General features: G+C 38.3%; 2 pseudogenes; one reads left to right on the forward strand and one right to left on the reverse strand.

The window, feature by feature from the left end:
* Nucleotides 1–9,186: 9,186 nt before the first annotated feature.
* On the forward strand, nucleotides 9,187–14,558 carry LOC147004492 (cytochrome c oxidase assembly factor 3 homolog, mitochondrial pseudogene; annotated as a pseudogene).
* A 7,798-nt stretch (nucleotides 14,559–22,356) lies between these two features.
* On the reverse strand, nucleotides 22,357–23,196 carry LOC110287470 (large ribosomal subunit protein uL30 pseudogene; annotated as a pseudogene).
* Between the last annotated feature and the right edge of the window lie 48,893 nt (nucleotides 23,197–72,089).

Consider the following 72,089-nt stretch of genomic DNA (forward strand, 5'->3'; position numbering starts at 1 on the left):
ACCCCCACTTCGCCCAGTCCAGGACACCCCAACACACCGGAAAAGCTAGACACGGATTTAAAAGCATATCTCCTGATGATGATAGAGAACTTCAAGAAGGACTTTAATAACACACTTAAAGAAATGCAGGAGAACACTGCTAAACAGGCAGAAGACAATAAAGAGAAAGCACAAAAATCCCTTAAAGAATTTCAGGAGAACACTGCTAAAGAGTTACAAATCCTTAAAGAAAAACACGATAACATAATCAAACAGGTAGAAGTCCTTACAGAAAAACAGGAAAACACATCCAAACAGATGATGGAAATGAACAAAACCATACTAGACCTAAAAAGGGAAGTAGACACAATAAAGAAAACCCAAAATGAGGCAACACTGGAGATAGAAACCCTAGGAAAGAAATCTTGAACCATAGATATGAGCATCAGCAACAGAATACAAGAGATGGAAGAGAGAATCTCAGGTGCAGAAGATTCCATAGAGAACATCGGCACAACAATCAAGGAAAATGTAAAATGCAAAAAGATCCTAACTCAAAACATCCAAGAAATACAGGACGCAATGAGAAGACCAAACCTACGGATAATAGGAGTGGATGAGAATGAAGATTTTCAACTCAAAGGACCAGCAAACATCTTCAACAAAATTATAGAAGAAAACTTCCCAAATCTAAAGAAAGAGATGCCCATGAACATACAAGAAGCCTACAGAACTCCAAATAGACTGGACCAGAAAAGAAATACCTCCCGACACATAATAATCAGAGCAACAAATGCTCTAAATAAAGATAGAATACTAAAAGCAGTAAGAGAAAAAGGCCAAGTAACATATAAAGGCAAACCTATCAGAATTACACCAGATTTTTCACCAGAGACTATGAAAGCCAGAAGATCCTGGACGGATGTTATACAGACACTAAAAGAACACAAATTCCAGCCCAGGCTACTATACCCAGCCAAACTCTCAATTAACATAGATGGAGAAACCAAAGTATTCCACGACAAAACCAAATTCACACATTATCTCTCCACGAATCCAGCCCTTCAAAGGATAATAACAGAAAAAAACCAATACAAGGACAGGAACCACGCCCTAGAAACAACAAGAAGGTAATCCCTCAACAAACCTAAAAGAAGACAGCCACAAGAACAAAATGCCAACTTTAACAACAAAAATAACAGGAAACAACAATTACTTTTCCTTAATATCTCTTAATATCAATGGACTCAACTCCCCGATAAAAAGACATAGACTAACAAACTGGCTACACAAACAAGACCCAACATTTTGCTGCTTACAGGAAACTCATCTCAGAGAAAAGGATAGACACTACCTCAGAATGAAAGGCTGGAAAACAATTTTCCAAGCAAATGGCATGAAGAAACAAGCTGGAGTAGCCATTCTAATATCTGATAAGATTGACTTCCAACCCAAAGTCATTAAAAAAGACAGGGAGGGACACTTCATACTCATCAAAGGTAAAATCCTCCAAGAGGAACTATCAATCCTGAATATCTATGCTCCAAATACAAAGGCAGCCACATTCATTAAAGAAACTTTAGTAAAGCTCAAAGCACACATTGCACCTCATACAATAATAGTGGGAGACTTCAACACACCACTTTCACCAATGGACAGATCATGGAAACAGAAACTAAACAGGGACACAGTGAAACTAAGAGAAATTATGAATCAAATGGATCTGGCAGATATCTACAGAACATTCTATCCTAAAACAAAAGGATATACCTTCTTCTCAGCACCTCATGGTACCTTCTCCAAAATTGACCACATAATTGGTCACAAAGCAGGCCTCAACAGATATAAAAATATTGAAATTGTCCCATGCATCCTATCAGATCACCATGGACTAAGGCTGATCTTCAATAACAAAATAAATAATAGAAAGCCAACCTTCACGTGGAAACTGAACAACACTCTTCTCAATGATACCTTGGTCAAGGAAGGAATAAAGAAAGAAATTAAGGACTTTTTAGAGTTCAATGAAAATGAAGCCACAACATACCCAAACTTATGGGACGCAATGAAAGCATTTCTAAGAGGAAAACTCATAGCTCTGAGTGCCTCCAAAAGGAAACTAGAGAGAGCACACATTAGCAGCTTGACAACACACCTAAAAGCACTAGAACAAAAGGAAGCAAATTCACCCAAGAGGAGTAGACGGCAGGAAATAATCAAACTCAGGGGTGAAATCAACCAAGTGGAAACAAGAAAAACTATTCAAAGAATCAACCAATCAAGGAGCTGGTTCTTTGAGAAAATCAACAAGATAGATAAACCCTTAGCCAGACTCACTAGAGGGCACAGGGAAAGCATCCTAATTAACAAAATCAGAAATGAAAAAGGAGACATAACAACAGATCCTGAAGACATCCAAAACACCATCAGATCCTTCTACCAAAGGCTATACTCAACAAAACTGGAGAACCTGGATGAAATGGAGAAGTTCCTAGACAGATACCAGGTACCAAAGTTGAATCAAGATCAGGTTAATGATCTAAACAGCCCTATATCCCCCAAAGAAATAGAAGCAGTCATTAATAGTCTCCCAACTAAAAAAAGCCCAGGACCAGATGGGTTTAGTGCAGAGTTCTATCAGACCTTCAAAGAAGATCTAATCCCAGTTCTTCACAAACTATTCCACAAAATAGAAACAGAAGGTACTCTACCCAACTCATTCTATGAAGCCACAATTACTCTGATACCTAAACCACAAAAAGACCCAACAAAGATAGAAAACTTCAGACCAATATCCCTTATGAATATTGATGCAAAAATCCTCAATAAAGTTCTTGCTAACCGAATCCAAGAACACATCAAAACAATCATCCATCCTGACCAAGTAGGTTTCATCCCAGGGATGCAGGGATGGTTCAATATATGGAAATCCATCAACGTAATCCAGTATATAAACAAACTCAAAGACAAAAACCACATGGTCATCTCCTTAGATGCGGAAAAAGCATTTGACAAGATCCAACACCCATTCATGATAAAAGTCTTGGAAAGATCAGGAATTCAAGGCCCATACCTAAACATGATAAAAGCAATCTACATCAAACCAGTAGCCAACATCAAAGTAAATGGTGAGAAGCTTGAAGCAATCCCTCTAAAATCAGGGACTAGACAAGGCTGTCCACTTTCTCCATACCTATTCAACATTGTACTTGAAGTCCTAGCCAGAGCAATTCGACAACAAAAGGAGATCAAAGGGATACAAATTGGAAAAGATGAAGTCAAAATATCACTTTTTGCAGATGATATGATAGTATATATAAGTGACCCTAAAAATTCCACCAGAGAACTCCTAAGCCTGATAAACAGCTTCGGTGAAGTAGCTGGATATAAAATTAACTCAAACAAATCAATGGCCTTTCTCTACACAAAGAATAAACAGGCTGAGAAAGAAATTAGGGAAACAACACCCTTCTCAATAGTCACAAATAATATAAAATATCTTGGCGTGACTCTAACTAAGGAAGTGAAAGATCTGTATAATAAAAACTTCAAGTCTCTGAAGAAAGAAATTATAGAAGATCTCAGAAGATGGAAAGATCTCCCATGCTCATGGATTGGCAGGATCAACATTGTAAAAATGGCTATCTTGCCAAAAGCAATCTACAGATTCAATGCAATCCCCATCAAAATTCCAACTCAATTCTTCAACGAATTAGAAAGTGCAATCTGCAAATTCATCTGGAATAACAAAAAACCTAGGATAGCAAAAACTCTTCTCAAGGATAAAAGAACCTCTGGTGGAATCACCATGCCGGACCTAAAGCTCTACTACAGAGCAATTGTGATAAAAACTGCATGGTACTGGTATAGTGACAGACAAATAGACCAATGGAATAGAATTGAAGACCCAGAAATGAACCCACACACATATGGTCACTTGATCTTCGACAAGGGAGCTAAAAACATCCAGTGGAAGAAAGACAGCATTTTCAACAAATGGTGCTGGCACAACTGGTTGTTAACATGTAGAAGAATGCGAATCGATCCATTCCTATCTCCTTGTACTAAGGTCAAGTCTAAGTGGATCAAGGAACCTCACATAAAACCAGAGACACTGAAACTTATAGAGGAGAAAGTGGGGAAAAGCCTTGAAGATATGGGCACAGGGGAAAAATTCCTGAATAGAACAGTAATGGCTTGTGCTGTAAGATCGAGAATTGACAAGTGGGACCTCATGAAACTACAAAGCTTCTGCAAGGCTAAAGACACCATCAATAAGACAAAAAATCCACCAACAGATTGGGAAAGGATCTTCACCTATCCTAAATCAGATAAGGGACTAATATCCAATATATATAAAGAACTCAAGAAGGTGGACTCCAGAAAGTCAAATAACCCCATTAAAAAATGGGGCTCAGAACTGAACAAAGAATTCTCACCTGAGGAATACCGAATGGCAGAGAAGCACCTGAAAAAATGTTCAACATCCTTAATCATCAGGGAAATCTAAATCAAAACAACCCTGAGATTCCACCTCACACCAGTCAGAATGGCTAAGATCAAAAATTCAGGTGACAGCAGATGCTGGCGAGGATGTGGAGAAAGAGGAACACTCCTCCATTGTTGGTGGGATTGCAAGCTTGTACAACCACTCTGGAAATCAGTCTGGCGGTTCCTCAGAAAATTGGACATAGTACTACCGGAGGATCCAGCAATACCTCTCCTGGGCATATATCCAGAAGATGTCCCAACCGGTAAAAAGGACACATGCTCCACTATGTTCATAGCAGCCCTATTTATAATAGCCAGAAGCTGGAAAGAACCCAGATGTCCCTCAACAGAGGAATGGATACAGAAATTATGGTACATTTACACAATGGAGTACTACTCAGCTATTAAAAAGAATGAATTTATGAAATTCCTAGCCAAAAGGATGGACCTGGAGGGCATCATCTTGAGTGAAGTAACACAATCACAAAAGAACTCACACAATATGTATTCATTGATAAGTGGATATTAGCCCAAAACTTAGGATACCCAAGATATAAGATACAATTTGATAAACGCATGAAACTCAAGAAGAATGAAGACCAAAGTGTGGACACTGTGTACCTTCTTAGAATTGGGAACAAAACACCCAGGGAAGGAGTTACAGAGACAAAATTCGTAGCTGTGATGAAAGGATGGACCATTTAGAGACTGCTGTATCCAGGGATCCATCCCATAATCAGCTTCTAAACGCTGACACCATTGCATACACTAGCAAGATTTTGCTGAAAGGACCCAAATATAGCTGTCTCTTGTGAGACGATGCCGGGGCCTAGCAAACACAGGAGTGGATGTTCACAGTCAGCTATTGGATGTATCACAGGGCTCCCAATGGAGAAGCTAGAGAAAGTACCCAAGGAGCTAAAGGGATCTGCAACCCTATTGTTGGAACAACATGATGTACTAACCAGAACCCTGGAGCTCTTGTCTCTAGCTGCATATGTATCGAAAGATGGCCTAGTCGGCCATCAATGGAAAGAGAGGCCCATTGGACTTGCAAACTTTATATGCCCCAATATAGGGGAATGCCAGGGCCAAAAGAATGGGAATGGGTGGGTAGGGAAGTAGGGGGCGCTATGGGGGACTTTTGGGATAGTATTGGAAATGTAATTGAGGAAAATATGTAATAAAAATATATATATATATAAAAAGAATCTAATGGGTTAGTATTAAAACAGCCCATTTGAGACTTTGCTAATTTTTACATATACCTTTTGATTTTAAGAACACTTTCATGTTCATGGGAAAATGAAGTGTAAATACTTGTCCCTTGTGTACACATACAGCTTTTCCTGTCACCACTGTACTACACCAGAAAGATGTACTTGCTACATTCAATAAACCAGCCCTGATTCATCAGTATTTCTCAAAGTCCATAGACCACATTAGAGGTAAGGTATTTTCTATAGGCTTTGACAGATGCATAATTTGTGACAATAATATCACATACAGCAGTTCTCCTGCCATACAAAACTATCTCATGCTCCAGGTAATTTATTTCTCCTTCCTCCACAACACTCTGGAAACCATCATTAAATATATATATATATATATATATATATATATATATATATATATATATATATGTGTGTGTGTGTGTGTGTGTGTGTGTGTGTGTGTGTGTGTGTGTGTGTGTGACATGTATATCACATATATATTTATATATCATATATATATCGCATATCACCATGTTTATTTTTACAGATTGTCAAATAATTGGAATCATATGACTAAAAGCCTTTTCAGATTGGCTTCTTTCCTCTGGCACTATGTATTTACAGTCCCCCACCCCCACACCATTTCAGAGCCTGACAGTTTATTTCTTTGTTTCATTCTCCATATTGCGATGAGGACACTAAGTAATTATATGAGCCACGCGAGAGACAATTGCAGTCCCATCCTTCTTTTAAAGGTCCAGCCTCACCTTTCAGGTTGTTTGAAAAATATCTTGCTCATGTACACATATTTCAAATTCAATGTTTTCACAGCTGAGCTTTTACACTTTATGCCACTAAAGGTCTCTCTTCCCCCAAGCCAGAATTGTTTACTTTGAATTTCCTGTTTCTGTTGTTGACAGATTTCTCCCCAAAGTTCTCTTTAGCTTTCCTTGTACCCTTATCAACTGCAGCTTTTAAGTGATTGGTGTTTGCTGATTGTGTCTCCAGAATGCCTCTCTTTGTTTCTTTCTTCCCGCCATCACAGCAGACATTTGAACACACTCTTTGTTGTGGATAGTTATAACAGCACAGCTACCAGTTTTCCTATTTCCTGTTTAGTCCTCCAGTCTTTCAGCCTTTAACTCATCTTCCAGCTGTCTAAGAATAGTGTTTCTGAAATCTCACTTTTCTGTGTCATCTTCCAGCTCAAAACATTTTTTCAATAGAAACTGTTTCATATTGTTCCATTGAGTACAGGCATGTTTGGTTTATTCATATTCTTACTGTTATATATCCTCCATTATATTGCTATTTCTGCTTTGGTTTGTCCCCTGTTTAATTTAGTAATTATATTTATTATAATAAACAATCAAGATCTTAAGAAACATTCAAAACCCTACAGCATTCTTGTGCCTTTCATAGATCAGGCCATAAAATTCCTCCAATTAGTAATCTCTTGTTTCATAAGTCAAGGAAGCAATCAGGGACTAAAGAACCCACTGCCATTTAGCAAAGCTATTTGTGTTTACCAGGGCAAGATAACCATGAAAGTCTTCATCATTTTCACCACTCATAAGTGTACAATTCAGGTTCATTAACTGTGTTTACAATGTTGTGTAGCCACCATTATTATCTGTAACAAAACATTTCCACTAGACTCAACAACAACAACAACAAACCCATGCCCCATTAAATATTAACTCCACTTCCTCCATCTTATCTTCTTAAACTTACATACTATCTACATGCATTTGTCTATTTTATATGGCTCCCTTAAGTAGAATTATACAATTAAATTTTCCTGGATTACACCAATAAGCAGTCTCAAGTATTGCTGATGCGTATCTCAAACACATTTCAGGAGTTTACAAAAAGTAAAGCATGAAACTATCATATAAAACAGAACATTCCATGCCTGGGTTTATGTCCAAAAAGAACTGAGGTACAGATTCAAATATCTGTTCAACATGGTTTCCCCCATACCCATGTCTTTCTGTTTATTTTTCAATTTGTATTATTACTATTATCATTATTATTATTATTAACATTCTAATGAATGTGAAGAAGTATCTCATTATGGTTCTCATTTGCAATTCTTAAATGATTGGTGACATTAACCATGTCTCCATGTGCTTCTTGTCCATCTGTGTTTCTTATTTTTCTTTCTAAAATTCATGTTTTTTATTTGAAAAGTTTATATATGCATACAATCTAATTTTATCATACTTGTCTCAACTACTCTCAGACCTCCTGCCATGCCCTACTCAATCTAATTAGTGCTTCTTATACGTGTAAGGATGTAAAGCTTTGCAGTAGGCAAGGGCATTTTCTATATGTCCTTTTAAGGGAAATATCGATTTCATTTTAAACTAAGGCTTTTGTTGCTGGTTGAGGGAAGAGAAATTTTACATATTCTAGGTATTAATTCTCTAGCAAATATAACTTATAAAATGCTTTCTCCCCTTTAGTGTTTTTGGTGTCATTCTTTAAAAGCATATTTTCATGCATAAAAGTTCCTAATTTTAATGAAGTCTAACTTTACTTGTGTGTGTGTGTGTATGTGTGTGTGTGTGTATGTGTGTGTGTGTGTTTCCTGTTGTTGCTTGGGATTTTGGTATTGCAGTCCCTTTTTAAAACAAAACAAAGTATTTTTACTGTAATCTTCCCTTTCTTTATAAACTCACAATAGATTAGTTTGGCTCCAGAGACCTAAGGAAGGATAAAGGTCAAACCGTATTCTATGTTGAAGTGGCACTTCCTGGAGTAAAAAACACTGAAACTAAAAATAGAGAAGAAAGCCAATGAAACAGAATACTAAAAACTTACATCCAAAAGCTAGGAAGAGTTAAGGTCAGTTTCTTATCCTCTAACATTCGGAGAGCAGAACATCATTACACATATTTTCAGATAAAATTAACAATGCCTGGCAATGATTGCTTGAATTCAATAAACATAATTTGAATTTTGCCTCTCTTTAAGATATTTTGCTTGGTAAAGAGCTAAGTGAATCACCAAAAGGCCACATGGCTGTTACACTAGGAGACCAGGAAGTTGTTTGAAAACCTTTGACAATTTTCCAGGAAAAAATTAGTAATGGACTCCAATATTATCTTAGAGTATATAACATCCCGATGAAGTGCAGTGTTCTTCCTATTGGTTCTGTAATTTAATTTTAGATGCAACTACCATCTTGCATTAAAGACCTCATCCTAGTATCTCATCTGGAAATTTTCTAACAGTCACTTTAAACTGTCCCGTCTTAACAATCTGAGGTTAGAAATTCTTTTCCTTAACTGCAAAGTCACATTTCTATCATTTCTTCTTGCTATTTGATCCAACCCTTTCATTACTAAATGGCAAATAAACAGGTTTTAAACCTGGATCTACCTGAACTTGTGCATGATAACCTCTCCACTTTATTTTAGTGCCTGTTACTTGGTTTCTTTGTTTCTAATCATTCCTGATGAAACTGTGAAGCCAAATTAAGTACTATTTTTTCACAATGACTCTTGGAACTGTTTTCCAGCCTGACATGTAAGTAGTTTCTGAGTGTCATTTCCATTCTCTTTCCCTCTCTCTCCTTCTCCTTCCCTCTCCTTCCCCCACCCACATTTTTTTTTCTTCTGAGACTGGTTTTTCTGTGTAGCCCTAGCTGTCCTGAAACTCACTCTGTAGACCAGGCTGGCCTCGAACTCACAGAGATCTGCCTGCCTCCATCTTCTGAGTGCTGGGATTAAAGGTGTGTACCACCACCACCTGGCATACATTCTCATAACATTTTTTAACAGCTGAACAGACAGAAAATAAAAATTTAAAAATCCATCAGACAATTAAATCACAGTGTTCTTCCTAAATTTGGAGAATAGGCAAATTTAAATAACAACTACTATAATGAAAACCTCTGCAAGAAAACAAATCGCTGGGTGGGAAAACCTGAATTGTGAGCAAGTTGGAGAAAGACTATAGGGAGTACTATATTCATGTGAGATCCATGATTAGTTTTAACTTCAAGTGGCTGACCAGGAAGTTCTCCAGGAAAGAACAGATTTGATTTCTACTAGAGGAAGGGAACAATAGTCATTTGATACAGGTCAAAAGCATTATTTTCACCCGGACAAGGCCCCAAGAATAGCTCATCCAAATCCTAGCAAACTTGGAAGAAGAAAAATACAATTTCCTGTCTTATGCAACTTGGGGGGTGGGAGTAGGAGGAGTCGGGAATGTGACAGCCTGAACCAGATCACTAAAAGATTGAGAAAGGAAATGAAGAATCCACATGTGTGTTAAAGGTTCTGAAAGCTGAGTGACTGAGTTAAACTTGGGGATTGTGAAATGGTATGGATATAGCGCCAGAACTATTTGGGGGTACATTTATTACTACTTTTAATAAACATTTACTACCAGTATTGATATTTGTTCTATCATCTCTGTATCCTATTAGGTAAAAAATTTTGGCATATGTTGTTCTCTTTAGCAGGCCACTAGCTTCTACTAACTGTAAAGCCAAGGGTGTTTTAAAATAAAAAACTAAACCTATAGAAGAGGTATCTTCACTCTACTATAATAAATTCAATTTAATTTATTCTGTGACTATCAAAGTTCATTGCCACAGACCCTTTTGGTCCCTGTCTGCGTAGAACATATCTCTGGTTGCAGGTGGACAAGGAGTCGGGGAATAAATGACAAACAGACACAACACAGGAGATTGTGTAGAATCTGAATGTAATTGTCAAGTCAAGCATCAAAACTTTTTTTTTATTACATATTTTCCTCAATTACATTTCCAATGCTATCCCAAAAGTCCCCCATACCGCCCCCCACTTCCCTACCCTCCCATTCCCATTCTTTTGGCCCTGGCATTCCCCTATATTGGGGCATATAAAGTTTGCAAGTCCAATGGGCCTCTCTTTCCAGTGATGGCCGACTAGGCCATCTTTCGATACATATGCAGCTAGAGACAAGAGCTCCGGGGTACTGGTTAGTTCATCATGTTGTTCCACCTATAGGGTTGCAGATCCCTTTAGCTCCTTGGGTACTTTCTCTAGCTTCTCCATTGGGAGCCCTGTGATACATCCAATAGCTGACTGTGAGCATCCACTCCTGTGTTTGCTAGGCCCCTGCATAGTTTCACAAGAGACAGCTATCTTTGGGTCCTTTCAGCAAAATCTTGCTAGTGTATGCAATGGTGTCAGCGTTTAGAAGCTGCTTATGGGATGGATCCCTGGATACGGCAGTCTCTAGATGGTCCATCCTTTCATCACAGCTCCAAACTTTGTCTCTGTAACTCCTTCCATGGTTGTTTTGTTCCCAATTCTAAGAAGGGGCACAGTGTCCACATTTTGGTCTTCATTCTTCTTGAGTTTCATGCGTTTAGCAAATTGTATCTTATATCTTGGGTATCCTAAGTTTTGGGCTAATATCCACTTATCAGTGAATACATATTGTGTGAGTTCCTTTGTGATTGGCATCAAAACTTTTTATACAGAAGAATAACAAGAAACCAGGCGAGATACATCTGCCGAGTTACAGTGACACAAAACATAGGAATGTATACATCCAAAGAAGGTGGGGACCAGGCTGCTGCCACTAAGAAGGGAGCCAGGTTTAATGCTAGTCTATTGTTAAGCCTACCACCAGGAGTTCTTAGTAAATGCCTGATTTAGGCTGTTTCTTTGGGCCTAGTGAAGAAACCTGTCACAGGGGGATTCCCTAACTCTTTCATGGTAAACCCATCTATTCTCTAGGCCATTGCCTGGGTAAGACTGGCTATTGTGTCAAGTAAACACTATGCAGACCAGCCCTGAGCTATTCTGCCTCCTTTCTTTGTAATGCCTAATTAGTTTCACCATCTCTACTAGAAATAAATTTGAATGTTACTGAATAGACAACCTTCTCACTGAATTCCTACTGAATTCCAAGTTTGTCAGCTTCAAGGATTTTCTAGGATGTTGGAACACTGGTAAAGCCTTAGCTATGTCATAATTCAATCTTCAAAGGCACTTATAATAAAATAATACTAAAAAAGAGCACATGAATCCATCCACCAGACTAACTCGGGGATAGGGTATGAGTATACGGGTTATGAGAACGCCAAGGTTCCAGGAGGTGAGTTTCTCTGGAACTCTTTGCCTTGTGAGTGCTTCCAGGTTTCTCAGCCTGTCAAGCAGACTACACTGGAGTGTGCGTAGCATTCCATGTAATCTCTTCCACAGTAGAAGATGCCATTTCAGGGTAACATAAATATATATTCCACAGCGATGGTTGTTTATATATATGGCTGCAAATAAACTATCTCATATTTGCTTTGAAGTAACAGCTGTGGTTTACATTTACAAACCTAATAGTAGGACTACAGAATGTTTCTCCTGTATATGTCTATATAGCCAATATATCAACAATACTCCAGTATTACAAGAGCAAAATACAACTAGAACAACTGGATAACTTGACCTTATTTAAAAAGCATGCCACAGTCTTATGTCAGATAAAAATAGAATTATTCCAAGAGACTCTGCCACAATAGCCCAATAGAACTGTAAAATCTTTTTTAAACTATATATAGGGGCAACAGCTCATAAGGAGAGCATTATTTTTGCTTCCTTTTACATTAGTTTATGTGTCACATGAATCATGTTATGTATGTTATGATTTTAATATCAGAAAAAAATAATGAAAATATTTTAAGTCTGTTAAAATAGAATTTACGTGTAACAATCATCACAGAACATGTTCCATGTTTCAAGAATTGTGTTTTACACATATTACCAGTTGATTGAATTTAAAAACTCTATTAAGTAATCCTAATACTATTTCTTCATAAAATAATTGAAGAAATTAAAATACAAAGAGATTAGCCAGTCTTCTCAAGTATGCATAGCTATTAAATACTTTCTAAGTATTTATAGTTTGCTATATTGTCAAGAGGAAGTATTTATATAAATATAAACATATAGATATTAGCAAATAAAGATATATATTAGAGGAAGAGGACATGGATAGAAAGTATTAGATTTACACATTGTATTTTATGAGGGGTACTTGTGGTAGAAAACAAGGCACACTAGTTAGGGTTCTCTAAAGGAACAGAATTGAAAAAAAAAATAAAAATGAAGGAATTCTAGCCAGCCCTGACATAGTCAGCATGGCTCTGTCAGGCCTTGCCCTTCTCCCCCATTCCCTCTGCCTTGCTAAAAACCATTAGATTACATTGCTGACGCTAGCCACCAAGGTCTGTTCCCTTATTTGGCCACTTCCTCCTATTGAGGCTGACTACCAGGGTCCAGCTACCAAAGTATTGAAATCCAGCAATCAAAGGCTCACCTAATTAACATGACCAATTAAAATGAAACACTTCATTGGAACATGGGGTTTCCCATTTTACCTTTATAAACTGCCATTTGCCTATGAGCCTGTTGGTTTCTTCTCTATTTAGAGACAGTCTTTTGTCCTCTGGAACAAATACCCTTCCTCCCTCTCTCCCTTGTTCCCTTCCCCTTCTCCCCTGTCCTCTACCTCCTGTCCTTGTCTTTTATTCCTTGTCCTTTGTCTCTCTAGGCAAATAAATCTCCTTTGTGCTAAGAACTTGGTCTTGGGGTGTTTTGTGCCTATAGCAACCCCTTTAAGATTTACTTATTTATTTTATATATGAGTGCTCTATCTGCATGTATGTTTGCATGACAGAAGAGGGCATCAGAGCCCATTACAGATGGTTGTGAGCCATCATGTTGTTTCTGAGAGTTGAACTCAGGACCTCGGGAAAAGAGCAGCCAGTGTTCTTAACTGCTGAGCCAGATCTCCAGCCACCACCAGTCCCTTTAAAATAACACCACACATGCATGTGTGCTGTTGTGTGTGTGTGTGTGTGTGAGAGAGAGAGAGAGAGAGAGAGAGAGAGAGAGAGAGAGAGAGAAAGAAAGAAAGAAAGAAAGAAAGAAAGAAAGAAAGAAAGAAAGAAAGAAAGAAAGGAAGAAAGAAAGAATTAAGAGGAGATTTATTGCTGTGGTCTTGGTAGTCCAACCCAACAATGGCTGTTACAGAAATAACACTAATCGTTATCCGCTAATTATTTTCCATTTGTTGCCAATTTCTGCAAAGAGATCCTATTTCATTCATTCTTTTTTTTTTCATTTTCCCTTCTATTTAAAATAGTTTTTCTCACACAACATATCCTGATTACCATTTCCCCTCCTCCTACTCCTCCCAGTAGGTCCTCACCACTTCTCCCTTATGGATCCACTCACTTTCTCTCTTTCATTAGGAAACAAGCAAGCATCTTAAGGATAATAATAATAAAAGGAAATAAAACAGAATAAGATAAAATATAACTAACACATTGGAATAGGACAAAACAAACAATCAGAAGGAAAAGAGCCCAGGAAAGGACACAAGAAGCAGATGTAGACTCAATCACCCACTTGTTCATATACTCAAAGAATTCCATAAAAACATTAAACTGGAAGCCATAATATATACATAAAGAATCTGTAAGGTGAAATGAAAGGTGTGTGTGTGTGTGTGTGTGTGTGTGTGTGTGTGTGTGTGTGTGTGTGTAAAATAAAATACAGGGGAGCAGCAACATGGCAGACTTTTAGAGCCGGTGTCCCTCTGGAGGCTAAAAATGGGAATATGCCCTGTTGGCTTAGTGCATCAACCCGTCATGGGAGGAATTGATCCCTGCTAAACTGCAGTTTATGTTGCAGGTGCAACTTTTCCAATGGCAGAAAACACTGCCACAGTGATGAACCCAGAACATCCGTATTGGTGCCCTGGTATTAGCTAATAATCATTGGCCCTGTAACATTTCCTTGATGAACTAGCAGATGAGGCCAAAGTTGCTAGAGCTCTCTTGAGAGGGAGAAAGTTTCAGGACCCTAAGTATATGGACCATCTTCAAACTGCTCGAGCCCCAATACATGTTGAATGATGCCTGGTGATTCCACAGCATTACTGCCTTACTAACTTTGGACTATAATTGAACCCAAGAAGCCGGAGACTGTGTATTTGGGCACTGCCAAAGGGGATTGCTCATTTCTTCAGCAGTTTGTACAGTTACTTAGCCCTTCTTAGTTCCTTGTTTGAGAGGTATGCAATCTTGCCTTTCTGCAAACTTTGTGGTTTACCCCTTCACCTCCCAGAGGTCCAACTGTAAAGAGGAAGTTATGGCATATTTGCAGAGTTGGAACCTAAAGTAGATGGAGTTCTTAGGGTCACTTATGTATATTATCATATCATCTGCAAATAAAGATAAGTGGTTTCTATCTTGATCTTACTCAGTCGTCTTATTCTAGCTAGGAAGCTAAAACTTAGAGTACTATATTGAATAAGTATGGAAAGAGATGTCTCATTTCTGATTTTAGTGGAATTGCTTTGAGTGACTCTCCATTTAATTTGATGTTGGCTGTGGGCTTGTTTTAAATCACCTTTAGTATGGTAAGGTATGCCCTTTGTATCTCTAATATTTCCAGAACTTTAAACATAAAGAGGTGTTGCATTTTGACAAAGGCATTTTCTGTATTGAATGAGATGATCATGTGGTTTGTTTCTTTTAGTTTGTTTATGTGGTGGATTACATTTACTTATTTTCATATATTGAACATCCATGCATCTCTAAGATGAAACTTACTTGATCATGGTGGATAAACTTTTAGATGTGTTCTTAGATTTGGTTTACAAGTATTTTAATGAGTATTTTTACACATGTTCATAAGGGAACTTAGTCTGCAATTTTCTTTCTTTGTTAGGCCTTTATGTGATTTGAGTATCAGGGTAACTTTGGCCTTGTGAAATGAATTTGGCAGTGTTCCTTCTGTTTGCATTTTGTGAAACAATATGAAGAGTATTGGAATTAGTTCTTTGAACGTCTGGTAGAATTCTAAGCTAAAACCATCTGGCTCTGGGCTTCTTTTGGTTAGGAGAGTTTTAATGACTGCTTTCACCAGGGGTTATAGATCTGTGTAAATGGCTTATCCAATTATGGTTTAACTTTGATAAGTGGTAACTAACGAAAAATTGTCCCTTTCTTTTAGATTTTTCAATTTGATGGAGTGCAGGTTTTTAAAGAATGTCCTTATAGTTCTCAAGATTCCCTCAGTTTCCGTTGTTGTGTACTCCTTTTCATTTCTTATTTTGTTAATTTGGATATTCCCTCTCACCCTTTTAGTTAATTTAGATATTGGTTTATCAATTTTATTGATTTTCTCAAAGAAACAACTCTCTGCATCATTGTTTTTATTTTTTTTTTTATTTATTTACTATTCTATTAATTTCAGCCCAGGGTGTGATGATTACTTGTCATCTATTCCTTTCAGGTGTGATTTATTCCTTTGGTTCTTGAGCCTTCAGTTGTACTGTTATGTTGCTAGCATGACGTCTCTCCACTCTTTCTTTTCTTTTATGTAGGCACTAAGTGCTTTGAACTTGCCTCTTAAAACAACCCTCATATTGTGTTCCATAAGTTTTACATTTGTGTTGATTCACTTCTACAAAGCTTTAAATTTATTTTTCATTTATCTCATGCCACCATTTTTTCCATTCAGTTGTGAGATGCTCAGCTTCTGTATGGTTTTAAGGTTTCAATTACTACTGTAATTTTTGATACCCAGCTTTAATCTGTTGATACCTGTTCTATCTGCATGTCAAATAGTATGCATGATGTTATTTTGATTTTCTTGTGTCTGCTGAGATTTGTTCTGTTTCCATGCATGTGGTCAGTTTTAGCTAAAGTTCCAGGAGTTGCAGAGAATGTATATTATTTTGTGTTTGGGTGAAATGTTCTGTAAATATCTCTTAAGATCATTTGGTTTATAAGGTCTGTTAGCTCCTACATTTCTGTATAGTTAGTTAGTTAGTTAGTTAGCTAGTTAGTTAGTTTTCTGGATGACCTGTCTAATGGCAAGAGTGGAGTTTTGAAGTCTCCCACTATCAATGCATAAAGGTCAAAATATGATTTAAAGTGTAGTAGTTTTTTTCTTTATAAACTTGGGTGCCCCTGTGTTTGATGTATAGATGTGATAATTGCAATATTCTCTTACTGGATTTTTTCCTTTGATGAATATGTAGTGTCCTTCCCATCATTCTCCTATCTGTGATTTGAAGTCTATTTAATTAGATATTAAATGGATCCACAAGCTGGCTTTTTAGGTCCATTTACTCAGAATATATTTCTTGATCCTTTTACCTTGAGGTGATATCTATCCTTGATATTGAAGTGTGTTTCATGGTACAATCAGAAAATGGATCTTATTTTCACATGCATTTTGTCAATCTGCTTCTTTTTATTGGGGAATTGAGACCATTGATGTTGAGAGATATTAAATAGTAGCTTTTGTTGATTCCTCTCTCTCTCTCTCTCTCTCTCTCTCTCTCTCTGCCCTCCCCCCTCTCTCTTTGTGTGTGTGTGTGTTTGTGTATTTTTAATAGTATCCCAGATTTCCTAGATGTATTGTGCCAGGAGGTATATACATATACATATATATATATGTATGTATATATATATATAATTTTCTTAAACCAAGTTATCCATTTTTTCTATTGTATTTTCAGTGCCTGAGACTCTCTCTACCATCCTTTCTATTCTATTTCTATTCTATTCTTGTCTCTGAGGTTACTGTTCAAATTCCTAAATTTTTCATTTCCAGATTCTTCTCAGTTTCGATTTTCTTTATTAACTCTAGTTCTGCTTTCAGGTCTTAAATGGTTTTCTTCATTTCTTTCCACTGTTTGTGTATTCATACATTTCTTTAAAGGATTTACTTGTTTCCTCCTTAAAGAGCTCTATCATATTCATAAAGGTTATTTTAAGACCTTTTCGTTGTTTTCCAACTATATATGGATCACTCAGGGCTTGCTGTGTTTTGTTCTCTGGTTTATGTTGCACTTGAGAGGCAGAGGCAGGTGAATTGCTGAGTTTGAGGCCAGTCTGGTCTACAGAGTAAGTTATAGGACAGCCAAGGCTACACAGAGAAACCCTGTCTCAAAAAACAAAAATTAAAAAAAAAAAAACCATTTAACGGATTTTAAATGTTTCATTTGTTTTAAAATAAGTATTGTCTTTGTTTGGAGAGAGAGACAGAACATAAAATTGGGTGGATAGAGATGTGAGAAGAATAAGGGAAGATTTGGGCTTTTAAGCAGGGCAAAAACATGATCCCCCCTGTTATATGAAAAAAAGTTTTAAAAAATAACACAAACTAGTGATCCAAGAAAGCTCTGACATTTTAACAATGGTCAAATTCTAGACTTGTATATGTATCATTGATGTTAAGACTTTTTGTTTGTTTGGGGTTTTTTGTTTTGTTTTGAGTAACTATTTTTTTATTTATTTTTATTAGGTATTTTCCCCATTTACATTTCCAATACTATCCCAAAAGTCCCCCATACCCTCCCCCCCACTCCCCTACCCCCACACTCCCACTTTTTGGCCCTGGCATTCCCCTGTACTGGGGCATATAAAGTTTACAAGTCTAATGGGCCTCTCTTTCCAGTGATGGCCGACTAGGCCATCTTTTGATACATATGCAGCTAGAGTCAAGAGCTCAGGGGTACTGGTTAGTTCATAATGTTGTTCCACCTATAGGGGTGCAGATCCCTTTAGCTCCTTGGGTACTTTCTCTAGCTCCTCCATTGGGGGCCCTGTGATCCATCCAATAGCTGACTGTGAGAATCCACTTCTGTGTTTGCTAGGCCCCAGCATAGTCTCACAAGAGACAGCTATATCTGGGTCCTTTCAGCAAAATCTTGCTAGTGTGTGCAATGGTGTCAGCGTTTGGAAGCTGATTATGGGGTGGATCCCCAGATATGGCAGTCTAGATCGTCCATCCTTTTGTCACAGCTCCAAACATTGTCTCTGTAAGTCCTTCCATGGGTGTTTTGTTCCCAATTCTAAGAAGGGGCAAAGTGTCCACACTTTGGTCTTCGTTCTTCTTGAGTTTCATGCATTTAGCAAATTGTATCTTATATCTTGGGTATTCTAAGTTTCTGGGCTAATATCCACTTATCAGTGAGTACATATTATGTGAGTTCTTTTGTGATTGGGTTACCTCACTCAGGATGATGTCCTCCAGGTCCATCCATGTTTGTTTTTATTAGAGAGTCTTTTATGCAGCCCAGGCTGAGCCTGAATTCACAACCCTCCTATGACAACCTCTAAGGGGCTAAGATTATCTGTGTGTGTGCAACCTTGCAACTAAGGCTAACTTTGCAAAAATCTTATAAATGAATTCATTTTATCTTAGGTAACTTTAACTGTGAAAGAAAAATTTCCAATTTCCTTCCCTCGAAAACCTTTGTACAACCTTCATTTTTATTCATATTCTGTATGTTTGATTTTTGTTCCCAAGTAACCCATAATTCTTTTTTGAAAACTATTCAGTTTTTTGCTGAACAAAACATAAACCTGGAAAATTACCTTGTTAACATACATCTTATCATTCTCTATATACTTTGCATACAGGGTTATTTTATTTGGTGATTTTCTTCAACAGTTTTTCTCTAATTAGAATTGTAACTAGATAACTTAGTTCGTACTGAAGAGTAGCTACTAAGCAATTGTGAACTGTGCATTATATTCTGATAGGTTGACAGAATAGACAGAATGAATAGTTATCACAAGTATAAAAATAGAGACACTGTTTTAATAAAGAGAATTAGGAAGTAATAGAGAAGAGAGACATCACAGCCAGCAAGGAAAAAAAAATACTTCAAGCCAGGGAACTTAGAGAATAATCTGTACTCAGAGTACAAGAAGTCAGGAAAAACTTCCAGCCTATGAAGAAACTTCAGAAAGAAACCTGAGACTCTAGTCATTATCACAACTTTAAAAGTCAAATTGATCCTTATAAGCCTTAGTGGATAGTTATCTGGAGTAATAGCTCAGGCATGGAATCACCAGGAAGTGAAGACAAATGCTGCAAAGGTACATGTTTAGCATTCTCTGTGGGGTGGATGATTCTTCTGAAAGTCAACTAGGAAATATATAGTAAAGCATATAAAGAGTTTTAGTATCTTGACTAAGGTTGATTGCACAAAGAATTTTTGTCAGTATTCGAACAGACAAGAGTTTAAATGCTAGTTCTGCAACAGACTAGCTGTGCAGCCTTTGTTAGGCCATTGAACCTATTTTTTTCTCATTTATAAAATAAAGATATGAGTCCTGCTCTACATGGTTCTGATGAAAATAACCTGAGAAGTCTGATACTCATTGCTATATGTCCTAGTCTGTTTTCTGTTGCTGCCTTAAAACACTGACTAAAAACAATACCGGAAGGAAAAGATTGTAGTCCGTCATGGAGGAAAACCAAAGCAGGAATTCAGGCAGAAACCAGAAGGTGGGGACTAAAGCAGAATTAATTCATGGGGGAAAATCCTGTTTATTGGCCTGTTCCATCTGGCATGCTCAGCTACCTGTCTTACAAAGCCCAGGTCCACCTTCTTAGGGATGGTACCATCTACAGAAGACTAGACTTTCCTACATCAGTTAACAATAAAAGAAATGAATGTGCCACAGCCCATAGCCACAGGCTAATGAGGAAAAGGCAAGTCCTTAAGTAATGTTCTCTTCCCAAGTGACTCTAGGTTTGTGTCACTCTGAAGTCTGAAGCTAATTCTGACATTCTGTATCTTATCAGTGTTGACACACAAACATGTCATTCGAGATCATAACATTTCCATCCTTGTTTGTTTCCAAGAACAACCGTTCCAAACAAATACTATATACATTCTTCTCCAGGTCTAACCTAGTGAGTCTGCCTGACCTTCCTTTCCATACACTCTCCCCAACACCCCAGATCTAGCCCAGGTTGTACATCCAGTTTCCCAGCCTAATCTGGCCACACCTGCATGTACCATAACCAACTTCTAATAATCTGCCAGTACCTGCTCTATCTACTCACCAACTCACAGGATCCTCCCATGCTACATTCACCCTCTCCACCCAGCCAGATCTACCCCCACACTCCAGGCTTTGACAAGGACACACATTTTGTAAACCAACTCATTCTCCCCTGCTTCTGTCCAATGCCAATAGCCAGCTTTGTGATCCATGAGGTGAGTAAACTGAGACTAGCAGTCAACAGGGGAGCCACTGACAGGGCTCCGCCGATACTGACAGGAGCTGCTGCCTGTGGCAGCCAGTAATTAGAGAAATTATTAAGCAAACTTTTCTCTGATGAAACAAAGCCTAATTTACCGGGCCTGGCATTCTCTGTGGCCAGCAAAAACTCTGAACTCTTTTAAAATAAAAGGAAAGAAAAAAATTCATCCAGACAATACACATACATACACACTGAGTAAATGAAGCAAAAGGCAGACTCCAATAACTTCATACATTCATACATATATGCATAGACAGACAGACAAATAGACAGATATATACACATTCACACGTAGAATGGATGTAGCAAAATTCCAGCAAGCAGGCTCCAAGCATTTCACATATACATATACATTGTACATTGTACATTATACATATTATACACAATTGGTGGATGGGACAAACTACAACACACACTCAGACAAGCTTTACATACATACAGATTTTATGGATGGAACAAATTCCCAACATACTCTCATACAAACTTTATACATACACATACATATATACATACAAAAATGCATATATGCATATATATGTATATACATGCATATATACATATAAACACATTCATATATACATATATGCATATATACATACACATATACACACATACAAACATATATATACACACATATATATGTATGTGTGTATATATATATAAACAGTCTCACTTGGAGGGTGGAAGGAACGAAGTTCCAAAATAATCTCACATAAACTTTACATATATACATACATACACATAGTTAATGGTTAGAAAGAACAATGTTCCATCATACTCTCACATAAACTTTGTGTGTGTGTGTGTGTGTGTGTGTGTGTGTGTGTGTGTGTGTGTGTAGTTGATGGATGGAAGGAACAATGTTCAAACAACTTTATTCTTTCTCCTATGGTTTATATATCCTAGGAAAATCTTTCAAGTAGCATAAAATTGTAACATGATTACGTTCTAGTTTTCTTCTAGTGAATAACTATGAAAAACAGTATGTGGCCCAATACTTTTACAAGAAATAATATTATATAGTACAAGTAAAGAAAACAAATTATTCCCAAGAACCCACATCCATTTGTAACTAAGCAACTTGTTATAGATTAACAAAGTGTGAGCAATCGAAGTCGTTTTCTCAGCCAGTTTCTTTTACTGGCAGGTGGCAATTTGGAGAAAGGATTAATTATTGCAGAAAGGATTAATTATTATCTATATTTTAAACTAATCTTATAAGAATCTTAAAAGAATCACAAATCTTAAAAATATATAAAATATAAAAATCAGTCATATATTTTTTAAATCCTCAGAATGCATATCTATTTATCAGCAATTCTTATTAAATCATATCAGGAAGCTGGGGGCAAAAATGGATATAAGAAATCAATCATCACCAGTCCAGCCCCGGTGAAAGTCACATCAGTCAATCCTACCATTGTTTTTGTTCCCTGACCATAAAATGTCCATAGCTTAATTAAGACTGTGCCTTTCTGAACTTCAAATTGTTCCCTATAGTTTTCTACATTAGAGCCAGTAGCAAAAACATCTTAACCTAGCTTCACTAACAATTTATTTTTCCAAATGCTTTCTTTTTATTTTTTAATTTGCCAAGCTGTGACTGTTTATTAACTGACCAGATTACAAAAATACCATGGGTGACACCTTAGTTCATCTGTCTAATAAACCTGTTTATCTGGTCTTCCATGTGGCCAGCATCTCAACCTTCCACAAAGTGAGTTGTCTTTTTCTTCATTCCACCTCATAGGGAATATAATTTGAAGGACCACAGGAAGTTATTCACTTCCTTGAAGCATTTCCCAACTGTATAGATCTCATGACCTAGATCCTCCATGCAGATAATGCCAAATTTACCAAGAGGTTGAGCAATCAAGGAATTATCTGTCAAGGCAACCCACTTCTTACTGATTTTGCCTTAGCCTCACTTGTAGATGAGCTCATTTACTGACTTCAGGTTGGGGTACCCCCATGCAGTGTATGATTTCACAATCCGCAGCATGTTAATTGAAGCCTTTTTGAGCTTAACAAATGTGACATTGAAGATCTGTCAAGGACAAAGAAGCTGCAATACTTTGTGGACCTTTGGGTCCATTGATACCTCGGATTCTGATGACAAAGGCCAGTTTTGGTTCTTCGGGCACATAGAAGTTCCCAGCTTCCCTTGCCATCCTGGCCATCCGAATCTCAGTGCGGTACATCTGCCTGCACTCCTTGTGATAGCGCTTTGCCTTCTCATAGATGAGCTTCCTCCTTGCCTGTCACAGTGTCTTCAGGGCAAACTTCTTCCTCAGGTGCTTCACCTTCAACTCTGTGAAATTCCTTCGTTTTTTCTTATGGGTTTCTGACACAGCAGGAACCTTTTTCTTAAGGGTTTCTGGCACATTGGCAACATTCTTTTTCTTCTCTGGAACAGCTTCCATGGTTCTAGTCGGAAAAGAAGAAAGCTTCCAAATGCTTTCTAAGGGTAGTGGTCATAGCTGAACATAGAAATAACATTTCTAAGTTCTTTCCTAGGGTGATGATTGAAGCATTAATCTGTTCCAGCAGCAGTACCTGAAAGAGATCAAGCATTATTACTGTGAGTGCCAGAGATACTGCCCAGTGTGGGGCTGGAAGCCCCCTTAGAGTGTTCATACAATTCTTAGAGGGACGTGAGGGTAACAAGTAGAGCAGAAGTCCATAACAGCATGAAGTCCTCAGGGCACATCGCTCTCGGGGCCATGTCTCAACCAAGCAGCACCCATCATGGCTATGTCAAGCAGTGGGCTGTATCCCATAAGTTCTAAAGCCATTTGTCATTCCTTCTGCATAAGCCCAGCCCACCCACACATCCTTTTTAATTCTCCAACCTGTTCTATCCACACCAAACATAGAACTAACAAACGAAGTCTACACACCCAGATCTCATTGCAAAAATACAAATAATATGAAAGATCAACCCAGTATCTCCGCTCCAAAACCTGCCTGTCCTGTAGAAATGCTTGCCAATGAGAATTACCGAGATGAATATCAGTACACAGAATTTAAAGGAGCAATCATAAATTTCATTTAAAAATTCATGAAGTTTAAAGAAGACACAAAGAAGCACCTCAGTGAAATTAAGGAGAAGGAACTAAAGGAGAAAAAAAAAAAAGACCTGAGTGGTGCCCAAGGAAATATAAGACTAATGGAAAGGACTACAACAATCCAGGACTTGAGAATGGAATTCAATAAAGAGATAGAAACATCAAAGAAGACTATACATAAATAAAGATCAAACTGAAAAACAAATTACTATCACAATAAAAAGTACAGTATAACTTTCAAAGTTCAAATCTTTAAGAATGACAACACTTTAAGATCCATTGGGCTTGGTGGCACATACCTTTAACCACAGCACAGTGTTCAGGAGGCAGAGGCAGACAGAGCTCTGTGAGTTCAAAGCTAACCTGGTCAAGCAGTTCAAAGACAGCCAGGAATAAACAGAAAAACCCTGTCTTGGAAATAAAATAAAATAAATAGAAGTCCAATGTCTTTATACAATTACAAAATCTTTTAACTGTGAGCAAAATCAAAAGCAAGTTACTAGCCGGGCATGGTGGCACACGCCTTTAATCCCAGCACTCGGGAGACAGAGGTAGGAGGATTTCTGAGTTCAAGGCCAGCCTGGTCTACAAAGTGAGTTCCAGGACAGCCATGGCTAGACACAGAAACCCTGTCTCGAAAAACCAAAAACCAAAAACCAAAAACCAAAAACCGAAAAACGAAAAACGAAAAACGAAAAACGAAAAACAAAAAACAAAAAACAAAAAACAAAAAACAAAAAACAAAAAACAAAAACAAACAAAAGGAAGAAACCAGGCACAGTTAAAAATCAAATCAAAGCAAAATGAACACCTGAAATGTAAATAAAATCCTATAGCCGAGGAGAGGCCTTTGGTATTGCGAAGATCACATGCCCCAGTACAGGGGAATGCCAGGGCCAGGAAGCAGGAGTGGGTAGGTTGGGGAGCAGTGTGGGGGGAGGGTATAGGGGGCTTTGGGGATAGCATTTGAAATGTAAATGAAGAAAATATCTAATAAAAATGCTTTAATAAAAAATCCTATAGCCCATTGTCGAGCATCTTGAACTCATGATCTTCTGGATTCGAAAGGGCTTGAGCAACTCTACTTCTCCAGCTCGGCCATCAGCAGCATATATAACTTGTATTATAAAGTCAGGCCTGCTACACTCACAGCACCAGCCTTTGTCCTTCATGGTGCTCCCATGGTCTTAGCATCTTCACTATTCTAGAGTCTGTACTGTAATAGAGGCTGCCCCTTCATGAATGACCTTAACTATCTTCCTCAGGAACTCTGACTTAGCTAGATGGTACCATGATTCAACTTCTATTCATGATCCTTTCAACCCTGCAGTTTCCAAACCAAAACCAGTAACATAGAAGAATCCTACACATTAAAAAATGTGGTTGCCAACTTGAGATGCAACCTTAGTTCCTCTGGTGCATAGCTTCTTTGTACTGAGCCTGAGGAAAAAATTCTGAGAAGATTTCAACTCAAATATGCTATCTTTTATTAATCACAGACAACCAATTTTAGCTCCAGCTAACCAGCATCCAATAAAACTAGTAAAGCAATTGTTCCATTTCCACAGGCTTTTAATTCAAAATATCACACAAATGGTCCTCAGTCTTTTCTTTCTTCTGAAACTCCACAGGTCAAACATTGTCTACATTTTTCTCAATATCATTATCTTCCAAACTCTCATAGAACCACCTTCTAAACTCTAGTAACTCAAAGGCTTTTCCAGCTTAATGTTCCAAATACTCCCATAATCTTCTCTAAAACAATGGGGCAAAGTCTATCACAGCAAGACCCCATTCCTTATACCAGTTTGATTTCTGTTGCTGTCACAAAACACTGTCAAAAGCCAAGATTGGGAAAAAGGGTTTGGTTTAGCTCACATGTTAAAGTCCATCATTGAGGAAAGCCAAAGAAAGAAGTTAAGCAATGAATTAGAGTTCGGAACTAAAGCAGAGACTGCTGAGAGAACTGATTACTGACTGGCTCCTCCTTGCTTGTGCAGCTATCTTTCTTATAAACCCTGGGCCTACCTGCCTATGAATGGCATTATCTACAGAGAGCTATACCTTCCTATATCAATTATGAACTAAGAAGATGCTCTATAGGCACAGCCATGGCCAATAAGATGGTGACAATTCCTGAACTGATGTTCTTTCTTTCCAGATGATTCTAGTTTTGTGTCAGGTTGACAACTGAAGTAAACTATGACACAATTCAATAGGTTTCTGCCTGTCCTTTTCTTTGGCAGAATACCATGTCACTAAGTTTTATGAGAGTCATAAAATATTTTCTTAAGTAGTATTAATGGAGAGAGGTAAAACAAATACCCAAAGAAAACAGTGGCCAATGAAACAATGGTAATTGCATTTTCTCCATTTAAAAATTTATTGTTGTTGTTGTGTGCATATATGTATAATGAGAGAGACCTAGCTCAAAGCAATGTTGAAGAAACAAACCAACTCCTTCAAAGTCCTCTGATTTCCACACATCCACACAATCACCTCACACCTGCTCTGTCTCTGTCTGTCTGTCTGCCTGTCTCTGTCTCTGTCTCTCCCTGTCTCTGTCTTTTTCTCTGTCTCTCTGTCTCTGTCTCTCTCCCTGTGTCTCTCTGTTTCTGTCTTTTTCTCTGTCTCTCTGTCTCTGTATCTCTCAAATAAATAAATATTTTAATAATAGGAGCATTTATACAAACTGGGGTAAGAAAAGGAACCCTTTGCAGGGAATGAGGTGTCCTGAGGGAGAAGGGAATGATTGCAGGCAAAGATGCTGTGATGAAATTCATTACTTTGTACTTTCCTAAAATGTTAATTTTCAAAAGGAAACATCTACGAAGGCTGAATGGTGAGAATCTCTAAGCAACTGCACTGTGAAAGGGGTTTGTGAATTTTATAAGTGTGCATCTCATTAATATTGTTTCTCTTACCTTCTTTACGTTTTTTCAGGCATGTCGTGTTCATTAGTGTTTCTGGAACAAACAGGTTTCTGAGGAATGTTTACCTGTCTAGGAACTGATAGACCCGTCTGAATTAACTATTACCAAAAGAACAAAAGTATGCATTGGGAATCCTATAATCTTTGGGGAAATTAATATGTCATGCTTCCACCCAGGGCCAGAAATATAATGGAGATCCCATTATTCTGACCAAAAATGATGTAGCAGCAGAGCTGAAAAAGAATGATAGAAAAATGAAAACCTCCTAAAAATAGCCATGATTTAAGGAGAAAACATCATCAACAAAGCCCTGGTACTTTCACATTCTTCCCTTTCATATGGTATTTTAAGTCCTTTGAAAAATGAGTACATATACAATTTATTGCGGAATTTCCTTCTATTACTTTTGCAGATCCCCTTTCCAACTCCTTTCCCACAAAACATCTTCATCTTTCTTGTCCCTTTCCTCTCACCACTGACTCTAATTCTACTTTTATATATTCCGGTACTCTCCGATTTTTCCTCTCCCCAGCTCATCCTTAAGACCACTGGTTTCTCCTCCCAATACTCCCTTTCTTGTCTTATGACCTACACACACACACACACACAGACACACACACACATCTAGGGTGAGCATATTAAAGGAAATGCATGACATTGTATTTATTTCTTCTTTTGATGTTTTTGTTACATTTGTTTACTTTTTATTTTCATGTGTGTGCCGCTGTATACATCTGAGGATCAGAAGACAAGCACAAGACTTGGTTCTACTATGTGGGTTCTGGGGATCAAGCTCAGGTTGTCAGGCTTAAACAGAAAATTATTTTACCAATTGAGCAGTCTTGCAAGGCCATTTGTCTGTTTTTTCTGATTCTGAGATTATCTGCGTAAGATAATTTCCAGTCCTACCCACTTTTTTCTCCAAATGTCATGACTTATTTTCTTTATGATAGAATAAAATACCAACATGCATATGTTTCATGTTATCTTTATTGATTAGTTTGCTTATGGACACTTAGGCTGTTTGTATTCCTAGTTATTGTGAAGACTAGAGCAATAAGCATAAATGTGCAAATCTCTCTAGGGTAGAGAAGTTCAAGAGTGATATAGCTTAGTTGTTTTTTTAGATTTTTGAGAAAACTCCATACTGATTTTCATAGTGAGTGAACTAATTTACAGTCTCACAAGTAGTGACTGAGGCCTCTCTTTCCATATATCTTTGCCAGCATTTGTTTCTGTTTTTGTGATATTAGCCAGTCTGACTCAGTAGTTTTCATTCCTATATTCTTGGTGGCTAAGGTTGTTGAATGCTTCTTTTAAATGTTTATCGGCCAATATGTGTTTCTTCACTTATTTACTTTTCTCCTTTTCTTTAGGTTTGTCCATTCAGTTCATTAGCCTATTTACCAATAGCTAATTTTAGGGGTGTTATTTTAGACTTCTTCATGTGTTCTGGATACTCACCTTCTCACTGAGGGGTAGCTGGCAAAGATGCTCTTCTCCTCTATATGCTGGCTTTTCACTCGGCCGAGTTTCCCTTGCTATGTAGAAACTTTTGGATTTTGTGAACTATCATTTGCTATTTCCCCTGCTAGTACATTTCTGGCTGGAAAGTTCTTGAATATACTTATATCTTGAGGGTTTTCCCTATTGTTTCCTCTAATATTTTCAGAATTTCATATCTTACATTGAAATCGTAGGTCTTCGAATTGATGTTTATAAATGGTAAGAACTATGAGTCTAATTTAACTATTCTGCATGTGAATATTCAGTTTTTGAGCACCATTTGTAGAAACAATAATCTTTTTGTCCCCAATGTATGTTTTTGTCAAAACTTAGGTTGTTAAAGCTACATGTATTTGAGAAAAGCGCCAGGGTAGCTAGAGCGCAGGGTCGGCTGACACTCGCCAGCTACCCACGACCCCCGCCACAAGATTTTGAGACTGCTGGTGAGTGGAACACAGCTTCTGCTCCAATCTTTAAACAGTGACAACGACAACAACTAACCCCAGAGATTACAAGATGGCGAAAGGTAAATGTAATAATCTTACTAACAGAAACCAAGACCACTCACCATCATCAGAACCCAGCACTCCCACTTCGCCCAGTCCAGGGCACCCAAACACACCAGAAAAGTTAGACACGGATCTAAAAGCATATCTCCTGATGATGGTAGAGGACTTCAAGAAGGACTTTAATAACACACTTAAAGAAATACAAAGGAACACTGGTAAACAGGTAGAAGACAGTAAAGAGGAAGCACAAAAATCCCTTAAAGAATTGCAGGAGAAGACTGCTAAAGAGTTACAAATACTTAAAGAAAAACAGGATAACATAATCAAACAGGTAGAAGTCCTTACAGAAAAACAGGAAAACACATCCAAACAGATAATGGAAATGAACAAAACCAGGCTAGACCTAAAAAGGGAAGTAGACACAATAAAGAAAACCCAAAATGAGGCAACACTGGAGATAGAAACCCTAGGAAAGAAATCTGGAACCATAGATACGAGCATCAGCAACAGAATACAAGAGATGGAAGAGAGAATCTCAGTTGCAGAAGATTCCATAGAGAACATCAGCACAACAATCAAGGAAAATGTAAAATGCAAAAAGATCCTAACTCAAAACATCCAAGAAATACAGGACACAATGAGAAGACCAAACCTACGGATAATAGGAGTGGATGAGAATGAAGATTTTCAACTCAAAGGACCAGCAAACATCTTCAACAAAATTATAGAAGAAAACTTCCCAAATCTAAAGAAAGAGATGCTCATGAACATACAAAAAGCCTACAGAACTCCAAATAGACTGGACCAGAAAAGAAATACTTCCCGACACATAATAATCAGAACAACAAATGCTCTAAATAAAGATAGAATACTAAAAGCAGTAAGAGAAAAAGGCCAAGTAACATATAAAGGCAAGCCTATCAGAATTACACCAGATTTCTCACCAGAGACTATGAAAGCCAGAAGATCCTGGATGGATGTTATACAAACAGTAAAAGAACACAAATTCCAGCCCAGGCTACTATACCCAGCCAAACTCTCAATTAACATAGATGGAGAAACCAAAGTATTCCACAACAAAACCAAATTCACACATTATCTCTCCACGAATCCAGCCCTTCAAAGGATAATAACAGAAAAAAACCAATACAAGGACAGGAACCACGCCCTAGAAACAACAAGAAGGTAATTCCTCAACAAACCTAAAAGAAGACAGCCACAAGAACAGAATGCCAACTTTAACAACAAAAATAACAGGAAACAACAATTACTTTTCCATAATATCTCTTAATATCAAAGGACTCAACTCCCCGATAAAAAGACATAGACTAACAAACTGGCTACACAAACAAGACCCAACATTTTGCTGCTTACAGGAAACTCATCTCAGAGAAAAAGATAGACACTACCTCAGAATGAAAGGCTGGAAAACAATTTTCCAAGCAAATGGTATGAAGAAACAAGCTGGAGTAGCCATTCTAATATCTGATAAGATTGACTTCCAACCCAAAGTCATTAAAAAAGACAGGGAGGGACACTTCATACTCATCAAAGGTAAAATCCTCCAAGAGGAACTATCAATCCTGAATATCTATGCTCCAAATACAAAGGCAGCCACATTCATTAAAGAAACTTTAGTAAATCTCAAAGCACACATTGCTCCTCATACAATAATAGTGGGAGAATTCAACACACCACCTTCACCAATGGACAGATCATGGAAACAGAAACTAAACAGGGACACAGAGAAACTAAGAGAAATTATGAATCAAATGGATCTGGCAGATATCTACAGAACATTCTATCCTAAAACAAAAGGATATACCTTCTTTTCAGCACCTCATGGTACCTTCTCCAAAATTGAACACATAATTGGTCACAAAACAGGCCTCAACAGATACAAAAATATTGAAATTGTCCCATGCATCCTATCAGATCACCATGGACTAAGGCTGATCTTCAATAACAAAATAAATAATAGAAAGCCAACCTTCACGTGGAAACTGAACAACACTCTTCTCAATGATAACTTGGTCAAGGAAGGAATAAAGAAAGAAATTAAGGACTTTTTAGAGTTCAATGAAAATGAAGCCACAACATACCCAAACTTATGGGACGCAATGAAAGCATTTCTAAGAGGAAAACTTATAGCTCTGAGTGCCTCCAAAAGGAAACTAGAGAGAGCACACATTAGCAGCTTGACAACATACCTAAAAGCACTAGAACAAAAGGAAGCAAATTCACCCAAGAGGAGTAGACTGCAGGAAATAATCAAACTCAGGGGCGAAATCAACCAAGTGGAAAAAAGAAGAACTATTCAAAGAATCAACCAATCAAGGAGCTGGTTCTTTGAGAAAATCAACAAGATAGATAAACCCTTAGCCAGACTCACTAGAGGGCACAGGGAAAGCATCCTAATTAACAAAATCAGAAATGAAAAAGGAGACATAACAACAGATCCTGAAGACATCCAAAACACCATCAGATCCTTCTACCAAAGGCTATACTCAACAAAACTGGAGAACCTGGATGAAATGGAGAAGTTCCTAGACAGATACCAGGTACCAAAGTTGAATCAAGATCAGGTTAATGACCTAAACAGCCCTATATCCCCCAAAGAAATAGAAGCAGTCATTAATAGTCTCCCAACTAAAAAAAGCCCAGGACCAGATGGGTTTAGTGCAGAGTTCTATCAGACCTTCAAAGAAGATCTAATCCCAGTTCTTCACAAACTATTCCACAAAATAGAAACAGAAGGTACTCTACCCAACTCATTCTATGAAGCCACAATTACTCTGATACCTAAACCACAAAAAGACCCAACAAAGATAGAAAACTTCAGACCAATATCCCTTATGAATATTGATGCAAAAATCCTCAATAAAGTTCTTGCTAACCGAATCCAAGAACACATCAAAACAATCATCCATCCTGACCAAGTAGGTTTCATCCCAGGGATGCAGGGATGGTTCAATATACAGAAATTCATCAACGTAATCCAGTATATAAACAAACTCAAAGACAAAAACCACATGATCATCTCGTTAGATGCGGAAAAAGCGTTTGACAAGATCCAACACCCATTCATGATAAAAGTCTTGGAAAGATCAGGAATTCAAGGCCCATACCTAAACATGATAAAAGCAATCTACAGCAAACCAGTAGCCAACATCAAAGTAAATGGTGAGAAGCTTGAAGCAATCCCTCTAAAATCAGGGACTAGACAAGGCTGTCCACTTTCTCCATACATATTCAACATTGTACTTGAAGTCCTAGCCAGAGCAATTCGACAACAAAAGGAGATCAAAGGGATACAAATTGGAAAAGATGAAGTCAAAATATCACTTTTTGCAGATGATATGATAGTATATATAAGTGACCCTAAAAATTCCACCAGAGAACTCCTAAGCCTGATAAACAGCTTCGGTGAAGTAGCTGGATATAAAATTAACTCAAACAAATCAATGGCCTTTCTCTACACAAAGAATAAACAAGCTGAGAAAGAAATTAGGGAAACAACACCCTTCTCAATAGTCACAAATAATATAAAATATCTTGGCGTGACTCTAACTAAGGAAGTGAAAGATCTGTATAATAAAAACTTCAAGTCTCTGAAGAAAGAAATTATAGCAGATCTCAGAAATGGAAAGATCTCCCATGCTCATGGATTGGCAGGATCAACATTGTAAAAATGGCTATCTTGCCAAAAGCAATCTACAGATTCAATGCAATCCCCATCAAAATTCCAAATCAATTCTTCAACGAATTAGAAAGTGCAATCTGCAAATTCATCTGGAATAACAAAAAACCTAGGATAGCAAAAACTCTTCTCAAGGATAAAAGAACCTCTGGTGGAATCACCATGCCGGACCTAAAGCTTTACTACAGAGCAATTGTGATAAAAACTGCATGGTACTGGTATAGTGACAGACAAATAGACCAATGGAATAGAATTGAAGACCCAGAAATGAACCCACACACCTACGGTCACTTGATCTTCGACAAGGGAGCTAAAAACATCCAGTGGAAGAAAGACAGCATTTTCAACAAATGGTGCTGGCACAACTAGTTGTTAACATGTAGAAGAATGCGAATCAATCCATTCCTATCTCCTTGTACTAAGGTCTAGTCTAAGTGGATCAAGGAACTTCACATAAAACCAGAGAGACACTGAAACTTATAGAGGAGAAAGTGGGGAAAAGCCTTGAAGATATGGGCACAGGGGAAAAATTCTTGAATAGATCAGTAATGGCTTGTGCTGTAAGATCGAGAATTGACAAGTGGGACCTCATGAAACTGCAAAGCTTCTGCAAGGCTAAAGACACCATCAATAAGACAAAAAAACCACCAACAGATTGGGAATGGATCTTCACCTATCCTAAATCAGATAAGGGACTAATATCCAATATATATAAAGAACTCAAGAAGGTGGACTCCAGAAAGTCAAATAACCCCATTAAAAAATGGGGCTCAGAAGTGAACAAAGAATTCTCACCTGAGGAATACCGAATGGCAGAGAAGCACCTGAAAAAATGTTCAACATCCTTAATCATCAGGGAAATGCAAATCAAAACAACCCTGAGATTCCACCTCACACCAGTCAGAATGGCTAAGATCAAAAATTCAGGTGACAGCAGATGCTGGAGAGGATGTGGAGAAAGAGGAACACTCCTCCATTGTTGGTGGGATTGCAAGCTCGTACAACCACTCTGGAAATCAGTCTGGCGGTTACTCAGAACATTGGACATAGTACTACCGGAGGATCCAGCAATACCTCTCCTGGGCATATATCCAGAAGATGTCCCAACCGGTAAAAAGGACACATGCTCCACTATGTTCATAGCAGCCCTATTTATAATAGCCAGAAGCTGGAAGGAACCCAGATGTCCCTCAACAGAGGAATGGATACAGAAATTATGGTACATTTACACAATGGAGTACTACTCAGCTATTAAAAAGAATGAATTTATGAAATTCCTAGCCAAATGTATGGACCTGGAGGGCATCATCTTAAGTGAAGTAACACAATCACAAAAGAACTCACACAATATGTATTCACTGATAAGTGGATATTAGCCCAAAACTTAGGATACCCAAGATATAAGATACAATTTGCTAAACGCATGAAACTCAAGAAGAATGAAGACCAAAGTGTGGACACTGTGCCCCTTCTTAGAATTGGGAACAAAACACCCAGGGAAGGAGTTACAGAGACAAAGTTCGTAGCTGTGATGAAAGGATGGACCATTTAGAGACTGCCTTATCCAGGGATCCATCCCATAATCAGCTTCTAAATGCTGACACCATTGCATACACTAGCAAGATTTTGCTGAAAGGACCCAAATATAGCTGTCTCTTGTGAGACGATGCCGGGGCCTAGCAGACCCAGGAGTGGATGTTCACAGTCAGCTATTGGATGTATCACAGGGCTCCCAATGGAGAAGCTAGAGAAAGTGCCCAAGGAGCTAAAAGGATCTGCAACCCTATTGTTGGAACAACATGATGTACTAACCAGAACCCCGGAGCTCTTGTCTCTAGCGGCATATGTATGGAAAGATGGCCTAGTCGGCCATCACTGGAAAGAGAGTCCCATTGGACTTGCAAACTTTATATGCCCCAATATAGGGGAATGCCAGGGCCAAAAGAATGGGAATGGGTGGGTAGGGAAGTGGGGGGCGCTATGGGGGACTTTTGGGATAGCATTGGAAATGTAACTGAGGAAAATATGTAATAAAAATATTAAAAATTAAAAAAAAAGAAAATAAATTCATGTTGTACTCCAAAAAAAAAAAAAGCTACATGTATTTATTTCAGGGCCATATTTTCAGCTCCATTTAGTATACATGTCTGCTAAGCCAGCAGGATGCTGTCATTATCACTCTAGATCTGTAGTACACTTTGAAGTTAGGGATTATAATCCCTTCGTGGTTATTCATTCTGGTTAAGTATTTTTGGCTATTAATCTCTTTTGCATTTCCATATGAATTTCTGGAATGTATTTTTCTTGTTCTGTGAAGAATATTATTAGAATCTTCATGGTAGCTGTAGTGGTAGATAGGACATGTACTCAGTACTGAGCTACCTGAAAATAGAACAACTATGGGGGAAGTCCTATGGTACTGGTACTCTATGTGGTATGGAGTGCCTTGGTGGGTGAGGTTTGATGTGTGTTATGGAGATGCCCAGAAAATGGATGCAAGACTAGAAAAAGCATTACCATTCTTAAAAGTAATACATACATATAGAGTGTGATCATAAGCAGATAGTAGCATGGTGTGCTTTTGTCTCCTCCTTAATTTTTTAATATAGATTTCTTCGTTTTTCTATAATGTCCATTTTGGGGGTATCAGAAACAATGAGCCCAAGGTGCAGGAATAAAAATATTTATCACAATAGAATTGATATGAACTTTTAAATTTAACTTAAAACAATTTTTCGGTTCATTGTGAATTTCACATCATGTACCCCAATCTAAGTCATTTCCCCCTCACCTCATATCCACCCTCCACCTTTGCAACCTCCCCCAAAACAGAAAAAAAAATTCCATCAAGAAAGCTGTAGCGTGTCACAGTGTGTCCCACAGTATACCCTTTTGTTCACACTTCTTTGCTTGCAAATGTTCATTGCAATGAGTCATTGGTCTGATTCAAGGCCTCTGGCTTCTGCTACACTATAAATACTAGAACCTCACTGGACTCCTCTGATATTCTGTTGTTGCCTTTTGTCAAGGAGATCCTGTAGTTTTAGATCTCTAGGGCTGTCCCATTCATGCACTCCAGCAGTTCATCAATGGAGTAGATGTTGGGGTGGGCCAATTAAAAGTCCTGGATCTGGACCTGGGGGATATCTGAGCTAGACAGTAGTCCTCAGACTAGCTCTACTATGCTCCCCCAGTGAGGTGGTGGGCGTGCTGTTCCAAGTGCTGCAGCAGTTGAATGTCAGGGACAGCTCTCCTGTTCTCATGACCCCAGAGCCCTTTTTTCACATGTCATAGGTGGCAAGGGTCAAGGGTAGAGGAGTGCTTCTCTCCCTCACCCATGTTGCCTCATGGCAAACAAGTTGCAAGGCCAATTCTTACCCTCTTGGTCCAGCTCACTTGTGCCCTCACCATCAGGATCACCTCTACTGTGTTGCCCAGACAAACATTCTCCTGAGTGCTGCAACAGGTGAGGGGCAGAACCAGCTCTCCTTTTTTCATGACCCCAGGGCCAAGTCCCCAGGTCTCCCACCTGCTGCAGTTTGGGAGGGGGAGTAGAGAAGAAGGGTATTTCTCTACACAGCAGATGAGTGGTAGCATCTCTCATGCTCATGATATGAGCATTTTGATGAAGAATATACACTGTGGTTAGAAAGAATGTGGGCAAATTTTGAGGCAGAGAGAATGAGTTAACATGAGAGCAAGAGTGAATGAGTGAGCTAGCAAGTCAGTGAGAGACCTTGAAAGAGAATGGAGCTAAGTTACCTAGTCTTGTCACACAGCATATTTAGAGAGTTGTGTTTAAATAGCTAAGAAGAATGCAACATACCATCTTGCTGATCAGAAAATTTGATAGCACCATTTGTACTTTCCAAGACTATGCAACCTGTGTCAAGTACCAAGGATGTTTAAGAGTTAAGCTTCAAATGTAAATAAAGAAAATATCTAATAAAAATAAAATTAAAAAAAGAAAAAGAGAAAAAAAAGAGTTAAGCTTCAATTATTTGTAGAAGACACCAATTAGTTATCGTAGAAGTCAACATTGTAAGTCACTGTGTTATGTTCTACCAGTGGTTCTCAACCTGTGGTTCCTGAGCCATTTGGGGGTCACATATCAGATATCCTGAATATCAGATATTTACATTATGACTCATAACAATAGCAAAGTTAGTTATGAAGTAGCAATGGTACTGCATTAAAGGGATGCAGTGTTAGGAAGGTTGGGAACCATTGTAAATGGTTAGGGTCTGACTATTGGAGTGTAGGCCATTTTGTTTTTTAGTTTTGGCATTTGTGTCTTTCTTCATTTGTGTATTCCAAGATCCCACATTACATTTGTTTACTATATCTCCTTAGGTTTCTCTTCCATGTGGAAGATCGATATTTTTATGATATTTAAATATTTTCATGTGATTGCTTTTATAATGACTATATTTTATATTTATGACTGGCTATAAATGAAAATCAGTACTTTTCTAAGTTTTTCAGTCAATTGACAGTATTAAGTAAGAAAGATCCCTGTTTAAAAAAAAAGAAATGAATGAGCAAGAGATTATTGAAAATTCACCATGGCAACAACCCTTTCTCTTGCATTTGCTATTAAAAGCTTTCAGAGGCATTCATGCATACCAAATAGGCAATAAATTTTGGTTGAAAAAGATGACCCTAGCTTTGAACTCAGCTGGAATATGCTTTTTTTTCAGCTGGAATATTCTTGAAGCAATGCCTATGCCTGCTACTACATTGGTGGTTTACTGAGAAAGAAAAGTGCTTCTATTCCAGATGTCTTTGTACTTATATTTCAAGATGCTTCTTTAGTCCAGCTTTCTCACACACAAACATCAGCATGCATCTTTTGTGTTATAATTTATAAGACTGACCTTGGTTGGGACTTTTATGAATGAGACAGACTTGTGAGAAAGGACCTTAATTGCTCCAAGAAGAAGCTAAGTTTTGACTTGGCAATGGCTTAGTTTGAAAGCATTGTCCAGGAATCAAAATCAATTAGCTATGAGCAAAAAAATGTCAGGTTCAGTGGCACACACCTATGATCTTGGAAGGTGGATATAGATGGGAGGACAAGAAGTTCAAGGCCATCCCCCAACCCAGGGTGAGAAAAACAAGACAGAAATTACAAGCTTATACATTAAATTAGCATATGCTATCATAACTTAAGAACAAGTATTTATAAAGGTAAACTACAGCTATATGTTTGTTTTTATATTTTTTACTGATTAATTTTGTTATCTGACAAGATCATAAATGTATATAATATAATGTGTTCTAATTACTTTGTCCCCCATCTACCCTCTCTTATTAGCCTCCCATTCCTTTCAATCTCCCTCATCTCTGCCTGTCCATTTCCAAGGTTCATAGCTTTTGGTTTGGTTTCGTGATCCATGAAGTTTTATCAGGGATGTCTGCATGGCCATTGGATTTGAGCTATTCAGAGTACACTACTGGAAGCAATTATTCCTTCTCTCCCTGAATATATCAGTAGCAAATAGTTCAGCAGTGAGGCAGAAAGTCCCTTAAGCTTCTCCCTCCATTCATTTCTGGCTGCAAATAGGTACATTCTTCAGAAGATCCACCGAAGCTATCCTCAGCTGTTGCAAGTGCATGATTATAACGGTGTGTCTGGCCCAGAAGATTGCTTTTTCCAGCCCATTCGTGTAATCTGAAATTCTCTCTACAACTGGCTAGTGATTAAAAACGTTTCAATAAACTTCAATTTCTTCTTATGTTTGTGACAATACTGCAAAGTGAATTTAAACATGATTTTTAGTAGGAAATGGGGTCTCCTGTCTATGGATAGATGATAGGTTACTTCTATATAACAGTTTTAGGTTTAAATTTATTTTGGAAGACATGATTTGAATTCAAAAGCCCTCATATCCAACCTTCATCTGACTTTAGGAACACCATAACCATTGGTGCTAGTCATATTTTCCTTATCCAGGTAAATGGCTGAATGCGCAGGAGAATTAGAGGTTTCAGAATCTTTTTTGATGCTTTTTGGTGGTCCCTGTGTTTTCCCCTTTCTTCTATCTGCATCCCTAGTCCTGACTTTGGAAAACATTGCTGCTATTTCTTGCTAGACTATTTGTGAAATCTCTGTCAATTCTCAATATGATAATAAACAAACCAGTTCCTATCCTAAAAAACAAAATGAACAAAAAACAAGAGCAATAAGCTTGCCTATAGCAGTACGAAGAAAATGTCTCTAAACAGGTTTCCATGAGAAACCAGTAGCTAATGGCAAGAATTTTGAATTTCCTTTTCTGGACAAGAATTCACAACTCGATGAGCTGTTATTCTCTCATAACACCTTTTAAAAAAATTGTTCATAGCAACCATATTTATAATAGCCAGAAGCTGGAGGCAACCCAGATGTACCTCAATAGGAATGGATACAGAAAATGTGATACATTTACACAATGGAGTACTACTCAACAATTAAAAACAATGACTTCATGAAATTTGCAGGCAAATGGATGGAACTTGAGAATATCAACCCGAGTGAGTTGACTCGGGCATAAAAGAACAAACACGGTATATACTCACTGATAAGTGGATATTAGCCCAAAAACTTAGAATACCCAAGATTCAATTCACAGATCATATGCAGCCTAAGAAGGAAGACCAAAATATGGATGTGTCAGTGATTTTTAGAAGGGTGAACAAAACACTCACAGGAGGAAATATGGAGACAAAGTGTGGAGCAGAGACTGAAGGAACAGTTATCCAGAGACTGGCGATCCATCCAATATACAGTCACCAAACACAGACACTATTATGGATGCCAACAAGTGCTTTCTGGCAGGAACCGAATATAGCTGTCTCCTAAGGGGCTCTGCTAAAGCCTGACACATACAGAAGAGGAAGCTCGCAGCCAACCATTGGACTGAGCTCAGAAGTCCCTTATGGAGGAGGTGGAGAAGGGACTGAAAGAGTTGAGAGGGTTTGCAGCCCCATGGAAGGAGCAACAGTGTCAATAAGCCAGACCCCCCCACACCAGAGCTCCCAGGCACTGGACTACCAACCAAAGAATACACATGGAGCGACCTGTGGCGCTGGCCATATATGTGGCAGATGGCCTTGGTGGACATCTGTGGAAGGAGAGGCCCTTGGGCCTGAGGGTATTCAATTCCCCAGTGTAAGGGAAATGACAGGGCAGGAGGATGGGAGTGGATGGGTGGGGAGCACCCTCATAGAGGCAGGGATAGGGGAGATGGGATGGAGGTTTCTGAAAGGGAGACCTGGAAAGGGGGAAACATTGAAATGTAAATAAAGAAAATATCCAAGAAAAAAATTATCTCTCCACCCAGCATCACTGGGTTCTTCATCCCTTAGGGATAAACCATGTACACACTTTAAAATTCATCTGTTCTGTGGTCATTAATTGAGACTATCTTTGAAAAGCTGATTAAAATCCATAAAATACCTTCCATCTGTGATTGGATCCATTCTTGCACTGAAGGTAAAGATTGACATTTAGGACATTCAAATAGTTTCATACATCCAGAATTTCTTCCTGGAAGCTGTCAATTTCTCATTCCTAGGAGCTTGGTGACATGCAAAAGGAAACTGATTGAAGAGCCCCTTGCCTACTCTTTTGCAAAGTGGCACTTCTGTAATACTGTGCTGCAAATATTATATGGAAACTTCAGAGAATCTGTCATTGATTGGAAAGCAGAGATGCACAGAAGAAGACATGAGAAGTTGCAGAAAAGAAACAGACCAATAGGTACTGGGGAAGACAAATAAAAGAGAGAGGAGACAAAAAGGGATGATAATTACAAGCAGAAAAAGTTAAAGTGCTCCTCGCGGGTGAAATCAGTATTCATCAGCATGCAAATTCTCATTTTCAGGGGGAATGAAGCCAGAACATGGCTGTTGTTACCAAGGACACCTGGTATAGGCGATGAGTCACAAACTAATAAAAACAAAGAATCTCAAATGGAATTTTAAATGAAAAGCTTTTAGTCTCTTAGCTAAAGTACACTATGTAGCTGGCAGACACATTTTCAGGATGAATAAATCTAATAGCATGCAGAAAATTGGCAAGAGGCATTGACAGCTCCACACACAAACTACTGAATTAATGTTGACCCATGGTTATTGCACTTATTATTGCAGCTTGTTATTGAAGTTCTGTGTTGAAACTGTTCAAAGAATATTGGAAAAGAAGTCTGTGCCAACCAAACAGCATTCCCTAAAACAAATTAATAGAAGGACTTGCTCATGTGAGAAAGCAATGAGGGCACACAGATAACTGCCAGAACTGTGGGAGAAATTAAGAAGTCACCTTGGCTTTGTTGAGAAGGAGGTGATTAATGAATCCCTACAGGTGGAATTATCTGTTATACATTTTAAGAATATTGGTGATGATCAGGAAAGGAAAAGAGCTTTCTTTTACTTGCATCAATAGAAAATTATTATACAGCCGTGTCCTATCTAAATTTTACTGCATTTGGCTTCTATTCCTAGAATAAAAGGTATCCTACTGAAGCTTTTGAGTCCAAGCCAAATCAGAGATGCATTTACTTACTGTTTATAGTGAAAAAGTCAGACTCGGAGAGAAAAATAACATATATTTTATATTCAGAATCTAATATTCTGAATATTCAGATTTAAACACATGCACACACATTTGTGTGTGTGTGTGTGTGTGTGTGTGTGTGTGTGTGTGTGTGTGTGTGTGTGTAAAGAGCATGAAAGTAGAAAGGAGACTATGAGAGGGAAGAGGATGTATAAATGGCATACTGGAGGGTCTTCAAAAACCCTTCAATATACCCCCTCCTGGTATCCCTTAATTTCATGGCTAAATGGAATATATATATATATACAGTGTGTGTGTGTGTGTTAAGAGAGAATGAGGGAATATATATATATATATATATATATATATATATATATGAGAGAGGATAAGAGGGGGGAAGAGGAGGTCTAAATGGGGTAATGGGAATACACACACACACACACCATTAAAACAGAAGAAGGGAAGTGCTTGTAGGGAAAAGGGGACCAGCTAGACAGGAGCTTGGGACACAGCAGGAGACAATAAGGGGGAGAATAAGGACAGTGATACATGTGTATGAATGTGACAGTGAAACTTAACCTTGGTGAAGGCTGAAAAAAACTTAAAAAATTTAAAGAATGGTATTATAACATTAAATTATTCAAGAGGCTCTTTAAAAATAACTATCTCTGACAAAGTAGGGCCATTCCTTTTAAATAATTTCCATTTTTCAGTTTATTTATGTTCTGTGTATTTTCCTTGCATGTGTGTCTGTGCACCATGTTTATGCAGTGCCCGTGTAGGCCGCCAGGATTCTCAAGGACTGGTGTTACCTAAAGGAACATACCCAAGCTGCCATATTAGCACCAAGAATTGAATGTGGGTCTTCTGTTAGAGCAGCCAGAACTCTAAGCCACGGGGTGATCTCTCCAGACTCAAGACATACATATTTTCTATAATTGTTTTACTGTTGTTTCTTAATTTTTAAGATTATGATTATAATATTCCTTCCTAGCTTTTCCTTTCTTCAAACTCTCCAATATACCTTTCCTACTCTCTCTCAATTTCATGGCTTCTTCTTTCATTGCTACTGCATGTATATGTACTTACATTTACATATACATACACAAATATATATACATATATATATATTCCTAAATAAAACTTGTCAAGCCCGTAAAATGTTACTTGCATTTATTTTTTCCAGGGCTGGCCATTTGGCACTGGACAACCAAACTGGTGTGCTCTTCTGTGGTGAAGGCCACCCCTCCTGCTCCCAGCTTTTGTCACTTGCCCATAGTTATGATTTCCTGAAAGATGATCCTCTGGAAGGGAACATTCCGGTCCATTCCAGGGCTTCCTTAGCCCTATTTCTAAAGTGCATGGTGCCTTTGGCAATAGGGACTTTATTTCCACCTCCAGGAGGCAACTAAAGGAAACAGCAATAGGCTGTATGTTTTGGGAGTCTCTTGCACAACCCTGGCCAATAACTGAAAAGAGAACTTTTTATGTTCAATATTGGGGATTTTGTTAGGTGGCCTTTGGCTCTTGGAGAGACCACCATCAGCCCAGATATGAAAAGTTCATTAAAACTGTATATATGAATTTATACACAGGATTATGTGCATTGCGGACTTTTAAAGGTAAATAGTTAATAGTATAATCCCTCATGGCTTTTATATACATGATTATTGGTGTTTTACCTCCTTCTTCTGTGTTTAACTCCTTCCTGTTCTCTAATTACATCCTTTATTCCCATTTCCCTCATCAGATCTCTCGAATCCTATTATTGCTTCGCTATTGCTCCCCAACCCCCTTAGCCTGTCAATCATCCCTATTTACTTTCCTCATTTCTTTGTTACTCCAGGATTTAAAAGCACATCTAAGGATTTGGAGCTAGGAGCCTCTAATGAGAGAGAACATGAGACACTTTTCTTTCTGCATCTGGGTTACCTTGCACAACACAATCTTTTCTAATTATATTTATTCATCTGCAAATTTTGTGGTTTCATTTTTCTTTACAGCTAAAATAATATTCTGTGGTGTATATATACATTGTCATTACTGATTCACCACTTCAAGGACATTGAGGTTGTTTCCATTTCCCAATTATTGTGAGTAGAGAAGCAATGCACGTGGCTGAGTGTCTGTGGATTGCAATGTTGAGTTCTTTGGATTTTGAGGTAGATCTACTCCCAGATTTCTGAAGAACTGCAGCACTTATTTCCATAGTGGCTGTACAAGTTCATACCCCTGCCTGCAATGGATAAGTGTTCCCCTTTCCCCACATCCTCTCCAGTATGAACTGTAACTTGTTTTATTGAACTTGGTCATACTAACTGGTGTGTTTCTCAGACATTTGGGTTTCATCTTTTGTGAACTCTCTGTGTAGTTCTAGATTCCACTTTTTATTTGGTTTTCTTGTTTTCTTGATATCCATGTGTTTAGTTCTTTATGGTTTAGGTGCTAACTTCTAGGTTCTCTAATCTTTGGTTGCTGTTACCTCAGTCTGACAGGTTAAAATCAGAGGAAGAAGAAGAAGAAGAAGAAGAAGAAGAAGAAGAAGAAGAAGAAGAAGAAGAAGAAGAAGAAGAAGAAGAAGAAGAAGAAGAAGAAGAAGAAGAAGAATGATGCTTGGTTTTCAGTCTTAGGGCTACTCTGGATTTTAAGGTTCAAACTCCAGGGATCCTTGGAGTAAGTAATAGGCTAGTAGTCAGGGAAGAGGGACTGCTTTGGAAGTCTCTTAAATAGAACTTGGGGTCCGACTTCACAAATGATGGCAGAGGTGGAACTACTGATGCACTGGATTCAGCCATTGATTGGGACAGATCCAAAGGCAATCAAGATAGACTGAGAGAAGGGTCTAAAACATGCAGCTGTGGCCAGAGTAGGAGTATCCTACAGCAAAGAGAGTAGGTTCTTCTCTGATACTTGTGGCTGTGGGATACATCGTAGGAAGCAGTTAGTTCTGTGGGTCACAAAGGAATGGACTACATCTAGGAGGAATGGTTGAAGTGGTTGGCAAGAAAGAACAAGGGGGCTCTTCCGGCCGGACCAGCACCGGGGTAGCTAGAGCACAGGGTCGGCTGACACCCGCCAGCTACCCACGACCCCCGCCACAGGATTTAGAGACTGCTGGTGAGTGGAACACAGCTTCTGCTCCAATCTTTAAACAGTGACAACGACAACAACTAACCCCAGAGAATACCAGATGGCGAAAGGTAAACGTAATAATCTTACTAACAGAAACCAAGACCACTCACCATCATCAGAACCCAGCACTCCCACTTCGCCCAGTCCAGGGCACCCCAACACACAGGAAAAGCTAGACACGGATCTAAAAGCATATCTCCTGATGATGGTAGAGGACTTCAAGAAGGACTTTAATAACACACTTAAAGAAATACAAAGGAACACTGGTAAACAGGTAGAAGACAGTAAAGAGGAAGCACAAAAATCCCTTAAAGAATTGCAGGAGAAGACTGCTAAAGAGTTACAAATACTTAAAGAAAAACAGGATAACATAATCAAACAGGTAGAAGTCCTTACAGAAAAACAGGAAAACACATCCAAACAGATGATGGAAATGAACAAAACCATACTAGACCTAAAAAGGGAAGTAGACACAATAAAGAAAACCCAAAATGAGGCAACGCTGGAGATAGAAACCCTAGGAAAGAAATCTGGAACCATAGATACCAGCATCAGCAACAGAATACAAGAGATGGAAGAGAGAATCTCAGGTGCAGAAGATTCCATAGAGAACATCGGCACAACAATCAAGGAAAATGTAAAATGCAAAAAGATCCTAACTCAAAACATCCAAGAAATACAGGACACAATGAGAAGACCAAACCTACTGATAATAGGAGTGGATGAGAATGAAGATTTTCAACTCAAAGGACCAGCAAACATCTTCAACAAAATTATAGAAGAAAACTTCCCAAATCTAAAGAAAGAGATGCCCATGAACATACAAGAAGCCTACAGAACTCCAAATAGACTGGACCAGAAAATAAATACCTCCCAACACATAATAATCAGAACAACAAATGCTCTAAATAAAGATAGAATACTAAAAGCAGTAAGAGAAAAAGGCCAAGTAACATATAAAGGCAAGCCTATCAGAATTACACCAGATTTCTCACCAGAGACTATGAAAGCCAGAAGATCCTGGATGGATGTTATACAAACAGTAAAAGAACACAAATTCCAGCCCAGGCTACTATACCCAGCCAAACTCTCAATTAACATAGATGGAGAAACCAAAGTATTCCACAACAAAACCAAATTCACACATTATCTCTCCAGGAATCCAGCCCTTCAAAGGATAATAACAGAAAAAAACCAATACAAGGACGGGAACCACGCCCTAGAAACAACAAGAAGGTAATCCCTCAACAAACCTAAAAGAAGACAGCCACAAGAACAGAATGCCAACTTTAACAACAAAAATAACAGGAAACAACAATTACTTTTCCTTAATATCTCTTAATATCAATGGACTCAACTCCCCGATAAAAAGACATAGACTAACAAACTGGCTACACAAACAAGACCCAACATTTTGCTGCTTACTGGAAACTCATCTCAGAGAAAAAGATAGACACTACCTCAGAATGAAAGGCTGGAAAACAATTTTCCAAGCAAATGGTATAAAGAAACAAGCTGGAGTAGCCATTCTAATATCTGATAAGATTGACTTCCAACCCAAAGTCATTAAAAAAGACAGGGAGGGGCACTTCATACTCATCAAAGGTAAAATCCTCCAAGAGGAACTATCAATCCTGAATATCTATGCTCCAAATACAAAGGCAGCCACATTCATTAAAGAAACTTTAGTAAATCTCAAAGCACACATTGCACCTCATACAATAATAGTGGGAGACTTCAACACACCACTTTCACCAATGGACAGATCATGGAAACAGAAACTAAACAGGGACACAGTGAAACTAAGAGAAATTATGAATCAAATGGATCTGGCAGATATCTACAGAACATTCTATCCTAAAACAAAAGGATATACCCTCTTTTCAGCACCTCATGGTACCTTCTCCAAAATTGACCACATAATTGGTCACAAAACAGGCCTAAACAGATACAAAAATATTGAAATTGTCCCATGCATCCTATCAGATCGCCATGGACTAAGGCTGATCTTCAATAACAAAATAAATAATAGAAAGCCAACCTTCACGTGGAAACTGAACAACACTCTTCTCAATGATACCTTGGTCAAGGAAGGAATAAAGAAAGAAATTAAGGACTTTTTAGAGTTCAATGAAAATGAAGCCACAACATACCCAAACTTATGGGACACAATGAAAGCATTTCTAAGAGGAAAACTCATAGCTCTGAGTGCCTCCAAAAGGAAACTAGAGAGAGCACACATTAGCAGCTTGACAACATACCTAAAAGCACTAGAACAAAAGGAAGCAAATTCACCCAAGAGGAGTAGACTGCAGGAAATAATCAAACTCAGGGGCGAAATCAACCAAGTGGAAACAAGAAGAACTATTCAAAGAATCAACCAATCAAGGAGCTGGTTCTTTGAGAAAATCAACAAGATAGATAAACCCTTAGCCAGACTCACTAGAGGGCACAGGGAAAGCATCCTAATTAACAAAATCAGAAATGAAAAAGGAGACATAACAACAGATCCTGAAGACATCCAAAACACCATCAGATCCTTCTACCAAAGGCTATACTCAACAAAACTGGAGAACCTGAATGAAATGGAGAAGTTCCTAGACAGATACCAGGTACCAAAGTTGAATCAAGATCAGGTTAATGATCTAAACAGCCCTATATCCCCCAAAGAAATAGAAGCAGTCATTAATAGTCTCCCAACTAAAAAAAGTCCAGGACCAGATGGGTTTAGTGCAGAGTTCTATCAGACCTTCAAAGAAGATCTAATCACAGTTCTTCACAAACTATTCCACAAAATAGAAACAGAAGGTACTCTACCCAACTCATTCTATGAAGCCACAATTACTCTGATACCTAAACCACAAAAAGACCCAACAAAGATAGAAAACTTCAGACCAATATCCCTTATGAATATTGATGCAAAAATCCTCAATAAAATTCTTGCTAACCGAATCCAAGAAGACATCAAAACAATCATCCATCCTGACCAAGTAGGTTTCATCCCAGGGATGCAGGGATGGTTCAATATACGGAAATCCATCAACGTAATCCAGTATATAAACAAACTCAAAGACAAAAACCACATGGTCATCTCGTTAGATGCGGAAAAAGCATTTGACAAGATCCAACACCCATTCATGATAAAAGTCTTGGAAAGATCAGGAATTCAAGGCCCATACCTAAACATGATAAAAGCAATCTACAGCAAACCAGTAGCCAACATCAAAGTAAATGGTGAGAAGCTTGAAGCAATCCCTCTAAAATCAGGGACTAGACAAGGCTGTCCACTTTCTCCATACCTATTCAACATTGTACTTGAAGTCCTAGCCAGAGCAATTCGACAACAAAAGGAGATCAAAGGGATACAAATTGGAAAAGATGAAGTCAAAATATCACTTTTTGCAGATGATATGATAGTATATATAAGTGACCCTAAAAATTCCACCAGAGAACTCCTAAGCCTGATAAACAGCTTCGGTGAAGTAGCTGGATATAAAATTAACTCAAACAAATCAATGGCCTTTCTCTACACAAAGAATAAACAGGCTGAGAAAGAAATTAGGGAAACAACACCCTTCTCAATAGTCACAAATAACATAAAATATCTTGGCGTGACTCTAACTAAGGAAGTGAAAGATCTGTATAATAAAAACTTCAAGTCTCTGAAGAAAGAAATTATAGAAGATCTCAGAAGATGGAAAGATCTCCCATGCTCATGGATTGGCAGAAACAACATTGTAAAAATGGCTATCTTGCCAAAAGCAATCTACAGATTCAATGCAATCCCCATCAAAATTCCAAATCAATTCTTCAACGAATTAGAAAGTGCAATCTGCAAATTCATCTGGAATAACAAAAAACCTAGGATAGCAAAAACTCTTCTCAAGGATAAAAGAACCTCTGGTGGAATCACCATGCCTGACCTAAAGCTTTACTACAGAGCAATTGTGATAAAAACTGCATGGTACTGGTATAGTGACAGACAAATAGACCAATGGAATAGAATTGAAGACCCAGAAATGAACCCACACACCTACGGTCACTTGATCTTCGACAAGGGAGCTAAAACCATCCAGTGGAAGAAAGACAGCATTTTCAACAAATGGTGCTGGCACAACTGGTTGTTATCATGTAGAAGAATGCGAATCGATCCATTCCTATCTCCTTGTACTAAGGTCAAGTCTAAGTGGATCAAGGAACTTCACATAAAACCAGAGACACTGAAACTTATAGAGGAGAAAGTGGGGAAAAGCCTTGAAGATATGGGCACAGGGGAAAAATTCTTGAATAGAACAGTAATGGCTTGTGCTGTAAGATCGAGAATTGACAAGTGGGACCTCATGAAACTGCAAAGCTTCTGCAAGGCTAAAGACACCATCAATAAGACAAAAAAACCACCAACAGATTGGGAAAGGATCTTCACCTATCCTAAATCAGATAAGGGACTAATATCCAATATATATAAAGAACTCAAGAAGGTGGACTCCAGAAAGTCAAATAACCCCATTAAAAAATGGGGCTCAGAACTGAACAAAGAATTCTCACCTGAGGAATACTGAATGGCAGAGAAGCACCGGAAAAAATGTTCAACATCCTTAATCATCAGGGAAATGCAAATCAAAACAACCCTGAGATTCCACCTCACACCAGTCAGAATGGCTAAGATTAAAAATTCAGGTGACAGCAGATGCTGGCGAGGATGTGGAGAAAGAGGAACACTCCTCCATTGTTGGTGGGATTGCAAGCTTGTACAACCACTCTGGAAATCAGTCTGGAGGCTCCTCAGAAAATTGGACATAGTACTACTGGAGGATCCAGCAATACCTCTCCTGGGCATATATCCAGAAGATGTCCCAACCGGTAAAAAGGACACATGCTCCACTATGTTCATAGCAGCCCTATTTATAATAGCCAGAAGCTGGAAAGAACCCAGATGTCCCTCAACAGAGGAATTGATACAGAAATTATGGTACATTTACACAATGGAGGACTACTCAGCTATTAAAAAGAATGAATTTATGAAATTCCTAGCCAAATGGATGGACCTGGAGGGCATCATCTTGAGTGAAGTAACACAATCACAAAGAACTCACACAATATGTATTCACTGATAAGTGGATATTAGCCCAAAACTTAGGATACCCAAGATATAAGATACAATTTGCTAAACGCATGAAACTCAAGAAGAATGAAGACCAAAGTGTGGACACTGTGCCCCTTCTTAGAATTGGGAACAAAACACCCAGGGAAGGAGTTACAGAGACAAAGTTCGTAGCTGTGATGAAAGGATGGACCATTTAGACACTGCAGTATCCAGGGATCCATCCCATAATCAGCTTCTAAACGCTGACACCATTGCATACACTAGCAAGATTTTGCTGAAAGGACCCAAATATAGCTGTCTCTTGTGAGACTATGCAGGGGCCTAGCAAACACAGGAGTGCATGTTCACAGTCAGCTATTGGATGTATCACAGGGTTCCCAATGGAGAAGCTAGAGAAAGTACCCAAGGAGCTAAAGGGATCTGCAACCCTATTGTTGGAACAACATGATGTACTAACCAGAACCCCGGAGCTCTTGTCTCTAGATGCATATGTATCGAAAGATGGCCTAGTCGGCCATCAATGGAAAGAGAGGCCCATTGGACTTGCAAACTTTATATGCCCCAATATAGGGGAATGCCAGGGCCAAAAGAATGGGAATGGGTGGGTAGGGAAGTGGGGGGCGCTATGGGGGACTTTTGGGATAGCATTGGAAATGTAACTGAGGAAAATATGTAATAAAAATATTAAAAATTAAAAAAAAAGAAAGAACAAGGGGTATCCCGGATCTTCAGCAAAAGACTCAATTCCAGGTAGATGGAGACAGGCTGGAAGGAGAAGCAGAGGCTACAGCAGAGGCAAATCTCTGCTTTTAAATTTTAAACTGATTCTTCAAACACAAGAATAGTACATATTAGTGGGGTACCATATAATGTTCAATGTATTGCACAATGTTTAATTCACATTAAACAATATTTCAAATATTCATTAATATTTTATTATTAAAAATTTCAAAATCCATTCTTCTAGATTTTTGAAATGCATGAAGCACATTGATAATCTTTAATCACATGGTGTTCAATAGTAACTTCAAAATACTTTTGTTTTCCATCTAACTATGATTTGTACCTATTAGTCAGGCATTTGCTCTTGAGTTCCATTTTACTCCTAGGCTTTAATAGTCACTGTGTTTTCTCCAGCTTGTCTAAGTCCCATGTATTTTAGATTCCCACATCTGAGCCAGTTTGTGTATAGCACTTGTCTTTCTGTGCCTGGTTATCATGTAACATAATGATCTCCAGTTCCATGCATGTTACCCAAAATGACAGGATTTCATTCATCTTCTGTGACTGAATAATATTCCATTGTTTATCTATATGATAGTTTGTATTCATCATTTGAGGGACATTTTGGTTGTTTCCATTTCCTGGACCTTGGTGAGGGCAGCATGCTTTAGTCTATCTGCTGATTTAGATGATAATCTCATCCCAAAGCACCCTCATGTAAACATCCAGAATATTTTTTGAATAATATCTGGGCTCCCCATGGCCCAGTCAAAGTAATGCCTATAATTGCTCACCACATATCTACTCTTCATAAATGAGGTACCCATAAGATCTCCCTAGACACATTTAATCTTCAAGTAAAGACAATCCATGCTCCCCATTCTCTTCAGTGTGACACAGTTATCTGGTACAAAACTGAAAATATGCTGATGAAAAAGTCAAGTTTGAAAGTTCATTTTCCTTGATATCCTGTAAGTTAATTTACACAACATAAGCTTGCTTAACAGCACTCGGATACTATGTTGTAAGGTTGATTGTGTTATGTTACCTGATAAGGGAGTGAGATGGAAGAAAGATGATCTGTACTCACACAAAGCATACATACCAAGCTTAGGGGAAAATATGACAATTTTATTCTTTACTTCTGTACATTGTCACATGGGATTATAACTACCTTCTTTTATTACCCATTCCAAATTTCTTTGGCCTTCAGTGTACACCTCAGCTGGCCATGGCTCTTTACCTGTTGATATGAACGAATCTATCATTCTTGAAATTTCTAGCCCATTATTAATTTTGCCTTGATTGTGTTGCTGAAGGTATAAATTGAATTCAATCAAGATCAATAAGGGAGCTCTTATATTCCAGATGTACTTTACCTACATTGTGGTATAGTAATCCAATTTCTCATAACCCAATTCTACAAGTCAGTACAGTGACTCAAAGGTGTGACAAGGAGTCTAAAGTGATTGAATCACAATTTTAACTTCCATTTAAATGGAAAAGTTGTAGTGTTTCTAAGGGGAAGAATTCCATTTGTGGCAACTTAAGTCTCTACATCAAAAGAGTATACAACTTATGGATAAAGAATAATTTTTACAAGTGCATCACTGTGGGCAACAATGAATGCTATCAGATAAACAGCATCCTATATTGAACAGTGGTTCAGAGCATATCAAACGTTCTGGAAAGCTTTGCACCCGGTTTGCAAAATACCGCCACCTAGTGTGTCCAAAAGTTTACTGCACTATTAAAGCAATTGAATTAAGATAAAGGAGAGAATGGTAAGGCCATTCCAGAATACATAATTCCTGGGCCCACTGCCTTACATAATTTCCTGAGAAATAATTCCACCAAAACAATGGTCTTTAGAGTATTGTGGCAGTAGGTAGACATGTCAGAATGAACAAAAGCAAAAATTTTTTAAAGTATTTTTCACACTTAATCTCTTGTAAATTCATTCATACAATGATTTTGAATTCTTTACAAAGCATTATACCACATGATGTAAACATGAATACAACTGTGGCATTGTTTTAACTCTCGAGCGATATTTACATAGACCATGTGGTCACTAGTATTTTAGAGAATAATAGGGAAAGATGCCAAATATATAAGCTTATATCAGTAGAAAAGAACCAACATGAATTGAGTCTTACACGATTAGTAGAATCACTTTTACAAACTCTGGCACTGGAATTTACAAAAGAGAAAGACTCAACTAAAGCTTTAGTTAAGACTTAATGGACACTTGAATGGAAACATCTCCATTTACTCTCAACCAAAAGTTGGGTGCTATATAGGAAATTATAGATAAGAACACTAGAGAGATGTCATTCTTCTCAGAAGACCTCAAAGTTTCATTTTGAACAACTATAATAAGAAATAAATGTCGAACACTATTTGGTTTTTATCCCCTCCTCCTAAAGAGTAAAAGAAAGCCTGAAATCTCTTTGTATACATTCAGCTTTCAAAAATCTCCAAAAGAGGATGGACTTGTTTCAGCAAAGCCAGGGCAGGCGATGTGAGTCTTCTTCAACCTTCTACTTCAATGCATCTTTAGTCCAGGCTTAGTTGAAAGATAAAATTTTATTGGTGGTTTATGCATAGCTAATTGGCTAAGTTTGGTGTATGTCAAAGGTCTTCTGCCTGGCGGAAGGAAAAGAACAGCAAGTTCTCGTCCATATTCTGCTTGCAGATTTTTTTTATTGGCCATAAGAGATCTTGCTTTCCTGAGTAGAAAGCTTGTACAAACAGGATTTCTGTCCTTGAGTCATCTGTGGAGCTGCTTCCTCTTAATCCCCACCCCCATACCACATGCATTGTCCATGTTTTTTTGGCAGACATCCTTGGGGGGGGGGAAACAATTAGTACTAATTTAAAGTTGTCACTCAAAATAACAAAAGAAACAACGTTGGATCTAAAACAACAAGCTTGTAACTGTCAGGACACATCACTGAAGCATGACAGTTAACCATAAAGGAAATAGAGATAGAATGAACCTCATTTAGGTTTTCCTCAAAATGCTGCAAGAATATACATCTTCCATTACTTTTATTTTCTCTTATTTTTAGTAGTAAGATCATGACTTGAATCTTTTTTCTTTTAAAAATTATTAAATATTTCATACAGTATATTTTGATCACATCATTTCCTCTCTGTCAACTCCTCCCAGATCCTCCTCATCTCACTCATCTCACTTGATGTTCTTTCATCTCTATGCCTCTGCCTCTGCCTCTGCCTCTGCCTCTGCCTCTGCCTCTGCCTCTGCCTCTGCCTCTGCCTCTGCCTCTGCCTCTGCCTCTGCCTCTGCCTCTGCCTCTGCCTCTGCCTCTGCCACTGCCTCTCCTCTCTCTTCACTCAGAACACAAAATTAGGGATCTGTTCTGTGTTGGCCAACTCCTTCTAGGCATGGGTCGTGAACTGGAGTGTGGTTGATATACCCAACATCACTTTACTAGAGACAACTTATTTTTCCTACCCCAGTTGCAAATAGCTTTCTGGCTTGGGGTGGGACTTTGTTTTACTTTCTCTTCTCAGTGCTGAGATTGTGTCTGGTTTGAACCTGTGCAGATCATGTGCATGCTATCACATTCCCTTTGAACTCATCTGGGTATCAGCCCTGTTTTTGAAGTTGTCCATCACCTTTGATTCTTGCAAGCTTTCTATATCATCTTCCACACAGATCCCTAAGTATTGAGAGGTGGGGTTTGATAAAGGCATTTCATTTAAAGCTAAGTGCTCCAAAGTCTCTCACTCCTTGTACATTGTCCAGTTGTGGGTCTCTGTGTTAATTACCATCAACGGAAAGAAGCTTCTCTGATGACGGTTGAGCAAAGCAATTTTTATGGGTATAGCAGTATGTCATTAAGAGTAATTTTATACTCAAGAAGAAGGAAGACCAAAGTGTGGACACTTCGTTCCTTCTAAGAATGGGGAACAAAATACCCATGGAGGGAGTTACAGAGACAAAGTTCGGAGCTGAGACGGAAGAAAGGACCATCCAGAGACTGCCCCATCCGGGGATCCATCCCATATACAACTATCAAACTCAGCCACTATTGCATATGCCAACAAGATTTAGCTGACGGGACCCTGATATAGCTATCTCTTGTGAAGCTATGCCAGTTCCTGGCAAATACAGAAGTGGATGCTCACAGTCATCTACTGGATGGGACACAGGGCCCCGAAATAAGGAGCTAGAGAAAGTAACCAAGGAGCTAAAGGGGTCTGCAACCCTATAGGAGAATCAACAATATGAACTAACCAGTACCCGCCAGAACTGTGTCTCTAGTTGCATATATAGCAGATGATGGTCTAGTCAGCCATCAATGGGAGGAGATGCCATTGCTCCTGAGAAGACTATATGCCCCAGTACAGGGGAATGCCAGGGCCAGGAAGAGGGAGTGGGTGGGTTGGGGAGCAGGGTGGGGGCAGGGTATAGGGGGACTTTGGGGATAACATTTGAAATGTAAATGAAGAAAATATCTAATAAAAATATAATATTGACTTCATAATAAAAATAATTAAAAATACAAGAGTCATTTTATAGCTATGTTCCTTTAACAGAGTAATAGTATAAGGTTTTCTCCTAAGACCCATGATTCATCTAGTCTCAGGTTCCTGGCCACTTTGTTGGTGTTCATCTCATGAAATGGGCCTATTGAGTTATGGGAATGTCATTGATAGAGGCTGCAGGATTTGTAACTGAGTTATATCTTTGTCCTTTGAAAATGTGAAAAATACTTTCTGGCACCATGAATGCTAGTCTATAAGGGTAAAGCTTATATTTTGGCACCAGCTCAATTTCTCCATTTTTAATGACACATGTAAACGTCTCTTCAGCAACAGGGACTTAACATCAGGTTGTGGAAGTTAATTAATAGCCTTGGCAATAGCTGGTGATATTTTGAGGGTGGTGGTGGTCTATGGGACCCCTTTGGGTAATGATTCAAGAAAATGTAGTCCATAGTGCTTTCAACAGAAAACATGCTGAAAGGAGATCACAGAAATGCCCCCATTTAGAATAGCTTCAGGAATGATAAAAATATCTTCTAGTAAATCTAACCAAGGAAATGAAAGACCCCCACAATGTAAATTTCAAATCTCTGAAGAATGAGATAAAGACACTAGAAAATGGGAAGGCATCCTGTGTTAATGGTAGAATTAATTTTGTGGAAATGGTCATCCTACAAAAATCAATTTACAGAGTCTGCATAATCCCATCCAAACTGTCTACAATATTATTAACAAATATATAAACAATTCTACAATTCATATAGAACCAGGAAAGATCCCAGATAGCCAAAGCAATCCTCTGTATAAAGACATCAAGTTATAATATAGTGCTATGATAATAAAAACACAATATGGAACTGGAACAGAAACAGACATGTAGACCAATAAAATAAAATGAAAGGTACAAATATTAGTACTCATAGCTAAAGCCATCTTTTAGTTGACAAAGAGGCAAACAAGTAGAGAAAATATAGCGTCTTCAACAAATGGTGCTGAGAAAACTGAATGCAGAAGAGTGAATTAGACCCACATCTATCACATTTATTTCTAAGTAGATCAAAGACCTAATTTTGAAATCTGAAACACAAAAACTGGTAGAAGAAAATATGGGAAACTCTCTATATATACTATATAGGTTCAGAAAATACTTCCTGAAAAAGACCTGGAATAAAGAAGAAGCCCACAGAATGAGAGGGATTCTTTGTCAGCTACATATCTGACTGGGAATTAATATCAAGAATATTGGAAAAAATACTCAAAAAATAAAAGAACCAATGTAAGAAATGACTCCATTAAAATGAGCTAGTGAACTAAAAGAGTTCTTGGTAAAAGGAATAGAAATGGCTAAGCATTATCTCAAAAGTGTTCATCATCCTTAGCAATTAAGGAAATTCAAATTAAAGCAACTTTGTGATTTCCCCTTAACCCATCAGAATAGCTAAGATCAACTGACAAGAGATGATCCTAATGCTATAGGAAAGGACTGCTTATTTACTGGTGGAGGAAATGCAAACTGGTGCAGCCACTCTGGAATTCAATGTGGAGCATTCTCACAAGCCTCAAAACTATCTACCAGATGACCCAGATACACTTCTTCTTGGCATATGCTCAAGTATCTACTCCAAAAATATTTGCTCAGCAATGTTTGTTGCCCTATTCTCAGCAACCAGTAAATGAAAACAACAACAACAACATAAAATGTCCTTCTAAAGATGAATTGATAATGGAAATGGTGTATATATACAATGGAATGCTATTCAGTTACAAAGAAAAATGAAATTTTCAGCTAGATGAATGGAGCTAGAAGAGATCATATTGAGTGAGATAACCCAGACTCAGAAGAACAAATGCCATGTGTTCTCTCTCATTGGTGGTTCATTGCTCCAATTCTTCAGATGTTGGGTATAAACCGTAGAGTAACTGGAGGAACCAGAAAAATATAAAGGACTACAGGGATGATAGGGGAATCACAGGATGTAGGTGATATGAAATGGGAAATAAAATGGTGGGGCTATAACTGGGGAGGGCTGTGAAGGTTAATACAGAAGGAGGAGGAAGAAAGAGGAACAAGTAATATTAAGATTGTTTGATAAGGCATCAAGTAATCTTGCTATTTTACCTAAAATCGTACACAATGTGTGTGTGAGAGAGAAAGAGAGAGACAGACAGAGGCAGAGACAGAGACAGAGACAGAGACAGAGACAGAGACAGAGACAGAGACAGAGACAGAGACAGAGGCAGAGGCAGAGGCAGAGGCAGAGGCAGAGACAGAGACAGAGACAGAGACAGAGACAGAGACAGAGACAGACAGAATTGTGTATACATCTTAAACTATATATCTTAAAGGAAGGTTTGTCAGGCTGACATGAATCATCATTTCAGGCACAAGAAGTCTTATGAATGAATGATTGGTGAGGGTAGTCCAAGTAACTTCCATAACAATATAGACTGTTATTGCCCTTTGTTGTCCCTAATGATGAAGACACTGCACTTAGGTCACAGGACTCAGATGATTTGAGCTGGATCTAATCTGAAACCTCTTTCCTGCAGTCTAAGTTCCACAGTACCAAAACCAAACAAACAAACAAAATGAACAAACCTATGTAAGCTGCCAAGGGAGAGAAACAATGAACAGTTCTATCTGACTGCAGTGCCTAGGATTTTATAACTTTTAAATACAATATACTAAAATTAAAATGATATAAAATTGATGCCTTCTGTAATTTACCATGTTTAATTGGTGTTGGCATGCTTATTATGTTTCTTTTAATAATAATAAATAATTTGCAACCTATATTTTAATGTTTTTATGAACCATTAATGGATTTGACTCATATTGGAAAGCTTATTGCTTAGTAAGGCTTCTAAAAAAGGAAAACCAATCAATCAACTATCGCTAGGTAACTGGGGAGGAGTTTATTCTGAAGGTCAGAAGCTTGGGCCATTGCTTACGTGACTACTGACCATGCTTCTCTTGTGTGGGCTGTGGGAGGTGATACCTTAGGCAGGGGCCAGAGTTCCAGGAGCATGAGGGAACGCCTACCGTGTCATGTAGGTGAATTATGACCATCGGGGTTCAGACCTCAGCTCCACTCGATACCAGCCTGCAATTCCCCACAAACTGGTGTGGAAAAGCTGGCCTCATGGGAGGTGCAATAGTATAAAAACTAAAACATGGGCTATTGATCTAGGTATACCAGAGTTTGAAAACTGAGTCCACTACTTAGTAGTTTCATATCCATGTCCATGATATGTTACCTATAAAGATTTTGATATCTTCCTTGGTACTGTATTTCCCTACTTTTTGAGTTAGTCAAAAGGATTAGATACAAAATTTTGTAAATTACTCCCATGGAGTCATTTTTATTACCTACTATCCTAGAAAATGAGTTAAAGAATACACTAGGGTCTGTGTTCCTTCAAAACAGTAAGGCTCACTGCATTTTCTTAGCAGAGCTGTGGGAGTTTTTTATTATTGTTGTTTTGGTTTTGGTTTGGTTTTCCTTATTACTTGTCTACTTTCATATGTTATAATAACCAGCCCACTTTCTTTACTAATCAGGGGAGTTTCATGCAAGGAAGCCTGAATTGATAAAACTAGTCCAGCAAGACTGTGGTTCAGTGAGAGTTTAACTACGTGTCTAGGTAAGATTTTAGAAGTCAGGCAGTTTATCGACTGAGGTAAATACAGAAAGTAGACTGCACTGTCTTGGTGTTGCAATGCCCTTTCTCCATGTGTGTACAGAACATAGCCAAAGAACATGTTCTTCCTGACACTCCCTTTCCATGGTTATGGGTGAGATACAAGGCAACTCAAGGTTTTCCCTTGTTCTTTATCATATCATCCTGGTAACTGTTCTACACTCTCCTTAGCCTCCTTTATCTCATCTCAGCAGAGTAATTTACAGAAAATCTTACTTTGCTAGAAATGAGTCCCAGTACTCTCCCATACAGGTTTTCCAAGTGTGAGATGAAATATGTGTGTGTCCTGGGTTTTTTAGCTAACTATAGTTGACTTTTTATATCTTTCTACTATTTTCTGTTAGTATGATAGTAAAAAAAAATACCTTAAAGTCATAGTTTCTCATTTAAAAATAGTGATCACAAGTCAAGTGTACTTTTACATACCAGTAATATCAGTACCTAGGAGTTGGAGGCAGTTAAATCATGGTTATGAGTTTGAGGCTAGTCTGGACTAGGTAGCAATTTATAGGCTAACCTGTGCTAGATGGTGTTTCAAAAATTGGTCAAAGTAACATGTACCAAGCAAGATCTTTCATTGAGACTAAGTGATAAGGATGTTCACAAACACAAAAACACCAAAATGGGACTGGAAAGGTGGTTCAGTGCATAAAGATATTGTTACACAGGCCTGATGATCTTGGTTTAATCCCTGGAGCCCACAGTGGAAGAAAGAATTCCATAGAGCTGTCCTCTGAACTCCATATGTGTCCCATAGCACAAACAAGCCTCTTCCCAACACATCTCATACACATGAATAATAATGATGATAATAATAATAATAAATACAATTAAAACAGTAATCACAAGCACAGAACCTGACATGAAGCATGTATTAACCAAATGCTACTTTTTACTTGTAAATGTACCCTTTTCTTTATTTCTCTTTATGAAAAACCAAAAGAATTTCCTCTCCTTTCCAAAACTGAATCTGTCACTCAAGCAGATTTCTTTATATCCTTCTTATATGCTCTGGAGACTGAACTCTAAAATTACTACATTGTTTCTTTTTTCTTGAATCTCTATCTCTATAGCTTTAAGAATTTTAAGAAATAAAACACATGCCTATCATGTTTAAAAACAGAAAAAACACCCCTGTTAACCTTATTTTTCTGTCAGGAAATGATCCTGTTTCCTTCCTTTATCCATAAATTAAGGGTTTTTTTTTGTTTTTTTGTTTTTTTTTTTTTTTTTTTTTTTTTTTTTTTTTTTTTTTGTCATTGTGTGACAGGAAGAATCCTAGGGGGATTCAGCATTGCGCAGGACATGTAACAATCATCATCATCATGAGGTCAGTATTTGGATGGAGGAAATATGAAACCAAGTTCCTTAAAATAAACTAAACCAACTAAATAGCATCACAAAGGAGACCGAAGCAAGGAAATGAGAAAATGATGGCAGTATTATTTCGTAATAGGATAGGCATGGAAGGCCTCTTAGAGTATTGTTCACTAACTTCAATAAAATGAAAGAAGAATTTTTTTAAAGGGGGCTCTCATTAGATGAAACTCATTAGGTAATCTATGTTAGCCTCAAATTCAGCACAATCCTCCTGTCTTAGTCATTTGAATACTTAGATCGCAAATGTATGCCACCTTGTCTAGGTAGTAATGATGACTTTAAAGAGAAGTGCATTACAGGTAGAATATTCTAAGGAGATGCAAAAGGCCCTGAGGAAGGAATGATGTCTGACATGTTTCTGAAGAATAGGACGTAAAGGGGCCAGTTTAATTGGAATGGAGCAAGCCAGAGAAGAGTTGGGGGAAGGTCAAGATAGAGATGCAGTTAGGTAAATGGAGTAGTTAAAGATTGTGTGTGGACTTCAAGGTAATAATAAGAAAATAAATGGGGAACCATGGAAGACTTTTAAATTAAGGAATGAAGTTAGACTTTTTAAAATGATAATTCTGGCTTCTATCTGAAAAGCAGACTACAGAGGATGGAGTCAGAAAAAGGGAGACTGGTACTAAAATCTGTTACTGACACCCCCATCCATCAAACAGTGCATCTCCTGCTCTGAATGAAAGAAGGAACTATTTGGGGGACTAATTTTTTATCAGAGACTAGAACCACAGATATCCATTTCTTTACCATTTTTAGCTCTTCTTAATGAATATTCAGCCCTTAACATGGTGGCCTCTTATTTTGAAATACCTTTGAAGCAGATAGGAATAGCTTTATATCATTTTCTACTATGTTTTCCCAGAGGTACAAAAAGTCAAAATTCTCAGCTTTCCTGTAATGTTTTTAAGGCATAAGCTATTTCCTCACATAATTCATTGATCCCTTTTCTAGCTGTTCAGTTACCCAGATGAAGGCAGGATCTTGAAGTATCTGCACTCTATGTTGATGACTGTATTATTTGAAATAGCTGATGTTAATGTTTACCAGTGGACAAAGTTGGTAAAGAAATGTGCTCAATACATATGATTCCGACTTTTATAAAAGGAAGCACTGCCACATGCAACATTATAGTTGACAGCTGAAGATACTGTACCTAGGGAACAAAAGTAGAGATTTCATTGACATAATAAAGTTACAGCCATAAAATTTGATAACATTTAATAAAATATTTTCAGTACAAAAAAAAAAAGAACCATGCCATACCCAGGTACTGAAAAACTAATATTGTTAAAATTTCATATTGTAAAAGCAAAAAATTATATTATATGCAATGTCTGTCAAAATCTCAAAGATATATTTTGCAGATACAGAACGATGCATTAAAGCATTCTTGTCAAGAAAAAAAAAAAGTAGGTACAGAAGTACTGCGGAAGAGCAAATGCGTGGCGTCAGTAATTGTGATGGCTACTCTTCATTGTCAACTTAACCAGACTTTGAATCCCTCAGGATGAACAAACAAACAAAAAACAAACAAAAATAACAAACAACAACAAATCAAACCTATGGACAGCATCGGTGAAGGGGTTTTCAGGGAAGTTTAACTGAGTGTAGAGGAATCACCCTAAATGCAGGTGGTACTATTCCATGGGCCAAGGTGCTGGACTGTATAAATAGACGAGAGGGAGTAAAATGCTACTCTTTTTGGCTTCCTGGCTGTAAGACATTGTGTCAGCCTTCTGCAGCATGGCACCCTCTGAGCCAAACTGTGAGCCAGAATAAAACCTGTTTCCTCAAATTACAAACCAAACCCAAAACCCAACCAAACCAAAGAACAACAAAAATCCAACCAGTGTATGACTGAAAAATCTAAACTGTGGTTGATTAATTCTTTGAATTCACAGTGTGGACATGTTCGAGGGTTAAAAATTTCAGGATGGATATTGAGTTTTTGGAGGGAATACATACATCTTATGAGTTTTAACTTGTAACAAAATCAACAAGTTGGTTAGTTTACTTGATCTTGCAATCTGAGAGTGACGTCTACCTTCCTAATATCCTGACTTATATTTTGCCTCTTAAAGTTTGTACTAGCAGAGAAGACCTCTCCTAATAAAGAACGAGTTTTTTAAAATATTTTTATTATGTATTTTCCTCAATTACATTTCCAATGCTCTCCCAAAAGTCCCCCATACCCCCCCACTCCCCTACCTACCCATTCCCACTTTTTGGCCCTGGTGAAGAACGAGATTTTTTTTTAATTGCACGTGATAATGATTTCTCTACCAAACTAATTACAGAAAAAACATTTGAACCAATTACATTTTTAGCATCTATATCACTTCAAACAAGGAAACTAAATGATCTTGCCTTTACATCAGTTCAAAGGTGAAAAGTGCTTTTGCTCAAGGCTACCTTCTTGTGTGTATTAGCAGGAGCTGCCAAGGTAATATTCCCTCTCAGCAGACTGTGCTGACTTCCCATCCAGCTCACCCTAGTGAGTACTACAGAGCAGAACTGCATCTCTAGAGTGCTTTCAAACAAATGGGTTAAATCTTCCATAAAACTGCCATTTGCCCACCCAAGATGTGCAAGTTCTTTACCTTTAGGTTTCATTATTCTGACATAGTACTATCATATGAACTGCATCTGAAATCAGGATAGTAAACCAATTGCAGGGTTTTTACTCTACAGTGGCTAAGGTTTATTAATTTCTTTCAAATTACTGTTGATAAATTTACTCACACTCTGTTCACCATATAGCAAAGCAGCAGGCATGTTTAAGTAGTGGATTTTCACACACAGAAAGACAATTATGATATGTATTTACTTATAGGTGGATGTTAGCTGTTAAGTCATTAATGCTACAACTCATATAACCAAGGAGTTTAGGTATAGAGTTAAGGACTGGGAGGGAGGGGGGATAATTCTAGGAAGGAGAAATAGAATAATTATAAATGAACAAGGTGGGGGGACTGGAAGAATGGAATGAGGAAGAGGTGGCAAGGGAGGGGATATGGGGAGAACCAGCTAAAACTAAGGTCCATTTGAGGAGTTGTATTTGAAAACTAATATAGTAGAAGCTTCATAAAATGTATGCATAAATGGGTGTGAGCTAAATAAAGTTGCAAATAACAAGAGGATAGAGCCCCTAACTGGACATCTCTTATCACCAAATGAAGTTTGCAATACTGGGAAAGGGATAGATTTAATCAGCTTGTCAACTAAAGGGCTCCCACAGGAACCCACAAACAACACAGCATATTGGTTGCTCTCCACAAACTGATGGTAAGGTCATATTGCTGAAGACAGCAGCTACACAACTCATTGAACAAGGAGAAGTCAAGCTGTTCCCGCATAAGACTTAACCCCCACAGGCTAGTGTTCATGATACTGGAAGGCATTCTGCTTGCTACCAAAGAAGAAAGGTAAACACCAATCCACCTACAAGCCCATCAATACACATTAGGGACCTTCCTGCAAGATAAGCTGGTTCAATAGAGGCACAAAGCTTATGGGAGTAATCAACCAATATTTGCTCTTATTTAAAGCTCACTCCATGAACCCATCCCTGATACTGTTTGGGTAGCCAAGTACCTGAGACTGGATAAACCAGAGACCCAGAAAGACAAATACTGCTAAAGGAAAGTACATTATATTATACTAATAGATTAGCGTGGCTTGCTCAGCAACTATCAGAAAAGCTTCCTCCTGCAGCAGATGGAAACAAACACAGAGACCCACAGGCAGACATTTAGAGAATAAGACACCTTGGAACACTCAGCACTAAAAGGGGATGTCTCCATCAAATCCCTCTCCTCAAAGCTCAGTGAACCTTATGGAAAAGGAGACAGGAAGAGTTTAAGAGCCAGATGGAGGACACCAGGAGAACAAGGACCTCTAAATCAACATGAGTAAAGTTCATACAAACTCACAGAGACTGAGGCAACATACACAAGGCCTGCACAGGTCTGCACCAGGTCATCAACTTATATATTATACCTTCCAGTTTAGTGTTTTTATGGAGTTCCTGAGTGTGTGAATGACGGGGTCTCAGTTTCTTAAGCCTTCTCTTAGACTCTTCCTTCTGTTAGTTTGTCTTTTCCAATATCCATGTGATAGTTTTTTGTCTTATATAATTATATTTTATTTTGTTATATTTAAAAAGAACTTAACGGATGGATGGACGGATGGATCAATGGATGGACGGATGGATGAAAACTTAGCCACTATTGCAAAGGCTATAAACTGTCATTTATACTTGCTAGGAGAGGAGAATAAGTTTTCTCCAACAGAGTGTAAAACTGGATATATCAACCACTACAGGACAGGCCTCATTTTCAGGAGTACTTGACCAACAAATAATGGACTCACAGTTTCTGTGCGTGCTTTTATTTAGTTACAGATTGGTGGGGAGTTTTGTTGGTACTTTTTTTTTCTTTTGGGGTGTATTTGGGGTGGTTGGATTGGGTTTTTGGTTTGTTTTGGGGAAAGATCTTAAAGTCGGGTGAGTACAGAGGAGGAGAAGATCTGGAAGGACTTAGGGTAGGGGACAAATATATCAAAAAATTCTTCAATTTAAAACTTGTCTTAAATAATACAAATATGATGAAAAAGAAAGGTTCCATTCACGAGAATCAGTTGCTTCCTTCACAGATCAAGGTTGATTATGAAGCAGATAGGAGATGCTAACTTAACCAGCTCCCTGCAATCATCCATTCTTCTCTCTGAGTCATTATGTTTCCATATCCTGGAGCTCTTCCATGGAGCCTTCCTACATTTCTCCACTCCTGATAAACTCAGTGGGCCTGACTTCAATCTTCTCAGACATTCTACTCTATCCTCAAGGGGAACATAGTCTTGCTCTCCTCTGCTGCCCCTCTGATTCCCTGGGTCAGACAGGCCCTGGGTTGGTACTATTCAGGAAGCCTCCCTATTCACCATACCTGGCTGTTGTGGGAGGTCCTGACTGGGCAAACCATCTCTTCCCCTAGCATCACCTTTTATTTTTTGGAAGAAAATGTACCCTCCTTGACCTGGGAGAATAACCCCTCAGACAGGTTTAATCAGCTTCAGCTGTATTTTTCTATCATGGATGTCTTCCAGGAACTGCTCCTCAGGCTTTAGAGTCTTACAGAAGCTCCTTAGCACACTGTTTGTTGTTCTATCAATCCTGCCCCCAACCCTTAGGAACTGCACGACCCAAAACTTGCTCAAGTAACCCAGGCAGACCTCTTCCTTGGCTTTATCTTCTTAGTCTTGCCTTTAAGTTGCTCCCTCACTTTTTAAGATATCTTTACATGCCAGTCTAAATCACTGAGCTATGACAACGCCTTTCAAAGAACAATGAACCCAGCAAAACCATCGAAGCTCCATACCATCCTTTCGGGCTGTCTAGATTAACCTTTTCTTCAACTCCTCTGTGAATGTACTTCTATCTGGCCAGTGAACCTGGTTTCCATCACAGCTTCACTTGTTCCTAGTGCCCTTGATAGCATCTGTTCCTCCTATTGTTTTCCATAACTAGACATTTATGGGGACTTCAGACACAGATAACCAAATGTTCCTGATGGCTCTGATAAGCCAGTCAGAGAGGAAGTAAGTTCCATCATGCCATCTCCATCTTTATGAGGATGGGAAGTTACATTACTCAGTTTTTCTGTCCCCACAGCAGTCCAACTGATTACATCTGCTCCCATGCCCCCAGCCTCACAAGTCAGGCTGAGAGAGGTCTTTTTCCTTGCTTGTTTAAACATCTCTCACAATCCCAGCAGCTCAGGTACTGAAAATTCCCTGACTACTACAGTTTCTTATACAGGTCCATTTTAAAGGCTCCTATCTGTATGTGTATGCTGAGTCACAGGTTTACCCACTTTTTCTACCAAAGGTCAGAGTTGAGGGGTATCTTCTACTGTTTTTCCCACCCCTCTTTCATCCTCTTGTTTATCTATTTACTTGCCAAATCAGAGGCTAACCTAGAGGATGCTTACTGCATCTTCTTTTATTTAATTGCTCCTTTACACACACAGCTTCTGGCCTGGTTACTATCTTAGCCTCAGACACATTTATAACTACACAGAATAGTGGCCAGGCAACCTCAACTGCTGCTTGCTGACAGTCTTGATGCTTGTGTGCTAACCTCAAAGATTGCAAAATTTTCTCTAAACCTTTTATCATGTTCAGGGAATCTTCATAATCACCTGGTGGACCTCAATCATCAAGCAAACATGCCACTCCGTACCAGATGGATGAAGACTGCCGTCCTGGGATTCCTCCAATATATACTCCTAATCCTCATTGAGAGAACTATGCAACTGCTGTCAGCACGCGGGCACACCAACATGCACCATACAGGAAAGGACAACTCTACCAGAATTTCCTCCCTGGATACTTGGCCTCAGGTGAGTATGCCTTGCTACCCATAGCCAGGAACAATCTTTCCCAACTCCTCTTTTGTTCTGTCATGTCTCTGCTCAGGAGTAAATCATGTTGTGTGATTAAAACCTTTCCTGGGGACACACAACATACACATCTACTTACATGACACACCAAAGTATAGATATTACCAAAATCCAATTTGGTGAACCAGTGAGTCTTATTGGGACTATTTACTGGAATATGGGTAGGGGTTAATTACAGGAGCAGAAACGACTCAAAGACAGCTCCATCACTAAAGTTTACCCCAGCACAGTGACAGCTCACAAAGCTGGGGACGAGGAGCACACTGCACAGCCTGCAGGCAGCTCAACAAGTTTGAAAGTATCCTTTACCAGGTGTCTTGGTTGGTCTAAAGCTCTTCCAGGCACCTCCACTTCTTTCAGGCATTTAGTTGGTACAATCCAGTTGCAGTTTACAATCAATCCCTTAGTCACAACCAAGTGTTTATATGGGCTTACTTTAGTAATAATCACCTCTATTATACTTGTTTACATCCACTTCTCATTTTAAAACACACACACACGTGTGTGTGTGTGTGTGCACATATGCACACAACCCACAGTTTCTTTATCCATTAAACTATTTATGGACACATAAGCTGATTCCATAATTGGGCTAATGCCAATAGTTACTGGAAGGAACATGGATGTGCGTCTCTGGTGTGCTCACTTTGGATTCCTTTGGGTACATACTCAGGAATGCTATATCTGGAATTATCTGTCTCTTTATTCTTTGTAAAAAAAATTTGTCAAATTCGGTACAGAGAAAATCAGCATATATTGTTATTATATCTTTTTGATAGATTATTTTTTATTAGTATGTAGTGAACTATTTCCCTTCTGACATCTTTTGGCTTGATGTCTGTCTTTCAAGTATTACTATTTCTAATTGTTTTGCCTCCTTTAATTGGTGTATCCTTTTGTTCTTGTCACTTTTAATCTGCGTGTGATGTTTTTGCTAGTAAGATTGAAAGTTTTAGGTTATTCATATTTAGAGTTCTGTTTGAGAATATTTTGATGGTTCTTTTCATTTTGCTGTTATTAATGTTTCCAAGTTGATTTGATAACTGCTTGTTCTTTCTTCAGCCCAGGCAGTTACTGACTTACTGGACTGAATATATTTCATTTTCTACCCCATTTTTCTTTTGTTTCTTATGGTCCTCCTATGAAATGTATTACTTCATGGATTCAATATTTCTTTTATCTCCAAAACGTAGTATTCTTTCTTCTTCTTTATCTCATCTTTAATTTTTATGTAACTTATTGATTTTTTAAAAAAGATTTATTTTTATTTTTAATCATGTGTATGTGTGTTGTAGGGTATGTGCATGTGATTGAAGCACTCCCCAGAGGCCAAAAGAGTGCATTTGATCCCCTGGAACTGGAGTTGCAGGCACCTGTGAGCTCCCTGACATGGGTACTGGAAATCAAACTCAGGTCCCCTGTAAAAAAAGCCTTGTTTATTGGGAACTCATTATCTCTAACGGTATCTCATTCCCTTTTCTTATTCACTTATCTGTTCAGATTTGGACCTCTGTTGGCATTTACATGTGTTTCAAGATTACCTTCATGCCTCTGTCCTTTATGTGTTATTATTTTACAGACCTCTTTTGGGGTTATGATCCCCATTGCCACTCAGAGGGGTTAAAGTAGACAGCCAAAATTACAACAGAAAAACATCAATTTGTAAATAATACACAAATTAAGATGTTGTAAGAAGCAATTGGAAACATCGCTATGTCCCCAGTGATATTAGTAAGGAAAAGAACTAGAAAATGCAGAAGATAAACTAGACACTAAAAAATTATTAAACCTGGATACTGTAATGCAAGTTTACCTTCCTGGTCTTTTAGAACTTGGCGTACATCCCCAGGCTCTTCTGATTTTAAAGTTTCAATGGAGAATTCAGTTGTTATTCTAATAGATTTCTTTTACAGGTGGTTTGTGTTGTTGTTATTGCTTTTATTCCTCTCACAACATTGGATATCTTTGTCCTGTATATTCAGACTTTTAATTATGATATACAATGGGGATTTTCTTTTCTGGCCCTTATATGGTATTCTCTGTGTATCTTGTATCTGAATGGGTATGCCCTTCCTTAATTTGGAAGGTTTTTTTTAATTTTTAATATATTTTATTACATATTTTCCTCAATTACATTTCCAATGCTATCCCAAAAGTCCCCCATAGCGCCCCCCACTTCCCTACCCACCCATTCCCATTCTTTTGGCCCTGGCATTCCCCTATATTGGGGCATATAAAGTTTGCAAGTCCAATGGGCCTCTCTTTCCAGTGATGGCCGACTAGGCCATCTTTCGATACATATGCAGCTAGAGACAAGAGCTCCGGGGTACTGGTTAGTTCATCATGTTGTTCCAACTATAGGGTTGCAGATCCTTTTAGCTCCTTGGGTACTTTCTCTAGCTTCTCCATTGGGAGCCCTGTGATACATCCAATAGCTGACTGTGAGCATCCACTCCTGTGTTTGCTAGGCCCCTGCATAGTCTCACAAGAGACAGCTATATTTGGGTCCTTTCAGCAAAATCTTGCTAGTGTATGCAATGGTGTCCGCGTTTAGAAGCTGATTATGGGATGGATCCCTGGATACGGCAGTCTCTTCTAGATGGTCCATCCTTTCATCACAGCTCCAAACTTTGTCTCTGTAACTCCTTCCATGGGTGTTTTGTTCCCAATTCTAAGAAGGGGCACAGTGTCCACATTTTGGTCTTCATTCTTCTTGAGTTTCTTGCGTTTAGCAAATTGTATCTTATATCTTGGGTATCCTAAGTTTTGGGCTAATATCCACTTATCAGTGAATACATATTGTGTGAGTTCCTTTGTGATTGTGTTACCTCACTCAAGATGATGCCCTCCAGGTCCATCCATTTGGCTAGGAATTTCATAAATTCATTCTTTTTAATAGCTGAGTAGTACTCCATTGTGTAAATGTACCATAATTTCTGTATCCATTCCTCTGTTGAGGGACATCTGGGTTCTTTCCAGCTTCTGGCTATTATAAATAGGGCTGCCATGAACATAGTGGAGCATGTGTCCTTTTTACCGGTTGGGACATCTTCTGGATATATGCCCAGGAGAGGTATTGCGGGATCCTCCAGTAGTACTATGTCCAATTTTCTGAGGAACCACCAAACTGATTTCCAGAGTGGTTGTACAAGCTTGCAATCCCACCAACAATGGAGGAGTGTTCCTCTTGTTCCACATCCTCGCCAGCATCTGCGGTCACCTGAATTTTTGATCTTAGCCTTTCTGACTGGTGTGAGGTGGAATCTCAGGGTTGTTTTGATTTGCATTTCCCTGATGATTAAGGATGTTGAACATTTTTTCAGGTGCTTCTCTGCCATTCGGTATTCCTCAGGTGAGAATTCTTTGTTCACTTCTGAGCCCCATTTTTTAATGGGGTTATTTGACTTTCTGGAATCCACCTTCTTGAGTTCTTTATATATATTGGATATTAGACCCTTATCTGATTTAGGATAGGTAAAGATCCTTTCCCAATCTGTTGGTGGTTTTTTTGTCTTATTGATGGTGTCTTTTGCCTTGCAGAAGTTTGCAGTTTCATGAGGTCCCACTTGTCAATTCTCGATCTTACAGCACAAGCCATTGCTGTTCTATTCAAGAATTTTTCCCCTGTGCCCGTATCTTCAAGGCTTTTCCCAACTTTCTCCTCTATAAGTTTCAGTGTCTCTGGTTTTATGTGAAGTTCCTTGATCCACTTAGACTTGACCTCAGTACAAGGAGATAGGAATGGATCAATTCGCATTCTTCTACATGTTAACAACCAGTTGTGCCAGCACCATTTGTTGAAAATGCTGTCTTTCTTCCACTGGATGGCTTTAGCTCCCTTGTCGAAGATCAAGTGACCATAGGTGTGTGGGTTCATTTCTGGGTCTTCAATTCTATTCCATTGGTCTACTTGTCTGTCACTATACCAGTACCACGCAGTTTTTATCACAATTGCTCTGTAGTAAAGCTTTAGGTCTGGCATGGTGATTCCACCAGAGGTTCTTTTATCCTTGAGAAGAGTTTTTGCTATCCTAGGTTTTTTGTTATTCCAGATGAATTTGCAGATTGCACTTTCTAATTCGTTGAAGCATTGAGTTGGAATTTTGATGGGGATTTCATTGAATCTGTAGATTGCTTTTGGCAAGATAGCCATTTTTAAAATGTTGATCCTGCCAATCCATGAGCATGGGAGATCTTTCCATCTTCTGAGATCTTCTATAATTTCTTTCTTCAGAGACTTGAAGTTTTTATTATACAGATCTTTCACTTCCTTAGTTAGAGTCACACCAAGATATTTTACATTATTTGTGACTATTGAGAAGGGTGTCGTTTCCCTAATTTCTTTCTCAGCCTGTTTATTCTTTGTGTAGAGAAAGGCCATTGATTTGTTTGAGTTAATTTTATATCCAGCTACTTCACCGAAGCTGTTTATCAGGCTTAGGAGTTCTCTGGTGGAATTTTTAGGGTCACTTATATATACTATCATATCATCTGCAAAAAGTGATATTTTGACTTCATCTTTTCCAATTTGTATCCCTTTGATCTCCTTTTGTTGTCGAATTGCTCTGGCTAGGACTTCAAGTACAATGTTGAATAGGTATGGAGAAAGTGGACAGCCTTGTCTAGTCCCTGATTTTAGAGGGATTGCTTCAAGCTTCTCACCATTTACTTTGATGTTGGCTACTGGTTTGCTGTAGATTGCTTTTATCATGTTTAGGTATGGGCCTTGAATTCCTGATCTTTCCAAGACTTTTATCATGAATGGGTGTTGGATCTTGTCAAATGCTTTTTCCGCATCTAACGAGATGACCATGTGGTTTTTCTCTTTGAGTTTGTTTATATACTGGATTACGTTGATGGATTTCCGTATATTGAACCATCCCTGCATCCCTGGGATGAAACCTACTTGGTCAGGATGGATGATTGTTTTGATGTCTTCTTGGATTCGGTTAGCAAGAACTTTATTGAGGATTTTTGCATCAATATTCATAAGGGATATTGGTCTGAAGTTTTCTATCTTTGTTGGGTCTTTTTGTGGTTTAGGTATCAGAGTAATTGTGGCTTCATAGAATGAGTTGGGTAGAGTACCTTCTGTTTCTATTTTGTGGAATAGTTTGTGAAGAACTGGGATTAGATCTTCTTTGAAGGTCTGATAGAACTCTGCACTAAACCCATCTGGTCCTGGGCTTTTATTAGTTGGGAGACTATTAATGACTGCTTCTATTTCTTTGGGGGATATAGGGCTGTTTAGATCATTAACCTGATCTTGATTCAACTTTGGTACCTGGTATCTGTCTAGGAACTTCTCCATTTCATCCAGGTTCTCCAGTTTTGTTGAGTATAGCCTTTGGTAGAAGGATCTGATGGTGTTTTGGATGTCTTCAGGATCTGTTGTTATGTCTCCTTTTTCATTTCTGATTTTGTTAATTAGGATGCTTTCCCTGTGCCCTCTAGTGAGTCTGGCTAAGGGTTTATCTATCTTGTTGATTTTCTCAAAGAACCAGCTACTTGATTGGTTGATTCTTTGAATAGTTCTTCTTGTTTCCACTTGGTTGATTTCACCCCTGAGTTTGATTATTTCCTGCCGTCTACTCCTCTTGGGTGAATTTGCTTCCTTTTGTTCTAGTGCTTTTAGGTTTGTTGTCAAGCTGCTAATGTGTGCTCTCTCTAGTTTCCTTTTGGAGGCACTCAGAGCTATGAGTTTTCCTCTTAGAAATGCTTTCATTGCGTCCCATAATTTTGGGTATGTTGTGGCTTCATTTTCATTGAACTCTAAAAAGTCCTTAATTTCTTTCTTTATTCCTTCCTTGACCAAGGTATCATTGAGAAGAGTGTTGTTCAGTTTCCACGTGAAGGTTGGCTTTCTATTATTTATTTTGTTATTGAAGATCAGCTTTAGTCCATGGTGATCTGATAGGATGCATGGGACAATTTCAATATTTTTGTATCTGTTGAGGCCTGTTTTGTGACCAATTATGTGGTCAATTTTGGAGAAGGTGCCATGAGGTGCTGAGAAGAAGGTATATCCTTTTGTTTTAGGA

Source organism: Mus caroli, unplaced genomic scaffold, assembly GCF_978045245.1.
Source record: "Mus caroli unplaced genomic scaffold, Mus_caroli_1 scaffold_5, whole genome shotgun sequence".
NCBI classification, from domain to species: Eukaryota; Metazoa; Chordata; class Mammalia; order Rodentia; family Muridae; genus Mus; species Mus caroli.